At 48.4% G+C, this 69,871-nt stretch overlaps 2 protein-coding genes and 1 long non-coding RNA gene across 5 annotated transcripts; 1 reads left to right on the forward strand and 2 right to left on the reverse strand.

Moving 5' to 3' along the window:
* Positions 1–12,430: 12,430 nt before the first annotated feature.
* On the forward strand, positions 12,431–16,774 carry LOC136303919 (uncharacterized). The gene is made up of 3 exons (XR_010724303.1): positions 12,431–12,496; positions 16,295–16,332; positions 16,759–16,774. It is a non-coding gene; the product is annotated as an uncharacterized lncRNA (long non-coding RNA).
* A 14,913-nt stretch (positions 16,775–31,687) lies between these two features.
* On the reverse strand, positions 31,688–46,429 carry LOC136303916 (inhibitor of nuclear factor kappa-B kinase subunit beta-like). 3 transcript variants are annotated; one of them, XM_066207616.1, is made up of 8 exons: positions 46,286–46,429; positions 46,111–46,172; positions 45,585–45,694; positions 45,279–45,328; positions 44,670–44,860; positions 44,336–44,483; positions 44,005–44,132; positions 31,688–31,745 (listed from the first exon to the last, which is right to left on the reverse strand). In XM_066207616.1, exons 1-5 carry the CDS (start codon positions 46,398–46,400, stop codon positions 44,847–44,849), a joined length of 351 nt encoding a protein of 116 aa, XP_066063713.1. In that variant the 5' UTR covers positions 46,401–46,429; the 3' UTR covers positions 31,688–31,745; positions 44,005–44,132; positions 44,336–44,483; positions 44,670–44,846. The 3 variants fall into 3 exon arrangements, with proteins under 3 accessions (XP_066063713.1, XP_066063712.1, XP_066063714.1); XM_066207615.1 differs by lacking the exon at positions 31,688–31,745 and adding an exon at positions 43,247–43,287 and having other exon boundaries at positions 44,670–44,764; XM_066207617.1 differs by lacking the exons at positions 31,688–31,745; positions 44,670–44,860 and adding an exon at positions 43,247–43,287.
* Positions 46,430–48,698: 2,269 nt separating this feature from the next.
* LOC136303915 (inhibitor of nuclear factor kappa-B kinase subunit beta-like) lies at positions 48,699–62,466 on the reverse strand. Its single transcript, XM_066207614.1, has 8 exons — positions 62,354–62,466; positions 55,850–56,184; positions 52,831–52,991; positions 51,107–51,271; positions 50,613–50,682; positions 50,107–50,195; positions 49,552–49,641; positions 48,699–49,165 (listed from the first exon to the last, which is right to left on the reverse strand). The coding sequence occupies exons 4-8, from the start codon at positions 51,122–51,124 to the stop codon at positions 49,034–49,036; spliced, it is 399 nt and encodes a 132-aa protein (XP_066063711.1). The 5' UTR covers positions 51,125–51,271; positions 52,831–52,991; positions 55,850–56,184; positions 62,354–62,466; the 3' UTR covers positions 48,699–49,033.
* Positions 62,467–69,871: the final 7,405 nt, after the last annotated feature.

The following is a 69,871-nucleotide window of genomic DNA, read 5'->3' on the forward strand; positions in this document are numbered from 1 at the left end:
CAGACTGCATTAGAATGTGTTGGGGGTCAATATCATTTGGCCATTGCTGATATCAGTCTACAAACAGGATCATGAAACAGGTCAAAACTGTTCTCTCTGCCTTGTTTTCTATACATTATATTCACTTTGAATACACTTCTGAAATCTCTATAATTGACCACAGAAGAATTGAAAGCTTAAAATATTTCCAGGGGCTTTTCTTGTTTGAGCATTTTGAACAAATATTGATGAGCCTTTCTCACTGAATTCCTGAAGTGAAGAGCTCAAGAAAGAAGAGGCCCCTGCAGTAGTAAAATTCATCATCAACCTGCAAGAGGCTGAAGATCCATCCTCATCAGAGCAGGAATGAACAGAAATGGGCACAGCTTTCTGGCTGCTCCAGCTTGGGGATGGGCCCTGGGCCTGGAGCAGGAGCAGCTCTGCAGGGCCCCAAGGCTGGCGCTGTTGTGCTGGCCTGGGCAGATGGGATGGCAGCAGGGGCTGCAGAGCTCTCAGGACCTCAGGGACAGGGGAGCAGGGCACACAGGAAGCCTCTTCTGCCTTGGCCCAGCACCTTCCCCATGGCTGGGGCTGAGTCCTCTCTGAGCTGCAGCTGCTGCTGTGCCCTTGCGAGGGGCTGAGGCCGTGGGGCCCCTGCCCAGAGCCGCCTGCCCTGAGCAGAGCTGTGGGGCCAGAGGTGGCTGGGCTGTGCTGGGGAGAGACCCCTGGTGCTGCAGAGAGCTCAGGGCAGCTGGCAGAGCTTGCAGGGAGCTGGGCTGGGCTGGGAGAGCCTGACCCAGAAACCATCAGTGTCCATCTCAGCCTGTGTGAGCGTGCAGGGGCAGGACTCAGGCCAGCCCTTGTGGGGCAGGGCCAGCGCCTGTGGAAGGCATTGGAAACAGGCAAGTGCCCCACAGAGGAGGCTGCTCTGTGCCCTTGGTGGCATGGACAGAGCAGGGAGGGGGCCAGGACATTTGTCACCAATGCCAGCCTCTGTCCCCAGGCATTGCCAGCCCCGGCTGCTCAGCCCAGGTTTGCGGGGCAGTTTGGCTCTGGCCCAGCTCCATCCTCCCGTGGGGCTCCGGGCCTGTTCCTGGCCACGGCCAGCCCTGCCCGGCCTCTCTGCTGGCCCAGAGCCCGGCAGAGCCTGGGGCAGGGCTGTCTGTGCGGGCCCACAGGGGCCACGGGCTGTGCAGGAGCTGGCAGAGGCTGCCCAGCAGGGAGGCCATGGGGCACAGAGCCCCAAGGCTGCTGTGGGCACCACGGCACAGGGGCCGTTCCCCCCCGCAGTGCTCCTGTCCCGCGCGGGGGCTGTGGCACCGTGGCTGGCCCAGGGCGGCACAAAGGGGCCACGCGGCCGCTGCCGGGGCTGACAGCAAGGCCAGGCACACGCGAGGAATTGCTGGGCATCGCCTGCGCTGGGCAGGGCTGACTGTGCCAAAGGCACAGCTCAGCTGCCCTTGGTGGCTGCAGGAAAAGTCCAGAGCCCAAAGAGCCTCCATGGCTGTGCTGGAGACCAGGGCTTGGGGAGGGAAAGGCAGGGCTGCGGCGGGATGGGCAGGGGATTGAATTCCAGCACTCATCCTGTTCTCTGATGATCCTGGCACCATGCTGGTCCCTGTTGCAGCCTGGAGCAGAGCAGATGTTTATGGGACAGGAGCCCTCTGGGGCTCTCCGGGACATGCACCTTGCAAGGTGCGCTGCTCCCCCTACAGCTGTTCTCTGAGAGATGCCAATCCCAGCTCGGCACCTCAGGGCACAAGTGGCACCGCCTGTTCATGCACACACAGCTGATGTCTGCCTGGAAAGGGGCACAGGTTTTTGTACTTGTGCATTTCATAATATACAAGCATATTTTTATTATCTGGGTCGTTTGAGTAGTTGAGGAAATGGCAAAGTTTTCCCACCAGAAATTTCCTGGATCTACTATATTCTTCTACTGGTGGCATAACAAGAAATACTGCTCTTCTCTAGTGGTGTCAAAAAGATTCCGTTTATTATTTTCTTCACCTATTCCTTCTGGTGTTTCTAGCTGTCCTGTTTCAATTGCCATGACTAAGGACATTTCTTTACTAGACCAGCTGGATCTATGTCCTTCCCGAGTCTCCCTGATTTCCTCCTCCAGACACTCTCTGGTCATTCAAGTGCCTCTCAACTGACTGGTTTCATGCTTTGATCTTCAGGGAGTTGCCCAATCTCTCTGAAGTTCACAGAAGTATCGTATCAGTCAACATCTTAAGTGTGTTTGTATCTATCACAGAATTTCCTTTTCGTATGTCTTTGTCGAAAACTCTTCCTGCATGGAAAGCCCTTGGGGATGGTGGACATGTCAGATGCTGCTGGGACATCACAGAGAGCTGAGGGAAGAGCTGGGATGCTTATTAAACTGTATGGTGTTCAACTTCTGTTTGTTGGCAAGAAACCTTTCTGTGCCTCTGAGTCTCACCAGTCCCGGAGCCCCAAAGGACACAAACCTGGTGAGTTGTGGTTCCCACTCCGGTGGCACTTGCACCTTGGCTCTGCACAGGAGAGCTCTTCATCCACTTGTTCTCCTTTCCTTCCTCTAGGCATGGAGGGAGCTCCTGTCTTCAGCGTGTGCAAAAAACAAATCTGGCCAGAATCGGGGCAGGGAGGCTTTGGGGAGACCTTGGGATCTGTGCTGGGCACAGGAGGTCTTTTCCATTGGTCTGAGAGTGTCTGCTGTGGAAAGTGGACGTTAATACCCAGCAGAGAAATGACTTTTGCATTTTACGCAGCTGTGCCTTCCCCTGGGTTTGTGTGCTGACAAGAAATGAACATCCCTCTGTGTCTCAGGCAGCTCCTCCAAGGAAAGCAGGTGGGAATTGGAGCCAAGGAGCTGAAAGCTGCAGGTGCAGCCTGGGGTGGAAGGAGCTCAGATTTGCACAAGGCTGCTCTGAGTCCCAGGGCTTGGATGGGGGAAATGGTGGGGTGGGGGTAGGGACAGAGTCTGATTGATTGTCAGTCAGGAAGGGCCTTGATTTTCATAGCTATTCAAAGTGAATTAGAAGGTACTTGTGATTTATTAAAAAAATATGAATATCGAGCTAATACTGATATCCAACTGAGGGGGACAAAAACTTTCTAACAGTTTAAATTTAGAAAGTGTATGTCTGTTGCAGCACCGGGCGGCATGCGGGGTGGCTCCCAAATACACACCGCAATTTACAGACAATCACAGAGTCCTTTTATTTACAAAGATGTTGAATACCCAAAACACAAATGCGTATTCAGAGCCCCCCCCCCCATCCCATTCTCCGCTTAGTATGGTAACTAGCCAAAAAACAATTAAGCATGCTAGTTTGGCCTTTGAAATGGGTCGGTGCTCCTTTTCAAGGGGAGGGGGGCTTACAATAAGAAAGTAAGATGAGTCGTCCTTGCTCTGAACTTTCTACCTTTTCAATGCAAATGTGACAAATGAGCTCTGGTAGGACTCCCATTTCTCCAGGTGCATGACTTTCAATGGGTTTCTGAATAGGGAGTTTCTGTAATCGTCTTGTGCTCCTAAATCTATTTATCAGGTTCTCTGTTCTTCATTACAAACCCAGCTAAGCAAAACATAAAGTTGACAAGCAATCAGTTATTGAGGCCTGGGAAAGTTAATTCAAATCTGGTTTCCCTTAACTAACCACAAACTTTTAATTTTTAGCAAACTTTAATTAATTCCTACAAAGCTTATCTCTAACGAAAATCTTAACCTCTCTAAAATCCTTAATTCTTTAAAGTCTATGTCTCACTTGGATTCAATGCCAATTGGAGATTGCACATATCAGTGTATTAATAGGGAATAAAACCTCTAAACAGGACCATAAAAATCTTTTCTCAGTGTCCTTTAAAATATTATACATTCACTTGGAGGACAGTTCTAAAATCTGTCCAATTAACCAGAAAAATTTGAAAACTTAAATCAAATTATTCCCAGAGGCTTGGCCTGTTAACGTGTTCTGAATGTTGATGGAGCCCTGGGCCACTGAATTCCTGAACTGAAGAGCTGAAGGCTGAACAAGCCTCTGGAGAAGTCCAACCCAGCAGCAGCCTCCAAGTGTCTGAGGGAGGGTGTCACAGCTCCCACTGAGGCCACCCCTGCCCAGAGACCGTGGGGGAATGGGCAGACAAGGAGAGCGTCCCTGGGGCTGGGCAAGCAGAACTCAGAGGCACCAGCGGGTCCAGGTGGGAAACGGAGTGTGGGATGTGGCTGTGAAAGCCCTGCCTGGGCTGTGCCAAGCAGGACAGAGAAGCCCTGAGCCCCAACCCCCAAACAACTCTCTCCGTGAGACATTGCAAAGGAATTACAATTGTTTGTGTACTCTGAGTTGGAAACAATGGAGAAGTACCAACAAGAGATTCTCAGAAGCTTAAAACAACAAAACAGCCTTTACTGGCAACTTTAGAAAATCAGAGAAACTTGAGCAAAAGCTTTACTATGACATTCAGTCAACAAAAAAACACTGCTCAAAGCGTTAACTTGGCCCATTCAACTTCACAAACTGGAAGCCTGCTCAATTTTAAGTTAAGCAAAATTTGCAAGAAGAGGGAATTAGAAGAGGAAGACACAGAAAGAGAGAAAGACAAATAAAATAGAGAGAGAGAGAGAGAGAGAGAGAGAGAAGAACACACACTGCTACCAGCTCCTGGATTCCAGCAGTGTTCAGACAGAAATTCCAAGAGGAGCCAGGGTCAACGTGTGTGCTTGCCTTGTGGTCAGCCTAAAATACCCCTTGGTCTTCCTGGGCCCCTCCCCCAGATGGGACTTTGGGTCATCTGGTCACTCAGGAGCTGGGCTGGGGGCTGCAGAGGTGGGTGTGGAGCATTGCCTTTGGTGTGCCAGGGATTGGCAGACACTGCTGGGCTGGGATAGAGGCTCGGGGGGATTTGGGTTACAGGGTCAAGTCAATGCTTTGAGAAGTGCTGGGGTTCAGGGCAGGGTAAGGCTGCCTCTGCCCCTTCCTCCCCCTCACACGAAATGTTTCCAGCCAACAATCTCCTCCAGTCTCTCACAAGAGGCAATGTTGGAGGTGGAATCCCAATTCTGGCCATGGGCACCTGGACAAGAAGGACAGTTCTTTTCCGTAGGAAGGAAAGTACAGAGCCCCAGGGTTTGGAAGGCAGGTGAGAGACTCACTAGGCCAAGGTCACCCAGACTTGTCATTAATGGCAGATTTTGTCTGGGAGCAGGCTTTGGATAGAGGGAAGTTTTGGAGGTGGAATCCCAATCTCAGCCATGGGCACCTGGAGAAGCAGGACAGGGGTTTTTTTTCCCATTGGAAGGAAAGCACAAAGCCTTCCCTAGAGTTTTGGGGACAGATGGGAAGTGACCCTTGTGAAACCACTGCCAGCCAGACTTGTCCTGACAATATTCCCATGGGAACTATCCCTGGATATAAGGAAGTTTAGCAGTGAAATCTGAATTCTGGCCGTGGCTGGTGCATTTGCCAGCATTGCCATGGGTTAGCACAGGAGGGGGAGACTTCCCCTTCGAGAGAAGCTCGTATTTCAGTTTTTGCATTCAGGCAGCTCCAGATCCCTCAGCTTTGGTTGCACGGCAGCTGGAAATGCAAGCGCAGGAGCTCTCTTTGGGCCCAGCCACAGCAGGTGACAGCAAGGACAGGGCCCTGGCAGTGTGACATGTGCAGAGAGCGCCTTCAGCAAACGCTGGGGGCTGGAACTCTGTGCAGAAAAGGCCCCGGGGGCTCTCTGCACCCAGGCTAAAGGAACAAAGTTCCATTTCTGGCCTGGCTGGGGAGCACCACAATGGTGCCTTTTCAGGGCAAGGTTCCATTGCCGGCTGTTCTCTGAGCCCCAGAGGGGATTCCGGGGGGCCAAGGGACTGAGAGAGGGACTGTGCAGGAGCCAGGAACAGTGAGAGAGCCCAGGCTCTGGATTTGTGTTTATTTTAGAACTTCCCGTGTGTCTAAAACATTCCTTGCATGGTTCTGCCTTGGGAAAGGGGAACTTCCTTGGTGGCACCTTGGGCTTGGCACACACCTGAGGATGTTATATATGATCAGAGCCAATTTTCAAAATCAAAGATTTATTTAACAAATTTGAAAAGCAATTTCGGGAAACGCCACGATAAATCAGGACAACATCGGTCGAATGTTGGGTGGACAACCCGGGAGCAGCAAAGGGTGCTTCTCCGGAGTACTGCCCACAAATTCGGGGTCTCAGGGGAGGTGTTTTATACCATTTTTCTACCCTGAGGCGAAAACAAGACGGTAACAAAGAACCCGAAGAACGTGACATCATGTACATAACATAATCATTGAAATGTCTGGTGTCCGCAAGGGATATCTGAAAGAGTTTCCTGAGAAATTGAGAAGACGTCTGAATGAAAAGTCTCCGAATCTTCTGTCAGAAGGTTTCTGCCCAGATTGGTATCGGATCTCCTGATGAGCTGTGAAGATGTGGTCAGCCCATGCTTAATGGGCCGTTTCCCGGTTACCTCTCTGGCAGATGTCGAGGTAACACCTTTGGACTGTGAAAAGACTGTGGTATGCGAAGAGATGCCCTGGAACTCTTTCCAGGAATTCAGGGGTTTTTTACATTCCACTGCAAAGTTTTAATACACACAATTTTAATCCACGAATTTAATACTATGTATCCATTACAAGGAGATTGTCTGTTTTCCATGGGGAAGCTCAGGGGTTTTAGATTGCTAAAATAAAAGAAAGGAAACCCCTCGTTGCCTGAGTGCACCCAGTTCTCCGAGCAAAGCAGGTCCCACGTGAGCGAGGAGAGGCAGGATGGAGTTGGGGAATGTGGAGCAAGGTTGTCCACTGGGTCAGAGCTCAAGGCACAGCTTCTCTGAGCAGGCCAGACCTGCCTGCTTAGGAGAGTCCCTGGGTCAACATGAGTCACTGAATGCTGCAATCACCTCTGCTCTCAAGAGAAAAATACACCCTTGAAAATAGGAATGTGCGTTTATTAGAAGCCCTTTGAAATATTTCTCCATAACTCTAGGAAAAAAGATCTCCCAATGAATTGCAACAGACCACGGGGAAATCAAGGGAGAGTTGAGAGATGAATTTCAAAGGAGGTAAGGATTTGAGAAAAGTTCATGTTTTAGCTAAAGATAAGCTTTGCCAGAATTAGTTCAAGTAGGTAGATAGATAAGCTGTGCTGGAAAGAATTAGAAGTTAATGGTTAGATGAAAGGATTGCGATCAAGGATAACGATCCTGGATCTAAATAACTAATTGCTTGTCATTTTTGTGTTTGTTTAGCTGTGTTTATAATGAGAAACAGAAGAAACTGATAAATAGATTTAGGAACACAGACAATTGTAAATCCTCGAGCATCCTAAAACCCATTCAACAGTCACGGAGAAAGGAAACAGGAGTTTGACCAGTTATCATTTATCTTGATATCCATTGAAAAGGTTGAAAGTTTCCAATGAGGAAGACTCCACTTACTTCCTTTTTTTACGCCCCCTCCCCATATAAAGGACCACTGACCCAATTGAAAGAACAAACTACACACGCTTAATAGCTTTTTAGCTAATTATAATATGAAGCAGAGAATGGGAGGTTTTAGTGCTATAAATATGTATTAGTATTTTGGATATTCAACACTTTTGAAAAGAAAGAGATTTTGTAACTTGGCAGTGCATTTTAGGGAGTGATCGCACACAACTGCCTGGCGTTGCATTAAACATATACTTTCTAACTCTAAACTGTTAGAGAGTCTTCTGTCTGTCACAGTTGGGTATCGATAGTAGATCAATATCCATATTTTAATAAGTCAGCAGTGGCACAGGAAACTCCCAGCTGATGGGAACAAACTTTCTGGCTGACTTCAGAGGCCACGACAGAACTGAGTGGTTTCCCTCCTGTCCCCCAGCCCTTCCTGGCCCCAGGGGCTGATGGCATTTGTGCTCCTTCAGGTTCATCTCCCCACACCAACACCATGGGGGTGCTCAAGCCTGCTCTGGGCACTGCAAACAGGGGCTCCTGAGCCAGAGCTGCCGTGTCTGTGCCTGCAAGGATGCGGCCCCCGTGTGAGCTGGGAGAGAGGCCAGGGCTGCAGAGGGGGGATGTTGTTGGCAGGTGCATGAGGACGCTCTGGGACGCTGCCCGGGGGTGTCCAGCACAGTGGGGATGGATCAGCCCCTGCTCTGCTGCTCCTTCCCGTCTCCCCCAGGGACCCTGCAGAGCCCCAGCTGGGCTGTTTGCCCCCAGCCTGCCCACGGCCACCCTGGGGCTGCTCACGGGGCTTTTCCGTGCACAGCATTGGGCCTGGGCGTGTTCTGGAGAGAGCCTGGGCAAGGAGCCTGGAGCAGCGAGGCCCTGCCCTGAGGCGTCAGCGCTGCCCCAGCGGAGCCCATGGCCTGTCCCTGCTGCAGCCCCGGCACTGCCAGCCCCAGCCCTGTGCCCGGCGCCGAGAGCACTCCGGCCCTACAGCAACACCAGGGCCAGGAGGGCAGCGGGGCAGGGCCACGGGAGCAGCGCTGCCAACACCAAGGGCTGCTGCTCCTGGGCACAGCTGCTGTGCCAGCACTGATCTGCCCCCAGCTCTCATCCAGAGAAGAGAACCAAAGGGGGATCTCTGCAGAAAACTTGCCTGCCAGATCCTTGGGTTCCTTTAAAGCCACCAGGAGGGCAGCCCCTCATTGACACAGTCTGTGGCCACAGGGAAGGTGGAGAGAAACAAAATGAGAAATGGCACAAACAGTGACACTGCTTTGTGGACAATATTACAAAAGTAAAACAAAGGAAAAGAACCTCCAAAGTAAAGCAACAAGAGGTATCAAAAATGACTTTTATGACAAGTGATTTTGAGAAACTGGCCAGCAGTTTAATGTTTGTGAAACCATCCAGCCATCAGTCTTCCACACTGCAGCCTCGAGCTCCTGCTTCCTCAGGCTGCAGATGAGGGGGTTCACGGCTGGAGGCACCAGCGAGAACAGAACTGACAGGGCCAGATCCGGGGATGGGGAGGAGATGGAGGGGGGCTTCAGGTGAGCAAACATGACAGTGCTGAGGAACAGGGAGACCACGGCCAGGTGATGGCGGCAGGTGGAAAAGGCTTTGTGACATCATCCCTGCTCAGACGGGATCCTCAGCACGGCCCTGAAGATCTGCACAGAGGAGAAAACAATGAAAACAAAAGAACCAAATACCAAAGAGGCACTAACAGCCAAAAGTTCTTTTCTTAGCTGGCGGGTTGGAGGCTGGGGGCTGCTGCTCCCTGGGGAGCTGCTGGAAGCTGCAGGGCTGGATCCTGAGCACCTCCCGGTCGAGCGGGGGCAGCTGCCCCCCGTAGAGCTCCAGGAAGCGGCTGGGGGCCCCCTCCTGTCCGTGCAGCCACAGCCGCTCCCCGTGGAAGCCGAGGAAGTGGCAGGGCGGGATCCGCAGCACCTCCCGCGGGGCGGGCAGTGGCCGCTGCCCATAGAGCTCCTGGAAGCGGCTCGGCCCCTCCCGCCGGGCCGGCCCCGGCCGCTCCCTGTGCAGCAGGTGGAAGCCGCAGGGCGGGCGCCAGGCGAGCGGCGGCCGTTCCCTGGGCGGCTGCTGGAAGCGGCCGGGCCGGGGACAGCGCAGCTCCCGGCCGTCCGGCAGCACCCGCTCCCTGTGCAGCAGAAGGAAGCCGCGGGGCGGGCGCCCGGGCGGCAGCGGCGGCCGCTCCCTGGGCAGCGGCTTGAAGCCGCAGGGCGGGCGCCTGCGCCCCTCCCGCCCCGCCGCCGGCCGCTGCCTGTTGGCCGCGCTCCGGCGCCTGATGCGGAGCAGGAGGTCGGGGCGGGTCGCGGCGAAACCAGGGTTTCCTGTAGTGGAGCCAGGCGCCGGCATCGCCCGGCGCGGCTGCGCCAACCCAGCCCGGCCCCTTGCGGAAGCCGTAGCGGTTCAGCTGGCGCAGGAAGCTGCGAAACTGCGTGGCCCGGAAGGTGTGCGGGGCCGGCCCCTGGGAGCCGCCCGGGCCGAGCAGCTCCCGCTCCAAGAGGGAGCGGTCGATGAGCAGCCCCCGCGCCTGGCTGTCCCAGCGCACGGAGCGGACGCGGGGGCTGTTTGCCAGGCGCCACAGCTTGGCGGGGAAGGTGCCGGCGCTGAGCCCGGCGGGCAGCGGCAGCTCCGGCATGGCGTCCATCGCCGACTGTGGCCACAACGACCGGAGACCAACGGCCGCGGCTCGGCTCGGTTCGGCTCAGCTCGGCTCGGTTCGGTTCGGCTCGGCTCGGCTCGGCTCGGTTCGGCTCGGCTCGGTTCGGCTCGGCTCGGCTCGGCTCGGCTCGGCTCGGCTCGGCTCGGCTCGGTTCGGGTCGGCTCGGCTCGGGTCGGTTCGGCTCGGCTCGGTTCGGCTCGGCTCGCCTCGGTTCGGCTCGGCTCGGTTCGGCTCGGCACGGGAAGCCCCTGGGCAGGGTGGGCTCTGAGAGCTGTGGTGGAGTCTGTCCCCATGCTGCATCCTGTGCCTGGGTCACCGTCGGTGACGGAGGAAAAGGCCATTGCTTTGTCTTGGCTGGGGAAAGGATGAAAAGGGGACATTAGAAAGCATTCTTTTGGCCACCTTTTCAGCACACTAACTGTTTTTTTCTCGCCATCTCTGCCTGTTTTTTGCAGAGTTGGAACATTTCTCATGATTCGCTGTCAGCAACAGCAGCAGGAAGGGGCAGTGATTTTGTCAGCATTGTCATCAAAACGCTAGTGCTGCCCCATGGATGGATGTTGCTTTATGCCAGGGATGAAAGGCCTTCACTTGTAGGGAGCTCACGCCGCTGTCTTCCCAAATGACGTTGCCATTTTCTTTCCTCAGGAATCGCTTCTTCTGTTTTTCCCCCCATCTGGGGAGATTTCCAATGCAAATGCCTCCTGCAGCCAGCTCTTGCCAATGCAGACTGACCAAGGAGATCTTGCAATGGACAGAGACTCCCTAGAGCTGGTGTGGAGAGGTGAGGGGGGAAGGTTTGTCCTTTACTCTTGAAGTCTTGTTGGGGAGCTGATTGTGCTTGGGGGCACTGACAAAAATGATGTGTCCTGAAAAACCACAGAGACTTTGGGGTTGTCATGTTGGGGCAGAAATTTCTGTCTGAGAACTTTTTGAAAAGTTTCAATTAACCTTTTTTTTTTTTTTCTTTTTCCCTGCAGAGATCCTTTTCCATACCTTTTGGGGAACTTCCCTCTGCTGGTCTCCCAGGTCAGGCCATTTCCCAAGGTTCCTTCCCAAAGTGAGGAGTAGCCCATGGCCTCCACTCTCCACTGGAACCAAAGGAAGCACAGAGCTTGCTGTTGTGGGAGAAGAGCTTCTCTTTCCTTTCCCTTTGGGGCAGGTTGGTATGTTCTCATTTGATAAAGGGAGGTTTAAACTCTGGAGGTGTTGCATTTCAAACTGCTCCAGCCTCGAGCTCTGGTGTGGGTATCCTTGGACAAAAGGCCTCCCTGTGTGAGCTCCCAGTGGGCTGGTTCAGTAAGGAAGTTGATATTTCAGGCTTGTGACTGCTGAAAGCAGTTGGTGTCTGGAGGTGTCCGGAGCTGAGAGCGACTACTTTTCTCGCCTGGCTGCAGAAAAGGTAGTTGGAAAGTGGGGATTGCACTTGCAGAGATGGCAATCAGGGGTGTTTTCCAAGAAATGGGCTGGCAGAGAGGCAGGTCTTGTGCTCAACTGGCTGTGTGTTTTTTTTGGTGGTGGGGAGATGTTGTAATGAATCAGCCGAGACTCCATATCCTTCATGCAGATAAAGCCAATTCTTTATTCACATCGCTTCTTTTGTCCAGTTTTCAGGGACCTCATGCACCACACCCGTTGGCGGGTAGTTTCCTTACTGCCTCATTTATTGGTCAGAAGGTCATTTGTGTGTATGTGCTAAGTTTCAGGTTGTTTCCATTTTTCCTTGGTGGGTTCTGATGGAACAGAGCTAATATTTATGCAGATGCACTTGTTTTTCTCCCTAAGAATAGGCTGTTGTGTGAACAAACTTCTCTTTCTCTAAACAGTTTTCAACTGGGAGCTTGCAGGCTATTGCTAGCTGCTTAGCTAAAGTAGCATGGCCTCATCCATATTCCATAAGACCTTTCTTTAATAACATTTTTTACCTGTCTGCAACAGGGAGAGTCACAGACACAGACACAGACACCAGCTGAAGCAACAGTGTCATTTACTATCATGCAGGAGTGCAAAGACAAATCAGAAAAGAAGAAGGTAAGCAATGCACCTTATCACTGGTACAAAAGGTTGCCTCTAGTGGTTAAGAAAGATACATCAGCAGACACCCTTTTTACTTTATCCTTCATCCAGATCCACTCATCAGGTGGGGAAAGCTGTCCCAGCAAAGCTCGGGAAAGTCCCTGCGAGGAACTAGGAAATCCTACACTGCCTCCCCCTTTCTTGGCCACCAGGCTTCTGACTGCACTGTGAGAGTAGCCCAGCTTTGACAGTGCTGAACGAGCAATCTGACAGACCTTCTGGGGCAGGAGATCTGATTTCCTTCTCCTCTTGGTTTTCTCCCTGAGCCTGTCCAGGGCTCAAGGAGGAAGCAAGGCCAGATGTGGCCTTGTCTGGTTTCTTCATGCTGAAAGGTAAAGACGTGTTTCACCAATGAATGAATGCATAGATCCTAATGATAGTAACACTTGGTTAAGGAGCAGATCCATTGAAAGTTTGGTTGGAAGGGTCATCCAGAGGGCAGATTTAGCTCAGGGCCTGTTGTTCAGGCCTTAGTCCTTCAGTATTTTGTGGTGCAAATCAATGCCCTGGAAAGCTGGAAACAAATGAGTCCCTCTTGAGCACTTTTCAGAGCGGGAGCAGGATTAGCCCTGCAAGGCCGGGCTAGGGCCAAGAGCAGAGGGCCAGCAGGCTGCATTTGCCCAGAGGCAGCCGTCCAGACCAAGAAGGCCACTGGTGCCCAGGGCCGGAGGTGCCCGAGGCTGCCTCCCCGCTGTGCAGCTCTGCAGAGCCCGTGGAGCGCAGGATCCCGGGCAGCCAGGGCGGCCTGGCTGCCTTGGAGCACGAGGGGTGTCCCAGAATGCTGTGGCCCTTGGCTTTTTAACTGTTGCTCAGAGTCTTGTCATTAGTCCACACTGTCTGACATGTTTTCCTTTCCTCTGGCATATTGAAGAGAGCTTTTGGAGAAAAGTGGCTGATGTAGCTTCTGCTGGTGCTGGTGCTTTTGTCTGCAGGTCACGGCAGGTGGTTTGAACCAAGGACGGAGTCCACAGTTAACACTGCAGTTTTGCCAAGCCAAGAAAACCATTCACAACTGGGTGACCGATGCTGAGCAGCTTTGCTAGTTTTTGGAAAGTTATCACCTTAAAAAGCCCAACAAATGTTCCTCCATGAGGGTACCAGCAGTGTACCAAAGATCCCAACTTTTTCCACCTCTTTTCTGTGTCTTTGGTGTTTCTAAGTTCCCCATTCCCCAGCAGGAATGAAAGCATGTATGATAATGTGAGTGATTTGAGAGCTCTGTGTTGTGCCCTGCCACATCAGCGTTGATGACAGGCTGGACATGGACAGGTGTGTCGAGTTCAATTCATCCCAGTTCTGTGCCAACAGCAGCCCCAAGATGCCGAGAAGAGCAAGGACGGTGGGTGGGTGTGCACTCACAGCCCTGTGGCCTGACTGCTGTGTGGGCAGAAGGTTCTCAACAGCAGTACATCTTCACTCCCCCAAGTGGGAAGAATATATCAGATCTATATGAAATGAAAATATTTATGAAAATGCACTCAATGGTACATATTTATATGTATCATAGATGCAATTTATCAAATATAATGCTGCATATTCTATATTTTGATATGCCATAATCAATAGAATATATCAAATAAAGAGTTGATCTTTCCCTAAGCTATTGCCTGTGGGTCCTAGAGGCCATCTCCTAGTGTTACTACATTTGTGCCTTCTGGTACTAGTTCTTATAGCAGCAACTCCCCTGGGAGTTCCTCCAGGGAACTTCACAGCAAGGCCTTCCATCACTGTCGTGGCTGTGGGAACTTGTTGCTTGCCATTTCTCCCCCAGAATCCTTGTGGATTCTGGAGCATGTCAGCACAGGTGTCCATGGCCCTTCCTTCATCCCCAGCCTGCAGCACTCACAGCCCTGCAGCCTCCCCCTTGCTGCAGCTCGTTTGCAAAGTGCTGCCAAAGGCAGCGGAGCTGGCTCAGGATCCCTGTTGGCTCCTGGGCTCCAGGATGACCTTCAGAGGGACACTTGGAGCGCTTCCTGAAGAGCTACCCGTGGCATGGCGAGTGGATTTGTCCTCCCTGGGTGCCTCTGGTTGGAGCTGGATGCTCCGTGGAATCCCGGAGTTTTCTCAGCAGCCTTTGCAGCGAGTTCTCAGCCAAGGTGTGGCTCTGCTGCCATCCCAAATCTGCACCTGCCTTGCCCAGCCTGAGTGCAAGTGGGGCATGTGCTGGGCACGGATGGAGATTTCCATGGCCAAAATCCTCCAGTATATAAAACTGCTCATTGCTCTGGACAGCACAAATCACAAAACGCCCATCGCAGTTGACAATTGTAATTTCTTGCAGATTCCTACAGCTGCGCTGCTGATCGACAAATACACCAGAATTGATTTCACATGGAAAATGTCATTTATTACAAATTGCTACACCTGCGCTGACAATACAGAACTATGCTGATGTCAATTTGAGTCTTAAAAAAAAGGAATTTATTAGATTTTTACAATAATGCCATGTAAAAATATAGAAATATCCACTTCAGTTAAGAAAACTTAATTTATTGCCAACATCTACAACAAGTCACTAGACACAGAGATCAATTAGGTGTTTAGCAACTTAATTTATTACATATTACTGCAAGCCTAAAGCCCATCTAGGAATACAAAAATATCAGTATTTCTATCTAAACCGTCGTCTACAAAGATCTCAATCGATACAATGACACAACTATACATCTCCATACATGTTTAAATAGAAAGATACACCCAGATACACCCACCTCAAAATACAGAAGTCAATACACAGATGTAAATAGAAAACTGGATATATTTACTTCTAGGAATACCAATATACCTATTTAAAGAGCCATATAACTCCAACTGCATGAATAGAAATACCTACACAACTCTATTTATAGGGAATAGAATTAAAACACACATAGAACAGCATACTTACATATACATATACTTACATCCATACATACATATGTTATTACAAAGATGTATGCATATATACAGACATATATATGTAGCATACATTTATAAATATACAAAGATACATACAGAAATATTCCTATACAAATAGTAACTTGCATATATAAATATCCATGTAATTATTCCTCTCTATGCTACAGTCCATATATCTTTAAACAGAAATCTAAGCAGAGGGATTCCCGCCACCCCATCTTCAAAGCCTTTCACTCTGTTCTTGCTTCCTCCCCTGCAGAGCAGCACCCCTGGACAAGGACAGCAGATGGCACTGGCTCAGGGGACAGTGCCTGGGGCCACCGGCAGCTCCCAGCGCTCCAGGGACAGCCGGGGCTGGAACTGCTGCTCCGCCCGGCCCGGCCGCCAGCTGGGACCCAGCGCGGCAACAGGGGACACAGGGGGCACAGGGGGAGAAACAAGAGCTGAAACAGGCAGCTGAGCGGGGGAAAAGGTAAAAATGCAGCCTAGACCAACACAAACATCACTCTATCCATCTCTATCAATTCACAGACCGTCACGGGGCTTTGCTTTGTGATGTCAGGGCACGGTTGCCACGTGGTCGTGGTGACATCGCAAGGTTGCCTTGGTGCCCGGAAGGCCTCAGGGGTGTCAGAGCAGCTCTTGGGCTTGCTCGGTGCAGGAACTTGGTCCTGTGCTTGAGGCTTTTGTCAGTGGGCAGCTGCCGACTGACAGGAGACTCCTTTTAGCTAGCGTTAGAGCGCAGTCTGCAAACTTGCACAGCAGTTGCCACAATGATTGGGCAACTCGCCGCTGCAGTTTTCACTGTTTATGGAGTTACTTATTCCTGCTATTTCCTGACTAACCTGGCACGTAAGTAGAGGTTTTCCCTGGGTGTCACCTACCCTGGTTTTTGTGTCTTCCTGCTCTTTCTTAGTGACTGAGTTGATTTGGAAACAGAAAGGCCATTGGGATGCCGCTTGGGTAAAGCTCCTGTCAACATGTTCAGCTCAAAAGGGGGTGTGTGTAGCCACGGCCGTGCGGGCAGCATTTGCAAGGGAGCCTGCAGGAATTGCGTTCCCTCCGTGGGAGAGTCTGTGGCAGCAGAGTTTGCCAATTCCTCCATTGCTGGGTCAAGCAGGACAACTTTGAAAATGTAGACTGGGAGGCCTTCTTGGAAGGTCTTCTAAAAATGCTGCGGTTGTCTCCAGTTTTCTCAAAGCATCTGCTTCATTTTCCCTTGTCCACTGCAGGTCACCTGAGCCAGGTATTCAGAGGTGCTGATCCCGAGGTGAGTAAGGAAAGAACATTTGAAGTTCCTGGTGTTTAAAATTGTGCAGCAAGCTGTGAGCTTGGCCTGTGGCAGTAGAGTGTAGAGGGCCAGCTGAGTAGGCTGCAAGAAAATCCATTTCCATGTCTGCAGCAGCAAGAGCAAAGGCATCACTGCCTATTTCCTAATTTTCCATTTCAGAGCTTTAAAAGAACTAAAAGATCAGTTTTGCAGAGAGAATGTGCTTCCTGATAGTAGTCGGGGGAATATGTAATTTGGAGCCATTTGCAGTGTCCAGTTGAATCAGCTCATTAGAATTTAGTCAGAGTGACTTAGAATCCCCTTGCTCTCAAAGTTGATGATTTGTGCTTAGTAGAGCTGGTTCTAGAGCTGAAGAGAAAGAAGGTTCTAAATGAGCCTGTGTCTCACGCTCCTGTCTGTCCACAGATCCCAGAACCAAGAGCAGACTCTCCTCTGGCTTCCTCTGCTCCTGGACAAGAAGCCAACGCGGAGCCAAATGACCACAAGGCTCCAGCTGTTGTCACACCACAGCCGGAACTTTCCCAGACAGTAAGTGCCACTTCTGGAGGGTGCTGTCTTTAGTGCGAGGCAGAGCTGCAAGTTTCTGAGCAGCCAGCTCTTGCTGTTGGTGGCTGAGGATGCCGAGTGCTGCAGTCCTGCCAGACCTAGCCATTCCCCTCAGCCAGTGACAGCTGGAAAATGGGCTTTGAGCTGCCATGTTTAGGCCCCAGCTTGCTGGGATTCTGATAGGGGCCAGCCTGGAGCAGGAAGGTTCCCTGTGTGCAGAGGAGGGAGCATGTCAAAGGCACTGTGCTCAGCCTTGGTGGATACGTGGGGGACGCTGTGGTCTGGGGACACCTGTCCCTCTCCACAGACGTGCCAAGTACCCACAGGCACCAAAAGTCTTGATCTGAGAACACAAGCTCTTTGGGGTGGTTCGTGCCCATGAGCTTCTTGGCTGTGCTTACCCGGGAGCATTTCAGAGACACACTGGGGATGTGGAGTTGCTGTTTGAAGACAGGGATCTTGGTGCCTTTGTTGCCAGGTTGTTCTTTTGCCTCTTCAGGCGGAGCAGTCAGTAGCAGAGCTGACAGGCACTCGGAGTCCACCTGTCTTTTGGCTTTTAATAAGCTGCTAAGAGATGATGTGTTGTCCGTGAATCTTTGGAGGGCATCTCTTCTCTTGTGTGGCAAAAGACACGTTCCCTGTCAGCTTCCAAAGAGGCTGTTGGAGCTTCAGCCCCAGATGGAGGCTGATTGTACTGCTAGTGTCACAGTGGGACAGAGTGAAGGGCAGGGAGAGGGGAATTCAATGGAGCTCTTGGGACTGAGGAGGCCAGGAGTCCCCCAGGCACTGAAAGCACAGAGCCTTGTCATCTGCAGAGATCAGCACTGGGACAGGAGGGTTACAATGGAAGCAGAGGTGGGCAGGGAAGCAGAAAGAAGTGGCTGAATGAATATGATTTGTACGCTGAAAAAGGAAAAAGCTGAGCCTGATGGCATCTCCCAGTCACTTGCTCTGCATTTGTGTGTACAGAACGTGGAGGCAGAGGCACAAGCAGAACCGCCCAAACCTCCGAGTGACACGATGGCAGCGAGGAGGAAGAGCAGGGAAGACATCAGGAGAACTGAGGATCAATGGAAACTCCATCAGGAGAGGGGCAATCAACAAAACCATGTAAGCGGAGGAGTAGTAGCCACTCCCCTGATGGAAGGTTCTGTCTCCTGTTCTTTACGGAACTTTGGAGACAAGCTGCAGGCAGAGCTGCAGAAAACTCGGGCTAGGATCAAGGCATGGGAGAAGAGGCTGGAGGAAGAAATGGAGATTCAAACAGAATGCCGAGCGAAAATTTGTCTCCTTGAGAAGCGAGAGGCTCTACAGAAACAAGTGAGTGAAAGAGCAATAGCCACTGCAGTCACCAACCTGGTGCTTTCTGCCCTTCTTGCCTTTCCCCTGCAGAGCAGCAGGGGGGTGGGGTGATGCCTCTGAGTGCCGTCCTGCTCCGGTGTGTGTCACAGGCACTCTGAAGGACACTCCCTGCTCTGCTGAATCTCAGCTGCTGCCCTGCACAGTGGCACTAGTGCTTTGGCCTTTTGGCCAGCAGTCATCTGAATGCATTCCTGCTGGCCTCTTCCTGCTCTCCTTGTTTCTTGAGATGTTCTTGCAGGTGAACACGGTGACCCAGATGGATCTGGAAAGAAGCTGTCTGTATCCCTTGTGAATCTGGTCCTCTCCCTTTCCTCACAGTCGATGACTCTTGGCTGACAGGGACAAGCTGGACTCTCTGACTGCTTTGTTCTCTTTGACTTGAGGTGGAAGTGTTGACATCTCGCCTGGCAGCCTGCAAAGATTTCCATCAAGTGACTGGCAGCAAGGAGGCCCAAGATTCCTGTGAGGCACAGAAACTGTCCCAAGCAGCAGCGCTGCCGGTTGGGCACGTTCAGAAGATGCCGGAGGAAAAGAGGACTCCATGGGAGAAGGTAGAACATTTGAACAAAGAGCTGCAAGTGTGTCTGCAGCCCTTGGAGGGGGAAAAGCATCCTTGGGAGAAAGTGGAATGGTCATTTTTGCAGTCACCCTTCAGAAAACCCACGCAAATGCATTTTGGAGAAAATAGACAATGAATCTGGCCTTGCACTCCAGTCAAACCAGCCTTTGGCTTTGAGCCATCCAGTTTGAGGAGTGGACATCAAAACAAACCCATGGCAGAGCCCTGCATGTGGCTGACAGCATCTTGCTAAGGGCTTGCATTTGAAATGGGATCTGGAGCTAATCTCTGCCAGCCACTTTTCTTTCTGACACCAACTCCTTTGTTGTCTCAGATCTCCACAGGCTCTTCTGTTGAACCTGCAGGAGCAGCAGTGTCACCTGAAGGCACTAGTGCTGGCCAAGCTGTGCAGTGGAACCCCGGCAGTTCGTTCATCTCCAGCACTGACACGGCTTCTGCTCAGCAACAGGAGATGGAGCATGATGAGGATGAGTCCCTGGAGCTCCTGAGTATGTCTTGTGTCTTTCTTCTCTGAGGGACAGTGTATGGTGTGCACGTGCCAGCACAGCTGGACCCAATGATCCTCCTCACTTTGGTGTCCCAGGAGCATTTAGGGCTCCCCACAGGAGAGGCTGTGCTCCAAGGCAGCAAGAGAGTGCTCTGGGTGTTCCCGCTGCCTCTGAGGGCAGCTTGGACGTGCCTGGGGTTTGCCTGAGCTTCCCCATCTGCTAAAGGCAGAAGCAGGGGTTATCCTTGCATCAGCAGAAGGCTGTGAGCTAGCAAATGATCTGGGCAAGTCCTGTGTGCTAGTGGCCAAACTGGACAGAATAGTTAGCTTCCTAAATTCTCCTTAGACTCCTGACTTCTCATCCGCCATCCGAGCAAAAAAAACCTTCACGGAAATTGATTGGTTTTGGCATTTTGTCTTCTGGTTGTGGTTTTAGTTTAGGTTTTTTTACGGATTTTTTTTGGGTAGAGGTTTTTTCTCCATCTTGAAGGAGCTCTTCTGCCCCATGTGTCTTAGTGGCATCATTTTGATGACTGTTCTTATTTACCACTACTACATCTGCAGGTTTTTTAATGAGAATATTATATATTTGTCAGTGAGGACTCTTTGGAAAGAACATCAGGTGACAGCAGAAACAGAGAGCAAGAGCTGGTTTTTTTGTGCCCCCAATGAAAAAAGCCAGATCTTTTTATTACAATCAGTATTTAATAACCTAGTTTTGTTCCTAGAAAGATGCATCCAAGAGACATAGGCCTGGGGCATGATCAGATAAAAGTGCGCTGTAGGCATTTCTCAGGAGTGAGCCTCCAGCCCCTCTGCTGTATATTCCTCAGATCCATGACACTTTTTCCTACCTGATTCCCAGTCATTCCCATGACTGTTAGAATGCTACCCACTGGCCCAAGCCCTGCTCAGACCAGTCTCTAGGAAAACACATCAAGCCCTTTGTGATTCTACAGCACAAGTCATTGAAGCTGCTTCTTGCCCAGAGCAGCTGCCGGTCCTGTGCCCTCAGATAAGACCTGGTGGGGCTGAGAAGAGAGCCCAGCTGACTCTCTGTCTCCCGTCACCTGTTGGCACAAAAGGGCACTGATGTGCACCTGGGTGTGTCTGCTCTCCAAGCCAATCCTGCTGTGTCCTCAGTGGGGGCAGCAGCTTGGAAGGGGCTGGGTGTGGCCGTGCCTTCTTGCCATTGCTTGTCAGTGCTGGTGCCTGGGCTTTGGCAGCTTTGTGGCGGTGGCTGCCCTGGCCCTGAGGGCTGGTGTGAGTGCCGAGGCTGGAGCCTTCCTTAGCTGGGAGAGTCCCGCTGCCGGCCGGCCGCTGCAGCGCGGAGCTGCCCCGAGGCAGCAGCCCCTGCTCTGGGCCGGCTCCTGCATGGCCTGGGCTGGGCTCACAGAGGGTCAGCATCTCCTCTGGGCAGCTGTCCGTGTCCCGCCGGCACCTGAGGAGCACTGCTGTCCCTGCTGCCCTTGCCCGCTGCGGGAAGGTGGGCACGTGTGCGGGGCTGAGAGGGCGAGTGCAATGGCAGGGACTGATCCCTGCTGTCAGGGGGAGGAGAAGCAGTGTGGTTCTTCACGTGGGCCACGGGCAAGGGCGTCTTCCAGCTCAGCCTGCTCATCAAGGGTGAGGGTCCTGCTGCTGAAGGCCCCTTGGGATTGGTTAGAGCATGAGCTGCTTGGGTTTACAAAGGGAAAGGCATTCTTTTGGCAAACTGCTGCAAGGTGGGGAAGATGCCCTCCTCTCCTGGGAATGCATCTCCCTGTGCTTTGTTTTCTGCCAAGGCATCTCTTCAAAGGACTGTAGAAAATCATTCTCTGTGCTGGCCTGCTTGTGCTGCAGAGCTGCCTGTCTTGTTGCAATTGTTGTTGTTGTTGTTGTTACCCAGCTGGCCACAAAGGACTCAGAAGGCCAGACTGTACAGCCCCAGCAGGGCTGCCTTTTGTATCTCTTGGATGGTGGGATGTCTGCTTTCAAGTGAGCATCTTGCATTTTGTTTCCCTCAGGGCAAAGGGCGAGCATGGAAAATCCCCGAAGGAAATACATGGAAGAGGAAATTGTTGGCAGAGGGTGAGTCCAACCACAGTTACTTGTACGCAATCATGGGGCAACGATTTGCTGCTGGAATATCTGTCAAGGGTGAAGTCAGGCAAGTTGCAAACATATTCAGACACTGGGGTTAGTCTGCCCCATCTCTCAGTACCAGCCAGAATTTGGAAGTGTGGTCAGAAGGAATTGTCAAAGACACTTGGATTTCATTGCCAGAAACAGCAACCACCCCTTTTTGTAGCAGGGAGATAACTGTTTGAAGGAACATTTCTTCCCAAGAGTTTGCTGAAGGAAATAGTGTGATCAGGATAAAAACTGCCCAGTTTAGAAACTGAAATCCAAGATGAAAGAATCACCTGGCCTTTTGAGCTGAGGCACTAAACCCCAATGCTTCAGAAACAGGCCCAGTGCCCATGCACTGGAGAGGAAAATGCATCATCTGCCTTCTGGCAGAGCCCTCCTGCATGCTGCAGGTTGGAGGCGTTTCCAGCAGACATCTCCTGTCTGGGCTGGCTTTCACTCCAAGGTCTAAATGGCTTCTCCTTTCTTTGCTGCTGTTTTGTTTCTAGGGCTTTTGGAGAGGTTTGCAGAGCCATCGACACTGCCACCGGACGACAGGTAAATGTCAAGAGCCCCCGCAGATTCTGCTGCTCTCCAGGGCTTTCCTCTCTCGTGTCAGCTGTGGCTGCAGCTGTGGCTAGAGCTGTGCTGCAAAGGCACAAGAAGCACAGACTGGTGCCAGCCAGCCAGCTGCATTTGGGACAGTCTTTGTCCTGCTCAGCTGCCAGAAGGAAGGCAAGGAGGGCAGCGGTTCCTTTCAGAGAAGGACGCTCTCCCTGGCTCTCAGTTGCTCCAACAAAGGTGGTGCCTTGGAGCATCTCACTGCTCTCTGGGGCTACGGCTTCAGAGTCCTGAATTCCCATTTCTGGCTGCCAGCAAATACATCTGAATGTTCCTGGCAGTTCCTTAGCCACCTGCAGTGCTGCACTTGGGAACTGCACATAGGGAGAGATCTGCAAGGCATCCCTGAAAGCCCCAAGCCCTGCCTATAGCCCAAGATGTATCCACAGAGTACCAAGGCACGCATTTCTTCCTCTGAAGTACGGACAGAGAAACAGAGAGTGTGCTCAGAGCTTTGGGGATGAGAGTTGACACACCATTGCTAACAAGTGGACAAGGCAAAATGTGGTCAGTGGCCACGTGTCCTGGAACTGGCCCCCAAAAGAGCAGAGAAATGAGCTGTAGGAATGTCAGTTCCTAATTACTCCTTTGTCTAATCGCAAGGCACTTTGGCAGAGCTCACCTGTGTCATTGCAAAATCACTCGCTCCATGTGTGTTGTGGTCTCCTTCCACCAGCTTCTAAAGTTACTGATTTTCTGTGTCATTCTAGGTGGCCATCAAGAAAATCAATCTTCAAGGACTGAATAGGAATCAACAAACGCTAAATGAAATCATGATCATGAAGAAGAATAAGAGTCCCCATATTGTGGATTATTTAGACAGGTGAGTGGTCATGGTCTCTTCCCATGAAGGTTTGTTTACATAGTTAAAGCATGCGAGGTTAAAAACCCACTTTGGACACTGGCAGAAAATAGAGCTGTTAATAATTAGTTAATTATTATTTCTCTACTCATCTCCAGTGAATGGGAAGAGAGTGTATTTTGCCTGCATGTGTCTTCCCTGGCTTTCAAACACTGAGTTGGAACATTGGCCAAAAACCTGAATCAACCCTCCCATACTAAGTAAGCTCACTGCCTCCATGTTGTCTCAGGATTGATTTTTTCAAGTTTCTTCAATGCTGATGAAGCATGCTAGAGAGGATTTCCCTTGGATTGTTGCCCCTCTTTTCCAGGGCTGGCCATGCCAGGAACACTAGGTGCTCCTTTCCAGAAATACCATGCGGGGCAGGTTTTTCATCTTGGCTGATACTAAACTGTACTTTTTGCTTGCTGGCCATCTAAAATATCTCCTTTTTCACAGATGTGCTGTTCTCCTTGAGACTGCACAGACTGCAAACAATGCACAGCCTGGAGGGAATGTCTATTCCTTGAATTCTGTCTATGTCACAAAGGGACCCGGAAACAAGAATCAAGCAAAGAAACCAATGTATGCATGTTCATCTGCATGGCCTTGTTCCCTTCTTTCAGCTACCTTGTGCTCAACGAACTCTGGCTGGTGATGGAGTACATGGATGGAGGCACTCTGAAGGATGTCATCGCTGAGGTTCGCATATGTGAACACCACATTGCAACCATCAGTCGAGAGGTGAGGGATCCCATCTGTGCGTCCCAGGGCGTGGGCAGTATTGTCTGGGAAAGGGGCTCAGGACAGGAGTGATTCCATGAGCCAGGCTTTGTTTCTGTGTGGCTGATATGCTCTGGGCAAGCAAGAGCCTCTCAAGCGAAGTGCCTGCCAGTGCCCCTGCACTCACTGGACTCTGTTCTTGTCCTCTTCTCTCCTGCTGTTGCATTCTCACTCTGGCTCTTGTATTTGCTCTTCTCCATCTTGCCTCTCTAAACTTTGGCCTGTCTGCACTGCATTCCTTGCCTGTAAAAGCAAAGGTGGGGGTGGCACTGTTTGAAAGCAGCAGCAAAGAAGAAAGACTCATTTCTCTGAGTCCTCAGCTGGAAAGGTTATCAGTGCAGCCAGAATGCTCTGTACTTCTGAGCACATGCACTGCAGCAGCAATCGTCCTGGCTGGTTTGCAGGGCAGAGTCTACACCAGCAGTTGCTGTTGCTCTTTGACAAGCTGACATGCCTTTCTTTAGAAAGGTGCTGCTCTGCCTGTGTTGGAGCAGCGAGCTCTTGCCCTCAATGGCACTGTCTTCTGCCATTACTCCTCATTCCCCTGGAGAGGGAATCTTGGAGAGCTCTTTCCTTTCTTGTGTGATGAAATCACATCACTGATTTTTGCCCTCCTGTTTCTGGTTTCTCTCTCAGTGCCTGCAAGGACTGCATTTTCTCCATTCCAACCACGTGATACACCGAGATGTGAAGAGCCTCAACATTCTCCTCAAAACGGATGGCTCTGTCAAGCTGGGTCAGTATATTCTTGGGCAGGTGCAGCGTTCCAGGGATATGTGGGCTGTGGGGCTGCTTTTGAGTGAGTGCCAGCCCCCCCAAAATGGTGCTGGTGGCAGTGCAGGGAGCCTGTTGTGAGCTGACCACGCGGTGGCAACGTGCACAGACCAATGGCAAGGATCGAGCAGTGCACAGTGGCATTGCTCTGTGTGTGTCCCTTCCAGAGGGAGGGGGCTACAGGTCTAAAGCTTCAGGGGAACAAAAGACACTGCTGGAGGCCGTGTAAAAAATGTGGGGATTTTTGAAGCAGCCAGCACCATATTTCCTTGGCTAAAGTCCTGAGGAAACAGAGCAGGGACAGTTGTCCAGGAGATTCAGCAGCACATTCTCCAACTTCAACTGGGCAATTCTTTTCCTTGCTTTCCTAATTGCACAGGATTCAAATAAAAACCTTCTTTTGCTTTCTCCCCAGCTGATTTTGGCCTCTCTGCTCAACTCACCCCTGAGCAGAGTAGACGGAGATCGGTGACCGGGACTGATTGGTGGATGGCGCCTGAAATTGCAAAAGCTGAGTCCTATGGCCCCAAAGCAGACATCTGGTCTTTTGGAATTGTGGGCATTGAAATGGTGGAAGGAAAACCTCCTTACTGGAATAAAGGTCCTCTCGTGGTAAGGTGTAAATACTCTCTGATCCTGCTGTCTTTCTCCCCCATCCCACGTTCTGTGTGCCATTGGACAAAATCCCATTGCCATCTGCTGGAACTACTTCCACCACGGTCCCTTTCTGAAAATGTCCCTGCAGCACATCAGCATCTGCTGGGGTTTTGGTTGCATCCGTGGGGGAACTCAAGCCTTAGCCCAGGTAAACCATCTCCCTTCTCAGGCAATATTGGGCTTTGGCTTAGAAGTCCTTCCAGCTCTTTTGGCTTTGTAGATGGCCCTAATAGCAGCAAACAAGCATCTTAGAGCTGCTGTTATCTTTCCTGAAATGAAGGAAAGAAACCTAAACCCAACAAAGTTTCTAAAACAGTGGTTTGGAGAGAAGTGTACCCCCATTCTTCTCACAGGGAAACTTGCCTTAACTGAGGGATTTCCTTTCTTTACTTTTAATTACCATTGTTTTCAAGAACCAAGGAAAAAGCTTGATGACTTTTATAGCAGCTGTGCTTAAGGGACCAACAAGTGCTGCAGAGATGCTTTTCATGTCATACTCCTTGGTAATACTAGAGTGAGTTAGTAGAGCAAAGTCCCTCTTCCAACTAGCCTGTCAAGCTGGTCAGGTGAATCCTCGGAGAAGCAAAGGTGCTTTTGCTGATGTAGTTTCCACTAAGGAGGTCAGTCAATGAAATCAGCTGCCAGGGCAAGATCTGCTGGATGCTGGAAAAGCTGTGACTGCATCAGGCTTTGGGTTTTTTGTTGGTCCAGGAAAGTCATCTCTTCCTCTGTGCCACGGCAGAAACAGCCACTGCAGAGTGCAGCTGAAACAATGGGATCTGGGAGAGCAGTTCCAGATGTGAAAGAAGCATCTGAGAGACTCGTCTTTCCTTTTTCTCCAGGCTCGATTCCTGATAGCCATCAAAGGGATCCCAGAGCTGCGGCAGCCCAAGCTCCTCTCCCCTTTGCTGCGTGACTTCCTGAGCTGCTGCCTGCAGAGAGACGAGGAGCGGCGCTGGTCTGCCAAGGAGCTGCTGCAGGTAAAATGCCAAGGGGCTGCAGGGGAAACAGTGTCCCAGGGACGGGCTCCTCCTGCACTGAAGTGCCAGGCATCAGATGAGCCTCGTCCTCCTCGCCTCCACTCTTGGTGCTGTTCAAATGAGAACAGCCAGGAATCCTAGACTGGGCTGGGCTGGCAGGGGCCTGTAAGGGTCATCTGGTCCAAGTGCCCTGCAATGAGCAGGGGCGTCTTTAAAGAGATCAGGATGCTCAGACCTGAAATATTTCCAGGCCTGGGGCACTTAGCAGCTCTTGCAGTAAGCTGTGCCACTGTTGTCCCACTGTTGCTCCTTAGACCTACTCTGACTCAATCCCCTTTTCATTGAAAAAAAGATTACCCTGCCTTTGGGGCTCTTAGCTTGAAAAGTAATGGTTCATTCTTGTTTTTTTTTTTTCTTTGTGCAGCATCCATTTGTAACATCGGCCAAGCCTACATCCAGCCTGGTGCCACTCATCCTTACATTTAAGAAGTGGAAGGAGTTGACAGGAATGGACCAGTCACTTAAAAATTTTTTCTTCCATCACCAGCATTGTTGAGGATTGTAGAGTAGGATTGTAGCTAGGACTGTAGAGTAGGATTTTAGCCTAGGATTGTAGGGTAATATTTTGGCTTAGGATTGTAAATAAAGTTTCTGAAACCTCAAGTCATTTTGAAGATTGTCCTCCTTCTGAGCCTGTGAGAATGCTCAACATTTCCTTCTGAACTGTCCATTTTTGCTTAGAGGTGGAAAGTGACATTGATGCCTTCTTTGGTACGGTTTGAAGGGGGAGTAGGCTCTTCTTTCGTCATGCTCTCCGGACCGCAGTGCCTTTGGAATATGGCCCAGGGGCTGGGTTTTACCCAGCTGTGGCACTTGTGTTTGAGGCAGAAAGGGCAGTGGCATTTGCAGGCAGAACCAAAGGACGAGTGGGGCAGCCCAAATACCCTGTGCAGATGCAGGCCTTGAGCTCTGACTCGAGAGCATTTGGGTTCCTGCCACTTGCATTTGTATCCCTAAGTGCAATCTCTTTGTCTGGGGGAGAGTTTTGCCCAAGTGAGACAGCAGAAAGATCAGGGAGGCTGCTGGGAAAGGCGCAGAGCTGGTGCAGAGCTGTCAGCGGCTGCAGGGTGAGCCCAGGCCCCGCCTTGCCCAGGCTGGAGCCCCAGCAGAGCCCTGGCAGAGCCCGGAGCAGCCTGAGCCGGGGCAGAGGCAGCTGCAAGGAGGCCCTTGGAGCTGCAAGAGGCAGCAGCCCGGCCCTGGGTGCCTCTTGGGGGCCCCGGGCGAATCCTGCGCTCTCAGAGCCCAGCTGGCAGCCGGCTGCTCCCGAGGGGAAGCGTGGCCGTGCTGGGCACAGCACAGACCGGTGGCATCGGCCGTCCGGAGCGTGCACAGGAGCAGAGAAAGGCAAACCACAGCCGAGGGCTGCAGGCCTGGCTGAGGATTGCCACCCTTGTGCCGGCTGCCCTCTAACTCCTGGCCAAGGCGAGCAGTGTGTGCAGCGCTCTGGGCACAGGGGAGGGAGCCGGGCTGCTCCGCAGGCTCCGGCACAGGGCAGCCTCCTTCAGGCACGGCGCTTCTGCCGGGGGAAGCGAGGCCAGCGGCAGGCAGGGACAGCTTGTCAGGTCACATCTGCAGGAGCCGGGGCCTCACACGGCTCTGGGAGGAAGCGCCTGCAGTGCTGGAGTTGTGCACTGAGCCAGAGCAAAGGGGTGAAATGCAGAGTGTTCTGCAGAAATATTCCGGGGCACCAGGCCAGCCTGCTTTGAGCTCTCTGGCACACAGCAAGCACTGTGCAATGCAGCCCTGAGCTGTTGGGAGAGGGGTGTTAGAAAGGAGCCAACTCTTAGATGAAATTAAATGGGGAGACAAAGTCATCAAAGCCAAAGAGAACTGTTTCTTAGGAAGGATTCACCTGAGCTGGGTGTGTATCTCCCTCTCCCAAGAGCCAAACACACACACAACACACACACAGAAAATGCTGCTTTTTATTGCCTTTCCCAGCCCAGGACGAACCATGTCCCCTTTCCCTTTGGCTGGGTAAAAGGAAACTTGTATTCTGTCCCCACCGCCTCCTTTTCTGTCCCCTCCCCTCTTCTCCTACTTCCCTTTTGGTTTGGTCTTCACGCTGGCCTTTCTCCCAGCTCACAGCAACACCCAACAAATCAACTGGAACCAATCCAAACTCTAAATAACAACCCCAAGAACCAACAGCTTTCGTTCTTTCTTCTAATAACTCTGCAGCTGCAGCAAAATATTACCTCCTATCTCACTGAGGGAATCGGGCATGAGCCTGTGGCTCGTGCTTGAGCAGTGAACTGATTTGGAAGGGAGCAGAAGGGTTTCAGTAGGCAGTTTGTGTTTTTCTTCTGAATTGCTGAAGGAAAGACACAATGTGGCTTCAGTCAGCAAAAACATTTTCAAGGTGCATTGAGGAAATGCTTGTGAGCAATTCCCAGAGAAGGCAGGTTTTGAGAAAATGTTGAACTGTAACAAATTGTGAATTCCCTTTGCATTAACAGAGTGTTGAGCCCTCTATTCCTCCGGAGCAGTGATTGATGTGTGCAAGTGGCTACCTTAGCCTTGAGAATAGAATAGTCCTCCTAAGAATGTAGCTGGAATGCATTCAAGGGGAAAAGAGTGGTTGTAGGAGGCTCTTGGGCATCAGAGGAGAATTGCAGGAATGGGATGTTCCCCAAATGACCACCAGAGACTCTCAAGAGAGCCCTACTCTCCTGTCAGTAACTTCTGAGAAGTGGTTTAAATATGTCAACTAATTTGAGGGAATGTTTAACCTGTGAGTTTCAGCAAAGTAATGAGTAGGTCTTATTTCCATGGTTACAAATGAGTAGGTGGGATTTCTGGCTGAGCACGTGTTAGGAAAGTGATTCCCCACGCACCCAGCACTGAAATAAAGTCATGCCTCCTTTCTCACACCGAGCTGGCACCAGGGATCGGAGCCCTTCTTGGTAACTTTGATTTTAGTCGCTTCTATTGACAGGTGAAAATGAAACCGTTTCCAGCTGTTCCCCTCGGGTTTACATTTCTGGGGGCCAAAGCTCTGTGCTGCAGGTGGCCCGGGTGTGTGCAGAGCAATGCAGCCTCCACAAAGCCCTTGGTTTCCCCACAAGTCATCATGATTTGTTGCCAGGTGTGCCCAGCTGTGGCAGGAGAAAGAGCCCGCAGTGCAGTGGGCGCCGTGCCCTGCCCAGCCAGGGCTCTCTGGCACAGAGGAGCAGCAGCAGCACCTTTCAACCCACTCCTGCCCTGGCCTCACCTGGGACACAGAAGCCTCTGGAAATCAGCACCACCTGGCCCCTTCCCAGCCTGGAGCAGCTCCTGCTGGTGGGCACATCCTGCACTTCTACTGCTTCCAAACAGGAATCAAGGCACAGGGGGAGACGGACATACAGAGAAGCCCTGGGCTAGTGCAATAAATGGGCAAATGCATGGGGGAATGTGTTAGGAATCATTTCAGCTGTCATGCCAATCCTGCCTTCTCTCCTTTTCTCCCTTCACGTTTCCTGTTCTTTTCCCTCTCACATTTCCACCCCTTCCCCCTCTCGAGTCTCACAGTTTTCCTGTCATGTTTGCCTCCCAAGTTTTACTTCTTTTCCCCACCCTTTTCAGCTCCCTTTCCTCACACTTTGCCTCTCACATTTCCCCAACTTCCCGCTTTTTCCTGCTTTTTTGTTCTCTCATGATTCTCACAATTTTCCCCTCACTTACCCTGCCCTTTTCTCCCCTCATGCTTTTCTCCTTTCCTCAGTCATTTTTCTCCAAGTTGTCTCCTCATGTTTCTCACTTTTGCCCTCATGTTTCCCAGGCTTTCCCTCTTACATTTCTCCCACTTTTCCCCTCACGTTCATCATTCTTTCCCCCTCATGTTGCTTATACTTTTCCTCTAGCATTTTGTGCCCTTTTTTCACTCCTGTTTTCTGCCACTTTTCCCATCCAACTTCCCACCCTTTTTTCCCCCCTAATGTTTTCTGCCTTTTTCTGCCCTCTGGTTTCTCCCTCTTTTCCCCTCAGGATTCTCACAATGTTCCCCTCACATTTGCTGCCTGTTTCTCTCTCTCTGCCAGTAATTTTCTCACTCTCTTCCCCTCACATTTCCCTCCATTTTTTCCTCTATGTTTTTCAGCCTTCCCTGATTATGTTTCTTAGAATTTTCCCGTCATATGTCCTGCCTTTTCCTCCTCTCACCTTCCTCTCCTATTTTCACTCACGTCTTCACCATTTTCCCCTCAGTTTTCTCAGCCTTTCCCACTCAGGTTTCCTTCCCTTTTCCTCCCTCACGCTTCCCTCCTTTTTCCACTCCCATTTCTCACACTTGTCACCTCATGTTTTCTGCCTTTTTTCCCCTCACATTTCTTAACCCACTGCTTCCTGTCAGTGACTCTTCCTCTTCAGTAGTTGATGAGCTTCTTTTCTTCTTTCCTGCAATCCCCTCCTCCAAAGAATGGGTGCCAGAGCGGCGCTCCAAGAAGCTCCTGCCCGTGTGTCTGCTGAACAGAATGGCTGTGCTCAACTTGAACAATCTCGTGAAGAACAACCTAAACTGCAGTGGACTTTCAATTCCCTCTATTCTTCATAGTGTTCTAAAGAAATGGGTACCCTGAGGGATACACGTCGCAGGTGCGCAGCCGCTGCACTATCCGCCTCAAGCAGATCCCATCTCTGTTTTCATCACCTCACACTCACTGTGACTCCTGCCTGGATGAAACCACTTGTGATGCTGCTTGATGCTAATTGGAGTCCATGTGCACAAGAAGTGCTTTTAGCCCTCTTTCAAAAAAAAAAAAAAAAAGTTTTTATTTTAAAACGTTCAGTGCCTGGAGTTTCATTCTATTTTCCCCTATTTGAATTGCCTTGACATCAAAGTACTGCCAGTTGGCGTTCCAAACTGGCTGGTCTGTGTTTGTGTGCACAGAGCAAAGGTGCCAGACCGTGTCCTTTTCCCGGGTGTCCGTTAATGTCCATTCCAACAGACACTTCAGGGGGGCTCAGCCTGCCCCACACAGGATGGCAGCCAGAGGGCTGAGGCTGCGCCTCCTAGTGAGATCAGCCGCCCTGGCAGCCCGGCCCCAGCCGCCATCTTGTGTGTGGTTCTCCAGCCCTGGCCGCCATCTTGTGTGTGGCTCCCTCAGCCCTGGCCGCCATCTTTTGCACCGACCTAGTCCAGCTCTTAAGCGAATGTGTTGCTGTTGTGTCGGCAGTCAGGGTCCGCCCCAAAGACACCAACACCAGCAGGACAGGCTACAGGGAATGGCACGGGTTTGGCTCAAAGCAGCCAGTCCTGACTTGTCACTGTCCTTTATCCATGAACATGTCCCCATATGCAGCCACAGCAAATGTCCAACAGAAGCTCCATCAGCCACTTCCTCCCGCTGGCGTTGGCAGACACGCGGCAGCTGCAGCTCCTGCACTTCTGCCTCTTCCTGGGCATCTCCCTGGCTGCCCTCCTGGGCCACGGCCTGGTCACCAGCGCCGTAGCCTGCGGCCACCACCTGCACAGCCCCATGTTCTTCTTCCTGCTCAACCTGGCCCTCAGCGACCTGGGCTCCATCTGCACCACTGTCCGCAAAGCCATGCACAATTCCCTCTGGGACACCAGGACCGTCTCCTACGCAGGATGTGCTGCACTGCGGAGGATTTCTGCGAGGGAAGAATGCAATCAATCAATATGATTGGTAAAGCATTGTTCAACTTTATTGCTCATAACATCCGTTCTTATACTTTTGCCCGAAGCGTTCAGCATACTTGTCAAATTATAATTGGTTAGCATACACTACTCATCTATACTTGATTGGCTATATCAAGCGTGAGAATGTTCCTCCTCTTGGCATGCTGAAAACTTTGTATACGTGCTTACTGCTACGCTCTATTAACCACAAGTTCTTTTATCTTTGGCCTGTGTCCGTGCTTACTGCTGTCCCAAGGACGGCTTGTCTCAGCAGCGCGTAGGCTGCTAGCACTTGGTATCGGGCCATGAGGCCTCTAATGATCCGTGGCCTTGCTCTGCTAACCATTCTTCAACAATTCCCTCTTTTTTATTTTGTGCAACAAACCCAGCATGTCGAGTAGTTACTGTTTCTGCTACACGATACATCATCTGTTGCAAGCAGCAAAAAAAGCAAGGTACAAAAAGGACAAGCAGTAAAATAACAATCACAATATTGATTACATGTTGCAGTAGGGAGGTTATCCAAGGCCCTAGCCCAAAAGATCGTAGCCAATCTGTTAAACCCAAGCCTGTGTCTTGCTGCAAATGACTAGTGAGTTCTTGCAACTTAGCTATTTGGGTATGAATTGACATGGAGTGATCAGAAAGTTCATACAACACATTTTTGTTTTTGTTTTAGTTTTTTGGGGGCTTTGGGGTTTTTTTTTGCTTGGTTAGTTTCTGAGGTTTTTTGTTTGGTTTGGTTTTGGTTTGGTTGGTTTTTGTTTTGATTATGTTGGTTTTATAAGAAAGAAAAAGCATGCTGTGATAAGACTGTGAGATTTTTTTTTTCCTGGGTTCATTTCTTGCTTTGGGAAGCACTGCCTTTTTAACAATATTTGCAAAAGAGGTTCAGGGATACACTGAAACACACTCTAAAATACTACAGAGATAAGCAGGGATCCACCATCCCTGTGTCCTGGATTCCTATCCCTCATTCCCACTCCTGGAAATGCTTTTGGTAACAATAAAACATGTTGAACTCTTTTTTGTACTTGCTGACACCACTGCTAAATCCCAATAAGAAATAAAAGATTTGCAGCTTGCTTGGATTTACATCCAAAAGAAACAAAAGGCACAAGACTGGGAAAGGGTGAAAAGTCCTCCACAAAAGCAGTCATGCTTTGCAATGTCCAAATGAAGGAAGACACACAGATATTTTCAGGAAGACCAAATGTAGAATGGAAACACTTGGAGATGGGCAAAAATAACAGAAAAGTGAGCAACCTGAAACTCCTGGCATGCCCAGAGACCTCCTGACACCACGCCAGCCTTAAAACAGAGCTACTGCTGCTCACAGAATAACCATTCGAGGGAGGCTATTTTGAATTATTTCACATAATTTCAGTTCCCAAAGGGGCTATAAAGCACTATTGGTAGTCATCTGTACTACAGTCATTGATCTTAACTTTAATTATTATTAATGCAAAAATATTTATGAACCAAAGCTATTCCCTTCCATTTCTCTGTCCCTTTCAAACTGCTAAGAGCTGGATAACTAAGCGAAGGAGTGCCCTCTGGGAAGTCAGCGGTGATTGCCTCATCCCCAAATGGGAAATTGGAAATTCAGAGTAGGGCAAGAAGTTTAACTCCAGCTATTGAACAGCTGCCATAAAAGAAAGAGTTAAGTAGACAAGGGCACTTCTGTGGAGAAGAGGCAGCTGAAGAAAAGGTAAAAACCAGACAGCTGTGAATGCAGGCACTGGACAGAAAGCAATGATTCTTTTTTAGAAGAATATGGAAACATCAAACTAAACCAGCAGAATGAAGACCAGGATTCCTCGCAATGTGCAATGGGGACACTTTTGGACAATCCTATGTCCCAGGTGCACAGTTAGGGACTCTTCCAGAGCCAAAAGACTAGACTGGAAATCTCCTTAACTGGATTTAGCACACGCTTGCAGCTTCATTGTGTTCAGAGGAACACTCACCGTAAAGGTAAAATCCCCAGGAAGCCACACACAGCACACTGTGAACAAGCAATTTCCTCTTAACCCATTTTAGTTCCTTCACCAAGACCCAAAACCAGAAGAATGCCAGCAAAGTGGATTTTTCCCCTGATATACCTAATCTTTCTATCAATTAAATGTATTCCCAAATCTTTTCATGGATGGGTTTTAATTATTACTTCTACCACTTAAAAAAATAGTCTCAATAATTTCCTTAAAAATCGCTGAAGCAAGGCACCGTTCAAATGAAGGATACAATTAAATGGGGCTATTGATAAAAATTTTCTCCATATTCAGAATTTTCTCTGTGATTTACATGCATTAGCAAAAGCAGTATCAACTCTTCCCTGCCAGAGTAGTTGAGCATCTTCCTGCTACTAATTCAGCACACTTATTTCAGCCATTACCCAGGGAATGCAGTGATTAGGCAGCTTTCCAGTAAACAGTCCTTAAAATAGTTCATAAAAATTCCATTTAGAAAAAGGTTGGTTTCCTGCTCGAGAATTTGATAAGATGTTGCAATTACTGCTTAGGGATATATTTCAAGTCCGCCAAGTGAGTTAAATTCCATTTCCACACACACTATCATAGTGTTTGCAGGTTAAAATGCCATAAAGTAGTTCTTACGTACTGATAAGATGCAATTAATTTGGGTGCTGCTTTTTTAGAAACACACGCTTAGAAAATCCTAAAAACTTGCAATGAAAAAAGTGAAAATACCCATAAAACAGGCCACAAAAGGCAGATTCTCAGGTAGAAATCTAGTGGCATTGTCTGAATCACAACTTGCCCAGATAAAAAACTGTTCCTAGTAATGGAGAGAAAACAGCATCACAATCTATATATTCTTTTGACATCCCACCTGAGGTAAGACCCCTAGTTCAAAGGTCCCAGAATAACCAGAAACAGTCAGTTTTACGGGTTACAAGGAAATGAAAGAAATACTCAAATTTTGGCACAGTAATTCCTAAACTTAGAGCATCAGTTTGTTATCCATAAATGGAAAACATTTAGCTTGTTTTAACAACTTCCTAAAACAACCAAGATTCAATTGCAACATTTATTATCTAAAAGTGTTCTGGTCAAAATAAAAATGAAACTCAAAATTATGAACCCTTTTGATGATAATAGCTGATACTTATTAAGCAATTAACTCTTGCTCTCTCCTGTTTTTATTTCCTCAAGAAAGCAACATAAACTAAAACAATGTAATCTCATGTGTTCAGGCTCCATATTTGTTGTTTTGAGAAAAGGCTTTATAACAGCTTCATTGAAGGCTCTTTAAGAAACTAAATCTTTCTGGTTTAATAGAGTGACAAGGTGTATATGAGGGCATCAAATGAAAAGGGAAATGAGCTGTCACAATAAAGTACTACTGAAAGCCTTAGCACAAACTGCATGACAAGCTAAAAGAAAAAGAATTATTTTGTTCCTTTTGCTTTAACCAAAGTCCCAACACTTAGGACCTGCAAACCACTGCCATTTTAGAGTCAATCTGTATTTTAAGTGGATGTAACTAGCCCTAGCAAACGTAGCAAAACTTGAAATGTTCTCAAATTGGTCTTAGCATGTGCACTAATCCATCCACACCACATCAGATGTATCTTGTAGTTGATAATATTTTACATGCTTACAATAATTACTGTAATTCAGAACCTTGACACCCATTTTCCTAAGATAAATCAACGTAACAAAATTTATTCAACCTCCCTTTTCTTCTAAGGGTAAATGCAAAGCAGTTTGAAGCTCACTGTAGGTTGAAATTTTAATCCAAGGGCTGATGGTCTGCAACATGATTACAGTCTTTCCAATGTCAAAAGCTAACAGAGAAGTGGAGTCTATTTCAAATGACTGGCTCTAAACATCTCATAATTACATTAGATAAATTACACTTCACACATAATTACAACAAGTTTTTGCATCATTAGGCACCGGTCTGAAATACTTGGCAGTTTCACAGTGAAACACTATTCCTGTTGATGCATTTGGATGAGGTCCTTACCCTTCTACCATCACAGTCAGGGATCTGCCACTGGCATAAAATTCCAGATGGAAAATGCCAGCAATCCTAACTACTTCACAAAACAACAGGTAAGGAGGCAAATTGATTAATATGCTGTTCTTATCCCCTTTCAACTGACAGAAGTTTTGCATGCTTAAAAAAAACAAACCGGTTTTTCCATGACATCATTTGGCTTGAATACTAATGCTTTTCCTTAATGCAGCTACATGCACATGGATGTACAACTTCTCTTCACACAGAAGCAACGCCCAACTTTACATGTTTTTCTTTACTCTGTTTCCCCTGATTATAATCCTAAGATCCTTTCTGATTTTTATGCCATTTCCCTGTCTTAATTCTTCAGTGTTGTTAAATGAAGTGCCCCTCTCCATTCTGTGAAGATAGAGTGATTTACAGCAGCTGAAAATCAGGGGATTGTCCAGTAATTGCAGCTTTTTTCAGTAAAGTAGTAGTACTGGATTCATTAACAGTGTTTGGATTCATTAACAATTAAAGTTAATTTCACTGAACAACAAGTACAAAGCTGGGTCAAGCTCCCTTGTTAGGCTTTGACACTTCCTTCAGGAAGACTACAATTCAACCCAGGGTTTCATTTTCTGATTGGCTGCTTGTAAAATAGAAGGCATCTTGGAAATGATACTTCTATTTAGGGCTCTTACTATGGACCTTACAGGCACTGTAAATGTGGAGTGGCTTTGTCTTAAACAGCCTAATCCTGCCCATTCCACAGAACAGACATTTGGAGTACAGCGACGATGGGAGCATGAAAACGCAGCATTAACAACTTCTTCATTGCAAAGAGTAAGCACAATCCAAGTCTGGCTATTTCCTTGGTAAGACCATAAGAAATGAGGCAGGGAAAGTGAATGTTTTGGGCTTGCAACCCATTTTCCTTGAGCTGGGACATCTGCTGATTGCAAGGGGTTTCAGTTTGGAACTGAAGGCATGCTATTTACACCGCTGCCATTAGACAGATTCTATCTGACACCCTACTTCAAAATTAAAACAGCAGGCAAGTGGGTAAATAGGAGCAAAAATTGAAATTTTCAGTACTTGCTCACACCTTATTTTCAGATATTTTCCAAAATAGGGAGCAGCACCAGTGAAAAGCACGTTTGCATCAACAGGGCCTGGATGGACTATCCCAGGTGATACAACCACTAACCCACAGATGACGTGAGAGGTTTCACAGCACAGTGTTTAAAATTCAAGCAGCAGAAGCCCTTCCACCAGAATTTCACCCTGCTTTGGGAACAGATCTTCTGTCTGTATCATTAATTTCTTTGTTTTCCAATTGAGTTGCCGTGCAGCAAGTATTGCAGCATCACTAAAGAAACAGAGCTGGAGCACAAAGCAGCTCAGCTGAGTGAACTTGCAGCTCAAACCATCAGAAACACCAAGAACAAAAAAGGCTGGGCCAGCTTTCTCAGCAGCCTGCTTGTGGCACTCAGACCTGAAATTACTCACTGCAAGTGTTCTCTCTAGGGTCTGACAGGACTGACATATATTGGAATATATATAACAAAATGATGGGGCAGCTTCAAAGAGTGACTCACAGAAAACCGGTGCTGGAGCACTCAGAATTCATAAGGGACTTTAACCACAGTCACAACCCTCAGTTGTTTGGTTTGCCTCCTTTATTCCTTTACTCTTGGGCTTTTCTTCCAGCTTTCTATCAACTGTGATATAAAACCATACTAATTAATCCAAATAAGCACATGTGCTATGTATTTCTTTCAAGATGGGATAACTACATACTCATCATTCCTGAAAACAAGCCCACAGTAACCAAAACCGGTCAAAGCAACACTGTTATAAATTATAGCCCACAGCCATGGGTGTTCCTTGATGGAAGAAGAAGAAATATCAACCCAACCTCCTGGTCTGCTATGAGAACACTTGTTATAAATCATGTTTTTCCAGTGTTCTATTTCAACTGCATAGATCAGTATCCAATAGAGAGCTCCTTAAGTCACAGACAAACCCACAAAAACTGCTTAAGACCAACATTCCACAAAAACATGACAAAAAAATTCAAAGCAACCTTAGAGTAGAGAAAATGCGGATTTAATAGGAGCTTAACATTAAGAATCCCATCCTCAAAATAATGCAAATTGATTTTAAAGTGGATTTAGGTTTTTAAATATTAAGAGCATAAAATTGAAGAATTAATTGAATTTACTGTCGGTTCAACATTGCTAATGTAAATGATAGATAACTGTATCGGGTCATTCTTGACTAAATGAAGCACTATCTACCAATATTACATGACTAAAGGCTTTAAAAAACTATGTGCATTCAGTCAGTGTCTTAAGCAATGATGAGGCAGAGATACCTTAAGGTGGTAGTAGGGATTTAGACCTCCACAACTTCTGATGTAAAATTTAAATAAGTTAGAATTTGAAAAAGCAAATTAACCTGTACTGCATTTTGCCCACAAAGCTCTTCCTTCCATTTTGATTTACCACTGGTCTCCACTCATTAGATCAAAGCTCACAAAGTATTTTTGAGACCAACCAGCACTTCCAGCCCAATTTAAAAGTCACTGAAGGCAATGAAAATTACTTCTGTCAGCTTCAGTAAGGCCTTCCACAATCTCAGTACTCAGAAGCTACAAGGAGTAGGACTGAGAGGGTCTGACCAACTTTGCTGAGGATATCACTTGGCAATCAAACATCATTGGAAAAAATCAGAGATTATTATTTATATTGCTTCAGCACAGCCACTGCTGTTCTGAGATTACCTGCAGCACAATGGAAAAAGCAAAAAAAAGGATGTGAAAATACATATACCGACACCTGACTTATACACATCAGTATTCACAAATTAAAAGAGCCTGTGATGACTTCTCCAAACTGTCACTGGGGAATGACAAGCAACAGTCATTTCAGCCAAACTGGTACTCACATATCCTCTTGGCTGTGGGAACTCTGGGTCACACCCATTTCTTTTACCATTTTTTCCTGCAATGTAACTGAAAGTGACATTGACATTTGTGCCTTGGAAAAGTTACTGTTATCCTCCTTGTTGACAGGATTATTCTACTGCCTGATGTTTTGTTTATTTTCTAAGCAATTGCCAAGAATACTGTCTGTGCCTGTCATCAGTCTACATGTTGACTGGTATCTACGCATCACACTGGAAGATCAGAATCCTTAAAAGACACTTTCCTTCTCAACTCTTGAAAAGACATTCACAACACCTCCAGTAGAATCTGAAGATGCCAGCTATTAGGAGACAGAATTGACCACAATTTAGTCAAAGTGCACCATCACACCTCCTACTAAGAAGATTTTAAGAACTGGAAGGTCTGTTCTTGTGGGAAATCCGTGGCGGGAGAAATGTGGCACTCAATATGAGTGATCGGCAAATCTCGTTTATTGATAATTCATACAATGCTTTTATAATAACACTAATAAGCTCATGCATATTTCAAAAGTTAAGCTCAGGATTGGTGCTCAGACTAAAAGTCAGCTACGCCTCTTTCTACATTTCTTTGTGGTTACATAGTTTGAGTAAGTTTTTGTTTTACCGTGCTTCTCCCTCATATCTTTCAGCTACAAGGTCTTGTTATCGTATCCCAGCTGTGCTCAAGGACATGCGAAGCTTGCTGCCTTGCTGGTTCTCATGAGAGTGCCTGTGTGCTCAGCAAAGCTCCCTCATGTCTACGTGACCTTTTGCAGCTAGCCAGTTATCAATCACACTCTCCAGACAGAAACTTTCTCCCTCAGAAATGCCCACGATGAAGGAGAAAGGCATGCATGGCATTGTGTTTGTTTCCAGCTGTCATCACTGCATAGCCCTAATCTTGGCATTCAGGTGGCCTGAGACGCTCTGAAGATGGTGTATTTAAACAATTATAATGCAACAGCATTGTTTTCAGTCTTATTCTCATAACTGAAGTCTCCTTTATGTGTTACTGCACACTGGCTTATTTGAGACAAGCAACCAGGTTATCTGGGTGGGTTGGTTTTGTTTTTGGCTTGTTTGGTTTGGTTTTTTTTGTCAGAACCTTAAACTGTAGGTCTCTGGCAAGTCTTGTTCCGTTCTGCAAGCAAAACATGCTTTGTGCAAAAAAAAATAGGAGCAGGAGTCTGCCAGCTCCAGCTAGGAAGTAGTGAGCCTGGGTTCAGGGAAGTATTGGATCTCTTGGTTCATTTTAGGAGATAATGTCAAATCATTGTGGGGAAGGGTTAATCTAAAGAGTTACTAAACAAAGCAAGGCCTGACACACTTGCATCTATTACAAACAGGAATGACAGCACTGAGTTTGGTGGGTCTGTTTATCAGAAGGTTACTAATAAGGTTGAGACATCAGTCAATCTTGCATGGACTGCTGGCAGTAACAACACACGTTTTGGTATTGCTGGAAAGTACCAAATGGATGAGAAGACTTTCGTTGTGGTAAGAATTTTGTTACAGAAATGAGTATTTCAAGCTCCCCTAAATACTGAAAATTTGTAATGAAGCAGTTGCTTGAACTAGTTACTGAGGAAGTATGGTAGATTGCGAACTGTGGCTTCTGTTGTGGTACAAATTTAAACTGGGACCTCACACATCGTACTTGTGAACTTATGGAGGAAAAGAAATCTTAAATATAATTTTGTCCATAGTGAAATAGTCTGACTAGTGTGCTTGGAATAGCATGCTACTGTGCTGAAAAATGTCTTTTAAAAGACAATGAAAGTGTCCTTTTAATTCTTAAATCCATAATGTAAAACCATATTATAATTACAATGGTGGAAGTTTACCTGAGCTTACAGCCTTCTCCTAACAGTAAGTTAACCATTGAAAGTTAGCTGACGTGTGTGTTTTAAGACCAAGAACTGAAGTAGCAAGCATTTATGTTTCAAAACAACAATTAGTTCCAGGACCACTGAACCAAAATTGAAAATGAGAAATACTGTTGTTAAGAGCTCAAAACTTAGTAATGCAAAAAGGGGATTGCATATTCATGTATTTCTTGCTCATTAGAAGAAAAAAGAAAATCACTCCTGAGTGATGTGAACAAGACAGGCTCTGAGGGACTGCAGTAAGTAGCTCTTTAAAAGATATAAAGACATAATAGACGAGGCAGTGAAAAACAGCATGGCATTCTCTGAAGGCAGAATTCGCACCATTTGCTTAAGCTGAAAACTCCTGAGAAAAGGAAAAGATTGGAACATGCTTCTAAGAGAGGTTGGTCTCCAAGTAGCTCAAGAGTGTTAATGCATAGGCCACCTTCTCAGGGGACTGAGATTCTTCTGTATGAATACTTACACAGTTTATAAATACTGTGATTTTTTTTTTATAGGCTAAAGTGAACAATGCCAGCCTCATTGGAATTGGTTACACTCATGCCCTTCGACCTGGTACGCAGTTCTCACTGGTAGCAGCAAATGGTGTTAAGTACTACACTATGGTTTAATTCACTGTCATCTTAAGAACAGACTAGATGAACAAAGGAGCTAGAAGTCTACGCAGACTCAGAGAACTAAAGGATGTCTATGTATGCAAGTTCCTGTGGCAACTAAGCCACATTAGTGAGGTCAAGGACCTGAGGAAGAGCACTGTACTGGGATGTCAGTGCATGATGGTTCTCGTGACTTGCTTTTGTAGGTGTAAAGCTGACCCTCTCAGGCTTGATTGATGGCAAGAATTTCAGTGCTGGAGGTCACAAAATTGGGCTGGGATTTGAGCTGGAAGCCTAACACAGCTTTAAGTAAAACAACTGGTGGTGCTCTGGAAGATGAAGGAAAAGTGTACCCGGTGCATTTCAGCCTTAATATTACTCGGAAATTTGAAGAAGTGTGAACTTTCTACTCTGCCCAAGAATGACTTTAACCCACTGCTGAAGTCCAGAGTGTGCCAGCACAACAAAGGAAGACACTTGAAGGCATGCATGGAAGTTGTGATGTTTGTGCCACATTTCAGTTTCCTGTATTTTAAATCTGTTCCAAAAAAACCAAAAGAAAATCCAACCTCTCCCTATTATTGTATTGCATTTTGCATGTCCTATACTTCACAGCCTTTTATAAAAGGAGGTCTCTGTGTTGTAGTGGAAATTTGGGGTTAGAACAGAATGAAATAAATTGGTCACAGTCAGAACACAAGGTTGGTGTGTGTTGACTCTCACCAAGGTTCCATCCAGCTGGGTTTTTTGGTCTTTTTTTCATCTTTTCATGCAACTTTAAGCATGGTTAATAGATAATCTGCAAATGCTTTGTTACACGATACCTGTACACTGAAGATTTCCTTCTTTGGTTTCCAGGCTAACATTCTTACACCTCTCACGTTTTAGAGACCTGCACAGTGAAAGCAGTTTTTTCCATTATAGTGTTATTGAGCGCATCAAAAAGAGCAAACCAAAAGTTTACATGTTTTAGATAATTTCGTTCCCATACAGGAAACAAGTATTAGGTAAGTACAACCATTACACTTAAAGAAAAAAAGTGCAAATCAGCAAAGTTAAGCAATTAAGTTCACAGTTCATTAGGAAGGTGACATCTACCAGTGACTGGGTATACTTTGTCCATTGTTCATTAGAAAGCCTAAAATGCAGCAAAACAGCCACAGGCGATGCCCAAGGGAAGACGTATCAGGACAGAGATCTGCTGTCTTAAGGCACAATTAAGAACATTCTCCAAGCAGTTAGAACAGGCATTCCCTAATGTATCTTTGTGAAAGTGTCTGAGAAGTGGATACTAAAAGCTAAGCCATATGTATCACATAAGCAGTTGGTGACAGTAGAAGGCAGCTGATATTCCCTTCTCAGAGGCAGCAGCTTTTCACAGTTGGCTTCCCAAAGCAGCATGGCTTCAGAGGCAACCAGAGTGATTCTACATCTGGGTTTGTTCTGGATTGTTTGTTTCTTCTACCTGAAGCTGCAGCCAGCTCCAGTCTAGAGGCAAAAGAATAAATGAAATTCAACACCAGGCTACAGTTGAGCTTTTTCTAAAATAAAGGTAAAGTGTGTTAAGAGGTATAAAAAATTTACTGGGAACAAGTTGGTCAATTTCATGATGAGCCACGTGACTGCTGTCAAGGAAACAACCTACTTGCACTCTCCAGTATTTTACTCTCTCTTCAATATTCTGCATTGTTAAATTAAGGATCCCTGACACCCGCTCATCCCAAATTTGTGTGCAGTTTTGCAGTAGTTTTGTACAACAGCCAAGTGCTTTGCCCCATCCTTTACTGTTTAGCGCAGCAAGTTCCCAGCATGTGGCTCCCAGTTTTGGCAAGCAGAATATGTCAGGCGCAGATTATGAGGGAACCGGTGCTTCCTATCTCTGTGCATCTCCTACTCTCCCCCCTGGCCATGAGTAAAATGTAGATTTCATTTAGCTGTGTTAGTGGTGGCAAAGTTGCACATTCAGAACTTCGAAGCCAGGCACTTCCTTAGTCCATTTACAGAAGAGTGAATACATTACCAAGAAACTCTGCTCTTGATCCTTCATTGTGTTATGCATCACATTTTCTAGTTGGCTACAAAGTTCCCGAGATTCCAGCAGCAGCTCCTCACTGAAAGGGGCAATTATTACACTATTAATTTCTGTGGCAGTTTAAAGAGATGCTGCCTCTATCATTAAGAAATACTTCTGGCAGATACGCTGCAGAACACTGAAGTTAGTCAGGACATAGGCTTGTAATTCATACTGCAACTTGAAAAGTTGGTGGCAGCCCCTGATTTACCAAATGGGGGAAAGGAAATGTATTCCAAGATGGAATTGGGTTCTTATTAGGTGGAAACACTGCTGCTAGAGGAAAAGCTGAGAAGCCTATAAACTTAAGGATGGGGCAACAGGCAAAAAAACAAACCAAGGTCTTTCATTCCAAGTGGTAACCCAGTTCAATTAAGCAAGCCGGAACTACGCATGCAGCAGTCTCAATGACACAGCTCAGCTACTGTGACCTTACATGACAATACTTCATCAGTTCTTGCTGGCAGTGTACTTCCAAGTGAGCCCAACCATCTCAGATTAAAGGAAGAAAACCAAAAAACCACTTTTGTTACTGAGGCTGGGGGAAGTGAAGCCATGCATGATACCCAGTTTTCATACGGAAGATCTGAAAGCCCCAGCAAGTCTTAACTACCAAGTAAACTAAGGCTGCTGACAATGCAAGCTGAACACAAAGCGTAAAATATGAGAAACCCTGTGTGCCATTATTTCACAAAGCAGGAAGCCTAGCTTTGTAGTGGTGGCATTAGCAGCCGAAGAACTCCAGACTTTGCCTCACCTTTTTCTTACAGATTCTGATAAATTGAATGTTCCAGAAGGGACTTGCAGCAGCAGTTGACCTGAGCTACCAAGACGGGATGTGTTCACGCTCTCTGGACTGCCAGTAACAGGACCACGCACTTTACTCTGAAGAAAACACAGAATATTCAGAGTGTAATTGTTCCCACTAGTTTTCAGCAGCCGGGAATATGAGACAACCTGGAACTTGGCTTTCATACTGATTCAAAAGAAAGAAAAGAACCATAGGATACACTCAATTTACTATTGTTTCAGTAGCCTGTGCTACAAACCATATTCTCAGGTTAAAGGGGAGTTCTTATTTTACTTACACAAGCAATTTTCAGCAAGTTCCACAGTTCCTTCTGTCATTTCTCCTGAAGCCTAACAACTGTTTCCTCATCTTCACTCATCAGATTCATCACTTTCTCCACTCTGGGGAACAATTCCAATGCCTTCTGTTTTCAAACTACAGTTTTACTATTAAAAAAATAAAAACTAATCAGATCACACATGGGCCACTGCAGTAGGAGAACAGTTCTGAAGTTAATTATTTTCTGTTAACACTGCAAGATCTCAAGAGTCATATGCAATGAGTTTTAAACCTTCTCTTGCTGGAAGAGAAAATACCTTCTCTCAACTCTGAATAAAATGTACAAAGCTCACCTGAGCTGAGCATAAATGACTCAAACTTTTTTTTCAGAGGTCTGGATTGCCTGTAGAAGCAGTCGTACTATTTCCTGGCTGTCACCGCCTGTCCTCTGATCCGGAATGAGAGCCAATATTACACAGAAAGGTCGGTTTATAGGACAGAGTGAGAAGATTCTTAGCGGCTCATTTCCACTACTGCTTTAATCCTGAAACAGCCAAAGTTCAGGATATGCGAGTTTGAGTGGGATGAATTACACTGAATTTTAGCCACCTTCTTCAAAATTTAAAGAACTTGAAAAGGAGAGTTGGGACTGTATCAAAGGAACAGTTGTGTCTTTCATCCTTTCTACCCAGAAAGGTTGTTTGTTGCTTATGGCAACAGCCTGCTCTGAGAAGAGCTCCAGAGGAGTTTCGAGAACAGCTCACAAAGCACCAAGAAAGGAAGGCTGGCCTAGTGTGAAACTGACTCCCTGACTTCCCTCTCGAGAAAAGGCAATCCAGGAGAGCCCATGTGCTGCTAGTGTCTGGGCAGGCCTAGAAGTCAGATAGTTTTCTCAATGATCGTTACTACATCTCCAAAGTTACACACAAAGCAAGCTGACCTTGAGCTAAAGCGTCTTTTACCTCTTGGCTTCTCTCTGAGTCTTCGGTACAGCTCTCTGGCTTGTTCTTCTCTAGAAGAAAAAAGCAGGAAAGAAAAGGATTTCCAAAGAACCAAAACATGGAACAAATAGTTTGAGAACTCAAATCTTTTCTATACCTGTCTGCCATTTCAGAACAATGACAGATGAGTCAAAAAACATCTTTAGTGTTAAAGTGCTCCCAGTCCCCCACAATTTGGGTGGAAGAAACAGCCCTTTCACTGTCCTCTAGTGAGTAAGCTTAGCCAGAAACACTCCTGCATCTGAAGCTCAAGGTAGTTCAACTCACAAATCCTCCAGTGTTCCTCCTTGTTTACGACCTAGCGGGCTTCTCTGCAGGTCCACGATGTCTGTCTGCAGGGCCATCATCCTCTTCACTACCTGCTCCACATCATCTTCCTGAAAGCAGGGTAGAACATAAGCAACACAACAGTCTCATACCTAGAGACACTACCACTCACACTCACATTGGTTCTTCCTTTCTCATTCTTATTTCTAAACAAACCAACAAGATGCAAACAGCAGCCTTGGCCAAAGACAAACGAGTCGTTTCAATTCAAGGAAATTCCAAGACGTTTCTGGGGCTTCGCCAAGATCTCCCATTTCCCCCTAAGCCTTACAACAGAATGAGCTTCATGTAGTACTAATAATGGACAAAAATTGTGCCACACAAACCAAGGCAATGTGAAATCTGACATCAGGGCAGATACAAGGGGCTTCTATTTAAGGCAGGGACAATGAAGCTAAAGGGGGAGGAGGGGAGAGATAACAAAAACAAACCTCTTTATGACTAGCAGTTAGATTTAGAAACATACCCACCCACAAAGTTCCACAGCTTGCTCCATCTCTTTCCAGGCAAACAGCAGCTTCTCAGAAGCTACAGGAATCAAAGAAGGGTGACTGGCTTTCTCAGGTTCACAGAGAAGGAGGCAGGTGTTTTTGTGAGGAGAAGAGTCATGAAAAGACCCGTTTGCCAGATGCTATACTCACTAACTCCAAACTCAATCTGCTCTTTATACTTTTCCAGGTCAATTTGGATGCTTGTTTTAAAGAAGTCCAGCTTTGCTTCCAGCTGCTGAGAAAGGGAGGCCATAGAATTCTTCATCTTCCAGAGGGCACTATTGTAACGCAACAGATTCATCCTGCAAGGACAAGAAGGTCCTATTAGCCTCTGAAAGTAGAAATCCACCAGGCTTTCATTTACATCCAAAACAGATACTTGAGATAGCGCTGAGGACAAATGCAGTTGTGCCAAAGGGCTAACTCTCCACTTTTCATGAATTGCATACAGCTCCAATCACAGGCTTCCCCATTCCAACAGGGTCCCATTTCTGTCTTCCCTTCCACCAGCGCACAAAGACAGAGATAAGTACTGTGGAGAAACGGCCACCGTACATGGCTGCTCGCTGCCCCTGCTGAAGCCGATTACAGTCCTCTTTCAGCATCCGCATCGTCTGCCAGATCTGACCCCACACTTCCCGCAACTGGAAAAAGTGGAGATTCTTCTTTGGATCCTGAACTGAAAACAGAGGAGGTGGGAGAAAGGGAAATGTACATATCAGCGTGAAGCAGGAATACTGTGTTATCACAAACCAGACCAAAACATTGCTCCTTTGAGGGGCATGTTACTGCCTGCAAAGCCTAGAGCTGGATAACCCCTGTGCAGCTCCCCTAGCATGTCAAAATCAAACACCTCCCTTTTTTAGTTATTCTGATAAACTGAATGAATGACAGTCCATTTTACTGCTTCTTCAGTCCCAATACGCAAAAGCTCCCTCTACTCTTTGTGCATGATACAGACCACAAAACACAGACGCCCCTCTCAACACTGACCCCGGCCCGCCCTTCATATTCATGCCAGAGGAGTCCTTACGGATGCAGCCAACACTTTCTGGATGAGGACGCAAGGCCACCTGAGCCTCAGGAAACTTTCTTGTTATCAAAGAGGAAGAGAAGGTCTGTGTCTGCTGCTGCAGTATCATTCCCCTGCACAAGACAAAAGACCCAACCAGGTTTTCTTGGGAAGAGCAAGCCTTGGCAACACCACAAACAGAAGAGTCCTCCTCAAACAAACACAGAGCACCAAAGGCAACAGGCTGCCTACGCTACAGTGGCTGTTAGGTCTGTGAGGTTACCATGACAAAAGCATGCCACAACAGCAGGGAGTGCTGTGATCCCAAAGCGAGTGCAGTGACTTCTGATTCACTCAAACTTAAGAAAGGGAATACCGAGACTCACCTTGCCATCAGCTGTATGTTTAGTGACCAACTTCTGAGAAAACAATTCAAGTCCTGCTTCCTGCACTAGTTCCTGGTCCTGTTCTGGAATTCCTGTATCTGACTGAATCCTGGCCTTCACACTCTGCAGAGTCTCTTCCTCTGTCACAGGGTAGGTGTGCACAGTTCCCGTAACCATGTTCAAAGCGTGAAGCACCTACCAGAAGAGTAGCATGGCATGAGAAAGGCTGAAGATACATTGGTCATCTTAGAGCAGAGATTGAGGGACCGAAAAAATGACCACCAAGAAACTCTTCAAAGCACTTGGCAGAATCAAGAAGTCACTTTACAGCTACTTCCTAACATTATGGCAAAGTTCTTGTCCTCCATCAAGTGGAAGAGAGGCCACATGGCAGTTAAATACCTGTAGAATCCTCTATCAGAATATGGAACCAAGCATGCACAGAAGCTATTCGCTACTCCCAACAAGCTCAGGGAGTATTTGTCCTCAAAGAAGCAAGAGGAAAGCACCTGTCACTAACGATCAGGAGACAGTTCTATGAGTTTCTGCCTCACTCTTCCTCCTAAGTCCAGGATTCAGAGGCTCAGGAAACTGCTCTCTGGAAAACTTTTTAGGCTAATACAGACATATTGCTTACCTTCAAGTTCAAAATGTCATCCAATGCTTTGAAACACCCATTGGGTCCATAGGTAGGATCTGTACCTCTCTGACGTGGGTGCCACATTAACATGAGTTGCGGCCATTTCTCCAGCCTCCCAGACAAAACACTGAGCAACAAAAACCAGATCAGAAAAGGTAAAAGTTCATTGGCAGTAACGATACGGCCTGTTCTGTGTGGGAGGATTGACAAAACTGCCCCCCTCCTTCTCCCTCCAGCACTCCACCTCTCCCCATCACAAACGCAGTGTTTAGAAGGCAGAAACCAAGACTACACAAGTCTGACAAGTGACAGTAGTACTGCCTGTGTCACGCACTCAGTGTATTCACAGATTAACACAGTAAGGCATACAACACAAACTTGGTCCTTTTGCAGAAGAATCAGTTTATCTCAGCACAGCAATTTTTAGTACTCACCTGTTTAGATTGTTGGGGCAGGGCAAACTGCTAGAAAACTTGACTTCTCCGGATAAGTCTTCTGAAACAATATCCAGCTCACTCTTCTGATGCACTTTTGTATGCCTAATGTAAGCGAGTACAATGGTGAAAAAATTGCCCGCCTTTCCCAGCCTGCATGCTAGTAGGCTCTTGAAAGCTACTCTTGACATATAATACAGATGCCACTTTGGTTTCTGTTACCTGCCCTGCGGGAGTCAGCCCTTATCCCATAGAGCAAGGATCAGGAATGCTGAACTTGCTCAGGTGAGTCAAGCCCCCGTGAAAGGGGTCACTTTCCAAAAGGGCAAGAAACATGGGGATATTATCCTCAGAATCAAGGGACCACACTTCTGCTTCCTGTAAACAGGAAAGTCACATCATGCCCACTTACCACCCAGCCACGGTTCACTCACCATTGCACTGGCTGCCAGTTGGGTAGGAATGGTCGGAAGCCTGTAATGCACTCAAAGGAAGCATGCCAAAGCTCCAGGAATCCACTGTCACCCTATACTTCTGCTGTTCCAGCAGCTCTGGGGCCTGATACAGTTTACACGCATGAGACAAAGCCAGATGGCTTTGGCCAGAAAGCTCTCAGCTTTCTCTGTCCCTTAACATCTCATTAACATTTGTACAAATAATTAAAGACATTACTGAACGCTGCCTCTCAAGTGCTTTAAGACCCTCCTGGAGTGAGTAGCATAGGTTACTGGCACTCCTGCTTATTTATAACAGATGCAGGTAGCACAAAACCCAGTCTCAGCAAAACCCAGCGTCAGCAAAAAAGCAGTCACCTTTGCTAGCTTCAGCACCACAAACGCACCCCATACCGTGCAAGTACCTAATCCCAGCCCAAAGCTTGGTAACAGTTAATTCTATCCCACTAGAAAGCAGTAGCTGCTCTTCTAGCTGAATTCCTTTCTTACCAAGTACTGCAGAGTCCCAACAAAGGATGTGCACAGGCTCCCCTGATCCAACTCCTTAGCATAACCAAGGTCAATGATTTTGTGTATTAACTGAAACACACAACAGAGAATAAGAATGCCAGACTGAAGTCCTGTTAAAAGCACATCATACAGCAGAAAGAAAAGGTCTGGCTCTTCAAAGCTATGCAGGAAAGGTGCCAGTGAAGAGATAGAAGCAGAAATGGGAGGCTACTGTAGATTTCTAAAACCACAATGAATTTGAAGGTGTTGTAGCACACTTAGCAGTTACGCCTCTAGCTCCTTCCGATCTTTGGTCAATCAGTACAGTCTGCTTCTTTCCTTAATAGTTGAAAGTCAAAATGTCAGGTGTTAACAGACGTCTAATACAACGTCTCACCTCAGCTGCACACAGAATACTATGTGACAGTGACCTGAGACAGGTGTTATCCTGGGCTGAGTGCTCTTGCAGAGGGACCATGTAACTGCATGAAGCACATGCAGGTTCCTTGTAAGTTTACTTGTCTGTGCAGGTAGAGACGACTGCTTCCTGCTTACCCTTTGCTCTCCTTGCTGCAGCACAATGTTCTCTGGCTTCAGGTCTCTATGGATGATCCTGTTCTCATGAAGGTATCTGAGAGCAGAAGCTGAGACAGAAAAAGCCAGTTGTTAGAGCTAAGTAACAGTACCTAGCATGAGCTCAGTAAGGATTCATCTATTCTATCTAGTAATAAGCATGGCTTTCACATCAGACCTTGTACAATCAAACATACAATGAAACACTGAGTGTCAGGGGTAAAGTCAGCACCATAGAACTCTGGACACAAATTGAGTTCTCTCTCCGGATGTTCCCTCACATCCTTCCTGTAAACTGTAGTAATGCTGGCTAGCTTCCAGTAGGCAAGAACCTCCCCAGACTCCCAACACTTTTGGGAAATGATCAAGATCATAAAAGGTCAGTCTGAAATGGAGTCACTAAGGTCACTACTGTATATCTGGAGAGTGGACTCAGGACTAAAAGGGTTTCCATAGTTCAGACAACTGAAGGTACTGCCACCACTTACCAATGTCAGATAACAAGATAAGAATAGCTTCTTCCCGCAAGCCACAGCAATTCTCCAGCTGGTCCAGGTACTGCAAGTAAGGAACACAGAATGTAGTCTTTCCCTTCTCTATCCCGAGGGAACTCCAGAGTTCCACAAATTCTCAGGGATGCAAGAAGTTTCAGCAACAGCAATTAAATTCTCCAGAAGCACAAAACTCTATGGACTGTGACTTGCGGTAGCAGCAATTACAGCTTTGTGCCTTGGTTTAATTGCATGGGAAAGAAGATGAAAGAAGTCACTGTCATCCCGTTTTCATCCTTCTATTTGTTCCATCCCTCTTTGCCTGACAGTATCAACTCCCATCTGAGGCCTAAGGTCTGTGTTTTAGCTATGGGCAGATTATAGCAAAGGTCAGAAAAGCCTTAGGATTAGAACTACCATGTGTTATCTCTTCCTATGACAGACAAGAGTTCATCACTTTCAGGAAGGGTACAGCCTACAGATGCACCTACCCCACAATGGTACCACATCTACATGACACCTTACAATCTTCCACTAGGGATCAATGAAGGTTCTCTCCCAAGAGTACTGATAGACGAGTCAGACTATGTAAATCGATTTGGAGAAAGCAGAAACTCTTCTTGGTGGATTGAAGAGGGCTTTGAAGTGTAAAGCTGCTGAAGAGATTAGAGGGAATAATGTATAGTTGTGACTGCATAGAAGGGACATACAGAAAGATGCTGCAACAAATAAATGAGACTATCAGAAAAAAAGCTAGCCTGCCAGACCATTGCCATAACTCTGCCTTTTTAGCAAAAGCGTATGATACTAGTAAAAACTAAAGGCTTAGTTGGGAAGAATCGGTAGAAATATTGAAAATAAGTCCTCACCTATCATCAAGCAAAGTCATTTTGCCTACACATTCTCTACACAAGAGAGAATCTTCACTCTCACCCAAAGTAGCAGTCTACAAGAAATGCAGATCCTCTTAAACCACAGTTAACACAAACTGACCCTTCAGCAGACCCTCTGCAAGAGATCTCTTAAGTAGGTGTCAGTAATCAGAATCTCAATTAACGCATTTAAATCACCATTACACTGCATCATCAGATAAGCCCATCTCTCTAATAGTGCACATGGTACTACTGTTGGCATCCTACAATTTAGGGAAAAAGTACTTGGAATTTACTTCTGTATTATTCCCCAGGAAGCACTCTCTCAGTTTCCTCCAGATGTAAATGAGTGTGCTTTAGCTTATCGAGTTTCTAAGTTTATCAAGTAAAAGCACATCTGGATCCAGCCTGGCAGTTTCCCTAGGAAGACCAGGACAGTTAGACCAGACAGCTGAGAAGTGATGGGTTGAAAAAATGTATAAAAAGAATTCTCATCATTTAAAACTTTCATTTAAAGTTACACCTTGAACTCCATTCACACTGTAAACTTCCTTTGTTCAACATCCTATCTTTTGTCTCTACAGATAATTTGATCTTTAGAGCTGATGTGAAAAACACTCCGAATGGAAGGCAAGCTCCCATGTCTCCTTGTGCTGGTAGGAGCAATCATGACTGTCCAGTGCCAGGTAAGAGGCTAAGGCATCAAATAATTCTCTTGCCATCTTCCTGTATTTTCAGCAGCATTTCTTTGCCATTGGCTGCAGCTGTCTGCATCAGACAGAATGAGAATCTGCTTAGCTCACTACAAACCAGAGGAAGAAAAATGTTACAAAGTGGTCTATCATTGTGGATGTGTTATGTGTTATCCTGGCTCGTTTTCATTTCAAGACTTGCAAGTAAACAAGTCTTCTCCGGGTATTCTTGGTGTATCTGTTCACTGTCACCTTTCACTGTTAATAAGAACTCCATTGTAACCAGCCTTCCGTCTTCTATGGTCATCATCTTCATCACTATTCTCACTTAAAACTGCACGTCAGTGGTTCCCTTGTCCCCTCACTTTAAGCCTCACACCACACACAGCTTGAGTAAATGCTACACAATTCCAGAACGTTTACTCCCTTTCTCAAAAAATTGCTATCCCACCTTTCCTCCTTCTTATCTTCTTTCTCTTGTGGCCTAATCAAAGAAGCTTTCTAAATTGGTTTCCTCCATTAAACTTTATCCAAAATATTTCATTTAACTGGCTGCAAGAGACATGTCTCTTAAAGATAATCAAGCTACAAAGTCTCACGGGGAAACTGCATGTCAGTGAGCAAAAGTAACTGCTTGTTGACTGTACCTACCTTGGAAATTATTTGCTTGAACCTCCTTCAAATAGCAGAAAGCTGGCAAGCTTTAGTTAGCATTTGCAACGCCCCAAGAACACATAATGACTTCACACACAATGTGAGTACGGCATATCCCAAATTCACCTCACTCAGATGACAAGCAATCACCTGGTAATCTGTGGAACAAAATGATTTACAATTCTTAGGAACCCATACTGAGGTACTAGAGGCACTTTTCACTGTACTGTCTGACAAGAGGGCAGACAATTCCTCAGAGCTTCCTGATTTACATGCCCTTAAGAAAAGGACTGACTCTTTGAAGGTACTTGTTCTCTCATCTTTTTTAAGAGAGCAGTTACTCACAGAATTAACCTTCTTTGCTTGCAGGGCTTACACATGCGTTTCAAACGAGGAGCCAGATCTAGAGGTAAGCCAGGCTAACTAAAACCATGTTAGCTGGAGCATTATGAACATGGGAGGGGAATGCAAATCATGCTGAGGAAACAGAGCCTGAGAGCTTTTTGTCATGGTTATGTGGATAAGAGATTCAGAAGGCAAAATACCAGAGCGTTAATACCATCCACAACAAAGTTTTCCCCTCCCTCTGCTCTTCTTGAAAGAAAGAGAGACGAGTCAATAGTGGAACAGTACATTTGGCAGCACAGCAGCAAGAGAGATGGGACAATTGTGGTCGGAGAAGGAAAAAGGGCAACCCATTAGACAGATGCTCCCATCACAGATGCTTTTCTCCTGGAAATAGAAGGGAGTCCTTTTGCTCAGCCAGGTCTTTTCCCTGAACTAAAAGAGGATTTCCTTTCTCTGATTACAGCCATTTGCACAGATAATTCATCTGCAGAAATTTACCAATACAGGGGGACCTGGCTGAGGCTTTCAGGGAGCAGAATCGAATACTGTAGGTGTGGCAGTGGTTGGAGTCACTGCCACACTGTGCCTGTCAGAGGTAACTATGACAAAGAAAAAGGAAATGGTGAGAGCTTGTCCATCTAATCATCCACTGTCAGGGCCAGAGTTACTGCACAGAAAATTTGTCTGGGAATAGAAGAGGATAGAAAAGAAAATACCAGTATACACTGTCATGGGCGGGACTAAGTGGGAGTGGGCATGGAGCTGAGAAAGTCTGATAGAATATGTGGAGAGAATGAAACAGAGAAAAAATTGAAGCGCTACACAAAAAGGCTGTAAGCACATGGCAATAACAGGTGGGTAGGGAAAAACAGAACAGGCTAAAAGAGACTGACAGGAAAATGAAAGGTGTGTCTACATTTCCAGCTTCTTGCTTCTGTGAAATCTAACAGTATTTCCTGGCTTTTGCTTATTCCACAGCCTGCACCAGAAATAAAGGCTACAATGGTGGCCAGTGTTCACAGGCATATTATTCCCCACAGCTCTTCATCTGCCAGTGCCACCAAGGTTTCTCAGGGAAGCGGTGTGAAATAGGTGAGTATACCGCAGCAACTGCTGTGAACAATGCTATTGGGGTTAGCTGTGCAGTACACAAGGATGAGATACTCAGAAGCTCCTGCTGTAGGCTAGGCTCTCTAGTAAGTTGTCTTTTTTTATTCTAAAGCTAATACTACAAAGAACTTTTAAGCACATCTTGGTTGTTCTAGGTGTCTCTTAATAAAACTCTAAATTTTGTAACTGAAGACCTTCATACACACTTACAGACTGCCTGACAGGGCATTTTCACTGACTTACTAGACAAGACATTTGAGAGCCAAGTTTAAACAGAACAGAGACTGGGGAAACTGTCAGGGAAAAGAATTGGTATGCTGTCCTTTGATTTTCAGATCTTACCTTGTTTTCAGATACTGAAGTTAAATGCTACAAAGACACTGGAGTAACATATAGGGGTATCTGGAGCACGGCAGAGAGTGGAACTGAATGTTTAAATTGGAATAGCAATGGCCTGGTGGACTGGTTCTCTCCACAAGCAGAGAAGCTTCTGCGGCACGGAAAGTGCGTCTCCTAGCCTGGGAAGCGAGAAAGCGCCTGTTCGCCGCGACTAGTAACTAATAACTAGGACTGGTTCCATTGACGCATGCCACACGAGTTTCTTCACCTTACATAGCTTTCATTTCTACTTATGAATGCAATTGACTTTCCCTGCTGTTACTAGTTTTCCTCAGATTTTTAGTCCAGAGGGACTTTTATCCAAAAGGTCCAGGGACAAATAAGCACCAGAGTTTAACTTAACTGTGTTTTCATTCATTTCCACTGTGCTTAAAATTCAAGACTTAAATAAAACTGAAAACACTCCTTCTGCAGTATCCTATACGCAGAATTTGAAAGTTTAAGTAAACTTTAGCATTCCAAGTAACAAGAATTTCCTGTGATCCCCATTTTAATGATGGAGAAGTGGAGCCTCCTCACAATTTCACAGGAGAGCTGGCAAAACCAGGAATGGGTGTCATAATTTCGATCTTTAACCACAGGCATATATTATTTGCTAGATAATATTTTTGTTACGTTGTCTCTGAATTCTGCACATTGTACTGCTCAATGCTGTTCTGATTAGTAAGACGAGCTGCTTTTCAACCTACTTTGTAACTGTATTTGCCTGAGCTCCCTCCTCTTACTGCATTCTTATGGTGCAAATGGTGTAAGTCGTTAACTTTCTATTACTGTATTCTGTCTCAGCTGTGCTTTTGATGATTACTTGCATCGTGCACTGGGAACGTGTGGGCACGAGGAACTGTGTGGTCTCCGTACTATGGCTGCCTCTTCTTACTGACATCTCTTGACAGGCAGTTTTTCTGGCTGGAAGCTTTGATTCTCAAATAATATGCTAATAGTTAATTATGCTGTCTTCTGATTGTGATGGAACGTGAACAACTGTATTAATAACTAAAATGGGCTTTTTCTTTTCCATGTGTAGTGGTTTGGAAGCAAAACAAATGAGAGGCTCCAAGTCAGAGATACAATTTAATAGGAAAAAAAAAAAAAAAGGAAAGAAAGTAAACTAAAATAGATGCAATAATACAAAAGACCACTGACAGAGTCAGAATACAACCTGAGCGCAGTGATGGAAGCAGTCCAGATGAGGTGGTCTTCCTGAAGCAGTGATCCTGTAGAAAGGTCTGGTAGCTCGGGTCCTCTGGGAATCCAGAGGGTAAGCGCCCCTCTGGTGTTCAGAGTCTCAGCTTATATCCAGGCTGGAATGCTTGGTTCCTCCCTCTGGGCGGAGCATCTCACAATGGGATGGTGAGTCATGTGATAAGGCCTGATGGGCCCATTAACAGGAGGTAGTCCAGGAGGGGGTTATCTGTGAGCTGTGCAGCAAAGGTGCTGATGGGCCCATTAACAGAAGATAAGCCAGAGTGGAGGAGGCAGGGAGCACTGCCTCACCTGGTTTCAGCAGTTCATGAAGATGGTGATAGAATATACTTCAACCCAGGACAAATTTTTAAAGCCCCAAAATCCCCTAAATTCACCCCAAAATTTCCACCCAAAATCCCAAAAATTCACCCCAAAATTCCCACTAAAAATTGGGATTTTTAGAGCCCCAAAATCCCTAAAAATTCACCCCAAAATTTCCCCCCAAAATGCCAAAAATCACCCCAAAATTCCCACTAAAAATTGGAACTTTTAGAGCCCCAAAATCCCCCAAAATTCACCCAAAATGCCCCAAAAATGACCCCAAAGATTCCCACTAAAAATCGGGATTTCAGAGCCCCAAAATCCCAGAACATGACCCCAAAATCCCGACTGAAAACTGAGATTTTTTTAAGCCCCAAAAGCTCCCAAATTCACCCCAAACTTCCCACCCAAAATTCCCCCAAAATTCCCATTAAAATTGAAATTTTTAGAGCCCAAAGATCCCCAGAATTCACTCCAAAATTTCCTGCTTAAAGTGGGAATTTTTAGAGCCCCCAAATCCCAAAAATTCCCCCCAAAAATTGAGATTTTTAAAGCCCCAAAATCCCCCAAATTCACCCCAAAATTCCCACCTAAAATCCCTCAAAAAACCGCAAAATTCCCACTAAAAATTGGAATTTTTAAAGCCCCAAAATCCCCTAAATTCACCCCAAAATTTCCACCCCAAATCCCAAAAATTTACTCCAAAATTCCCCCCCAAAATTGAGATTTTTAAAGCCCAAAAATCCCCTAAATTCACCCCAAAATTTCCACCCAAAATCCCTAAAAATGACCCTAAAATTTCCACTGAAAACTGAAATTTTTTAAGCCTCAAAATCCCTCAAATTTACCCCAAAATTCCCCCCAAAAATTGGGATTTTTAGAGCCCCAAGAATCCCAAAAATTCACCCAAAACCTCGAATTTTTGAAGCCCTAAAATCCCCAAAATTTCCACCCAAAATCCCAAAAATTTACTCCAAAAATTCCCACTGAAAATTGGGATTTTTAAAGCACCCAAATCCCCAAAATTCACCCCAAAATTCCAACTAAAAATTGGGATTTTCAGAGCCCCAAAATCCCCCCAAAAAACCCCAAAATCCCCACTAAAAATTGGAACTTTTAGAGCCCCAAAATCCCCCAAAATTCACCCAAAATGCCCCCAAAATGACCCCAAAAATTCCCATTAAAAATCAGGATTTCAGAGCCCCCAAATCCCAGAAAATGACCCCAAAATTCCGACTGAAAAATGGGATTTTTAGAAGCCCCAAAATCCCCCAAGTTCACCCCAAAATTCCCACTAAAAATCCCCCCATTAAAACCCAAAATTCCCACTAAAAATTGGGATTTTCAGAGCCCCAAAATCCCCAAAAATTCACCCAAAATGCCCCAAAAATGACCCCAAAAATTCCCACTAAAAATCGAGATTTCAGAGCCCCAAAATCCGAAAAAATGTCCCCAAAATCCCGACTGAAAACTGAGATTTTTTTAAGCCCCAAAATCCCTCAAATTCACCCCAAAATTCCCACCCAAAATTCCCACTAAAATTGAGATTTTTTAGAGCCCAAAAATCCCCAAAATTCACCCCAAAATTTCCTGCTGAAAGTGGGAATTTTTAAAGCCCCAAAATTCCCCCCAAAATTCCCACCTAAAATCCCTCAAAAACCCCCAAAATTCTCACTAAAAATTGGGATTTTTAGAGCCCCAAAAATCCCAAAAATTCACCCAAAAATTGGAATTTTTAAAGCCCCAAAATCCCCTAAATTCACCCCAAAATTTCCACCCAAAATCCCCTAAATTCACCCCAAAATTCCCACTAAAAATTGGAACTTTTAGAGCCCCAAAATCCCCCAAAATTCACCCAAAATGCCCCAAAAATGACCCCAAAAATTCCCATTAAAAATCGGGATTTCAGAGCTCCAAAATCTCAAAAAATGACCCCAAAATTCTGACTGAAAAATGGGATTTTTGAAGCCCCAAAATTACCCAAATTCACCCCAAAATTCCCAGCAAAAATCCCCCAAAATTCTCACTAAAATTGAGATTTTTGGAGGCCCCAAATCCCCAAAAATGACCCCAAAATTCCCACTAAAAATTAAAATTTTTAGGAGCCCCAAAATCCCCAAAATTCACCCAAAAATTGGAATTTTTGAAGTCCCAAAACCCCCAAAATTCACCCCAAAATTCCCACTAAAAATTTGGATTTTTAAAGCCCCCAAATCCCCCAAATTCACCCAAAATTCCCACTGAAAATTGGGATTTTTGATGCCCCAAAATCCCCAAAATTCTCCCCAAAAATCCCAAAAAACCCCCAAACCCCCTCCCAGTACAAACCTGTACAAACCAGTAAAGAAAAACCCCAAACCAGTATAAACCAGTACAAACCAGTCACCCCAAATCCCTTCCCAGTTCATCCCAGTTCATCCCAGTGACCCCTAAACCCCCTCCCAGTACAAACCAGTAAGGAAAACCCCCAAACCAGTACAAACCAGTATAAACCAGTAACTCCCAGTATCCCCCAGCGCCGGGCCCTGGCCCTGAGCCGCTCCCTGGAGGCTGCTAAGCGTCGAGAGATCCCAGTTCAAACCAGTATGGACAGGTGAGGGCACTGGGATGGGGACTGGGAGGCACTGGTTTATACTGGGATGAACTGGGAGTGGGTTTGGGGGTCACTGGTTTATACTGGGATGAACTGGGAGTGGGTTTGGGGTCACTGGTTTGTACTGGGATGGACTGGGAGAGGGTTTGGGAGTCACTAGTTTATACTGGGATGGACTGGGAGTGGGTTTGGGGGTTACTGGTTTATACTGGTTTAAACTGGTTTCGGGGTTTCTGGGCGTGGTGTAACCTTTGCCCCTCCCCCCACAGGTGAACCGACCACGCCCCTCGTCAGGCCACGCCCTCTTCCCTTATATAGATCGACAACAAGGGCGGGACAAGCTGGGCGGGGCCTGGGGGTTAATGGGTTCTACTGGGAGGGAGTGCGAGGGGCCAACGCAGCTCTGACCCCGCCCACCGCGCCGATATGCAAATTTATGTAAATGAGAGCACCAATAAACGCGAATGACGTCACTGACCACGGGGACTGGGAGTTACTGGTTTGTACTGGGAGGGGCCTGGGCGTGGCTCTGACCCCTCCCCCCTCACTGATGCACCAGCCTTATGTAAATTTATGCAAATGAGAGGCAAAATAAACGCGGGTGACGTCATTTGTACGCCGAGGAGCAAAGCGGCGCCGGGGGAATGATGGGATAAACTGAGGCACAGAGCGCCGCAGGGCATGACGGGATACACCGAGGCGCAAAGCAGCGCGGGGCATGACGGGATACACCGAGGCGCAAAGCGGCGCGGGGCATGACGGGATACACCGAGGCGCAAAGCAGCGCGGGGCACGATGGGATACACCGAGGCGCAGATCGGCGCCGCGGGGCCCGACGGGATACACCGAGGCCCCAAATGACCCCAAAATTGTCCCGAATTTCCCCCCCCAAAAATCCGCCCCAAATTTCCCCAAAAATTCCCCTCAAACTTCCCCAAAATCTAAAAAAATTCCCAAAATTTCCTCAAAAGTCGCAAAAAATCCCCAAATTTTACCAAAATCCCCCCCAAAATTCCCAAAATGTCTTCAAAAATCCCCAATATTCTTCAAAATTCCCCAAATATCTCCTGCAAAATTGTCCCCAAATCCGCCCAAAATCGACCAAAATTCTCCCGAATTTCCCCCCATAAACAGCCCACAAAAATTCCCAAAATTTCCTCAAAAATTCCCCAAATTTTACCAAAATTCCCCCAAATAACCCCCAAATTTCCGGAAAAAAACCCCCAAATTTCCCCCCAAAAGACCAAATTTTTTTCCCAAATTCCTCCCAAAATCCCCCAAAATTTCCCCCCAAATCCCCTGAATTTTCCCAAAATCCCCAAAATTCCCCCAATTTTTTCCAAATTACCCGAAATTTCCCCCAAATTCTCTCAAATTTCCCAAAAAATCCCCCCAAATTTGCCCCAAAATGACCCCAAATCCTCAAAATTCTCCCAAAATTCCTTCAAAACTCCCCAAAATTCCCCCAAATTTTCCCAAAATCCGCCAAATTCTCTCCCCGCAGAGCGCCCACTGGTGGCCCTCAAGGTCGGAAAGTTTTGGGGGAAAAACCCCCAAATTTGGGGAAATTTGGGGTAAAAATTTGAGAATTTGGGGGAAATTTGGGATTTTTGGAGTCATTTTTAGGGGAATTTTGGGGGGAAAATGGAGGATTTGGGAAATCTGGGAGAATTTTGGGGAAATTTTGGGAGATTTGTGTGAAAATTGGGAATTTGGGGATTTTGGGGGGAATTTTTAGGGGATTTTGGGGGAAAATCGGGAAAATTTTGGGTTTTTTGATGGTTTGGGGTCGTTTTTAGGGGGATTTTTGGGGAAAATTTGGGGGGAAAACCCCAAAATTTGGGAAAATTGGGAAAAAAATTGGGAACATTTGGGGGGATTTGAAAAATTTGGGAATTTTTGTGGAAAATTTTGGGGAAAATTTTGGGGGAATTTTTTGAGGATTCTGTGGGAAACTTTTGGAATATTAAAAAAATTGGGAAAAATTGGGAAAAAAATTGGGAAAAATGGGGAAAAATTGGGAAAAAATTGGGAAAAATGGGGGGAAAAATTTTGGGAATTTTTTCGGGGAAAAAAATTGGAATTTTGGGGGGGGGAAATTTGGAGTTTTTGGGAAGTTTGGGGATTTTTGTGGGAATTTTGAGGGATCCCCCCTCTGCCCCATAGATCCCGAATCCCAAACCCCGCCCCACAGATCCCATCCCCGCCCCTCAGATGACTCCTGCCCCACAGATTGTCCCGCCCCCGTCTCTGCCCCACAGGAGCCGCTGGAGCCGCCCCATAGGATCCGGCGCCCCCCGAGTGACCTCCTGAGCAACCCCTGCCACGGTGAGCCCCACGGCTGAGCCCTGACCCACGGATCTGTGACCCACGGCTGAGCCCTGCCCCACAGAGCCCTGACCCACGGATCTGTGACCCACGGCTGAGCCCTGCCCCACAGAGCCCTGACCCACGGATCTGTGACCCACGGCTGAGCCCTGACCCACAGAGCCCTGACCCACAGAGCCCTGACCCACGGATCTGCGACCCACGGCTGAGCCCTGACCCACAGAGCCCTGACCCACAGAGCCCTGACCCACGGATCTGCGACCCACGGCTGAGCCCTGACCCACAGAGCCCTGACCCACGGATCTGCGACCCACGGCTGAGCCCTGACCCACAGAGCCCTGACCCATAGATCTGTGACCCACGGCTGAGCCCTGACCCACAGAGCCCTGACCCACAGAGCCCTGACCCACGGATCTGTGACCCACGGCTGAGCCCTGACCCACAGACCCACAGAGCCCGGACCCACAGAGCCCTGACCCATAGTACTGTGACCCACGGCTGAGCCCTGACCCACAGAGCCCTGACCCATAGTACTGTGACCACAGAGCCCTGACCCACAGAGCCCTGACCCACAGAGCCCTGACCCATAGTACTGTGACCCACAGAGCCCTGCCCCACAGAGCCCTGACCCATAGTACTGTGACCACAGAGCCCTGCCCCACAGAGCCCTGCCCCACAGAGCCCTGACCCATAGTACTGTGACCACAGAGCCCTGCCCCACAGAGCCCTGCCCCACAGAGCCCTGACCCACAGAGCCCTGACCCACAGAGCCCTGCCCCACAGAGCCCTGACCCATAGATCTGTGACCCACAGAGCCCTGCCCCACAGAGCCCTGCCCCACAGAGCCCTGACCCACAGAGCCCTGACCCATAGTACTGTGACCCATGGCTGAGCCCTGACCCACAGAGCCCTGATCCACAGATCCCGGACCCACAGAGCCCTGACCCAGAGAGCCCTGACCCATAGATCTGTGACCCACAGATCCCTGCCCCACAGATCCCTACCCCACAGATCCCTGCCCCACAGATCCCTGCCTTGCCAGGGGCCGGGGCTCAGGCCTTGGCCTTTTGGATTCATGGAACACATCCAGGTTTGCTCAGCACCAGAGACACCTTTGCCTTGTCTGTCCCCACCTGTCACCAGTGCCTGCAGTGATGGAACCTGGGGACACTTTCTCCATTGGGTCTCTCTGTGTTTCTCATTAAAACTGCAAAAAACTTCAGTGTTTTAATTTACCTTTGAGTTCTTGAGAAGTTTTTGGAACACTCTTTCAGGGACAGAGTTGAATGGAAACACCAAATCCACGGGAGGGTCGTTCAAGTCCTTGTGCTATTTCTGTGCTGCTGAGCTGGGTCGGGCTCCTGGCACAGAGGCAGCTCCTTGCAACAAAGGAAACTTTTAGAAAGACATTTCTCCTGAGGAGAAATCCTCCTTCAGATGGGTCACCTGTATTATTTGAAATGTAGACTCAGAGTGAAAGTTTACAGTGGCATAACAACCTTTTCTGTTCCTTTCTCATTAATTGTTAACCCTCTCCTTTTTGTTTGTTATGGTTAATTTTGCTTTTAACAGTAGAGAACATCATTCTTACATGAAATATTAGGTTTTGCACTTAGGCTAACTGATATCTACGCCTGTAGAACCCATACCTATGGAATATTAAGTTTTAAATACAATACGTACGTTTCATGAGCAGAAAACCACGTTGAACTAAACAAGTGTCCCCCAGCCCCTCCAGGATCCCTAACTGTTCCCTCAGCGCCCATTCGCCCGCCCCCAAAGCGTCCCCGGATCCCTTGAACGCTCCGACCCCACAGATTCCCCTTAGAGCGACTTCAGGGATTCATCTCCAATCATTCCCCCTGGCCTCGGAGCCCCTCGGAACACGGTTCTGCGCCTAAAAACTCCTGCCCCGCCCGGGGCCCTAGAGAGCTCGGTTACAGCTCCCCAAGCTCCCCGCAAGTGCTCCCGAGCCGCACACGTTCCCCCCGAGGACCTCAAATCGCGGCTCGGACACAAAAGTGCCCCCAAAGCGCCTTCCCGGAGCCCCAGACGCCCCGTTCGAGCCACTTCCGGGACTACAGCTCCCAGCATGCTCCGCGGCGCACTCGGAGCGCTACTCCAGCCGTGACTCCATCTCCCATCATGCCCCGCGCCCCGCCGACAGCCATTGGAGCTGCGCCTCGACCTCCCGTGATGCTCCGCGGCGCCGTTCAACCCTGTTCTACCCGCGCCTACAACTCCCATCATCCCCCGCGCCCCAGAGAGTCCCCTCAGAGCCCCCCAGGTGCCCGCCCGGACCCCGAAGGGCCCCGGATTCCCCTCCCTGACCTCCAAGTGCCCCCCTGGACCTTGAATTGTCCGACAGAATCCCTAAGTGCCCCTCCAAGTGTCCGCCCGCTTCCCAAATGTGTCCTCCAGACCCTCAAGTTCTCTCCAAATTCCCTGCCCCAAATGTGCCCCAGAAATGTCTCCATGAACCCCAAAGTTGCCCCTTTTACCCTGTCTGAGAAAATGCTAAAGAAGATGACAAAAGGACTAAAAATAGAGCAAATCAGCATGAAGAAGAAGAAATCAATAGCCAGTAGTGGTCAATCAATTCATGAAGGGAAGTGTGTTACTTAGAACCAATGACCAATAACTTTCTTCGTTGCTAAAAATATATTGATTTTTTAATGTCAATATAAAAATTAGCTAATAAAATATAGAAAAATGTTATTATAAAAAAATTAAATTTCTAATTTTATTATTTACATAAGTTTGTTTTTATAAAAAAATGCTGAATTTTCTTTTATGTTTTGGGAGCGCAGTCCAAGGTGGGTGATGTCACACGTGGTGAGGCTGGGTGAGAAGCAGGTTGTCCAAACAGGGTCAGCCTGCAAGGGGCTCATTCTTCGCTGTGCTCAGAACTCCTAAGGAGACATTCAGCACCAAGATCACCTAAAGAACTCTTCAGTCAACTCTTCAATGAAATGAAAAATAAAAAAAATACTCCTGCAATTAAAAAACCAAAAATCACGAGGTGCGCTTTGATATCTTCCTCCTTAAGAGAATTCCGAACTGATTCCAAGCAGCTGCACAAGCCGTGGAGACTTGAAGACAACTGAAGGAAGACCAAGAGCTCCGCAGGGATTTCGGTGGTTTTTTATCAGGTGGATTTGGGGCTGAGTCCAGGAGCCCCGAGGAACAGACCCCTGAGGAACACCACTGGTGACCGGCTGCCAGCTGGATGCGGCGCCATTCCCCACCACCCTCTGCCTTTGCCTCCCCAGCAAAGAGTGCTCCTGTCCAAGCCGTGGGCCGCCGGCTTTTCCAGGAGTGTGCTGTGGGAGACAGTGTCAAAGGCCTTGCTGAAGTCCAAACAGACAACATCCAAAGCCTCTCCCACATCCACCACGCAGGTCACCTGTTCATAGAAGAGGCAGGTTGGTCAAACAACACCTGCCCCTCCTAAACCCGTGCTGGCTGGCTCTGATCCCCGGGCCGTCCTGTAGGTGCTGCATGATGACACTCAATATAAACTGCTCCGTGACCTTACCGGGTACTGAGGTCAGGCTAACTGGCCTCTAATTACCAGTTCCTCCTTCCCACCCTTTGTGTGAATGGCTGTCACATTGGCCAGTTTCCGGTCCTCCGGAACCTCACCAGTGAGCCAGGACTGTTGGTAAATGATGGAGAGCGGCTTCACAAGCTCATCTGCCAGCTCCCTCATCACCCTGTGGTGGATCCCACTTGGGCCCACAGATCTGTGAACATCCATTTGGCTCAGCAGTTCTCTGGCTGCCTCCTCCTGGATAACAGGGGCACCATTCTATTCCCTGACACCATCTACCAGCCCAGGAGGGCAGCTGTCCTGAGGACAAGCCATATTCCCACTAAAGACTGAGGCAAAGAAGGCATTAAGCACTTCTGCCATCTCCTCATCTGCAGTTCCTAAGTTCCCTCCCACATCCAGCAGAGAACAAAGGTCGGTTTTTAGCCTTCCTTTTGCCGTAATATATTTGTAAAACCATTTTTTATTTTCCTTCACAAACTTGCTGCTGTTGGTAGGACATTTAGTGACAGAAGCTGCAGCTCGTTCTCCAGGAAGGGTTCTTGGAAAGAGCAGACAGGACTGTGGAGAAGATTCTGGGAAAGCTGAAACAGCTTTTAAAAAATGAAACAAAAATGGAAAGAACCAATCCAAGATGGTTTTCTCTATTTATTTCTATGCTCCCCTTTTCCATTTTGCACTACTTCTCCATCTCATTAACTACAAATGGATCTCACCTCTAAGATCCATGACTTGGCAAGTTTTGGACGCTGTAAAATACCATGAGCTACACACAATTTGCCTACCCCCGTTTTTCTTGGAAAGCAATGCTGGAGACGCAAGTGCAGTGCTTGGGCCAGGTACGAATTCTGCATTCAAGGAATGTTCTCTGACAGTGTGTGACCCTCAACAGGGACAATGCACAGCAGCGGCCAAGGGGATTGCTCTGCCACAGTGCAGGAGTCAAGGCTCTGGGTCTTGGCTCAACGGGGCAAAGTTCCCGTGTTTGGAAGGCTCAGGGGCTGCCCCCGGGGCGCGCGGGGCTCGGCGTGGGGCTGAGCGGGCAACGGACAAACGGCCCCGGGGAAAAACGGCCCCGGGGCTTCAGTTGCAGCGGCAGCAGCGGCAGCAGCGGCAGCAGCGGCAGCAGTGGCAGCAGCAGCAGCAGCAGCAGCAAAAAAAAGCTACTCTTGTGACTCCCTCCTGCTTCTCCTCTCCCTCTCCTGCAGTCCCACACCCGCTCCCAGTCTCCCTGTCCCCGTGTCCCCCTCCTCTCCCAGTGTCCCTCTCCCCTGCAGGGCCGGGCCATGCCCCCGGCCCGCCCCCGGCCCCGGGCGGGGCTGCCCCGTCCCCGCCCCCGGGCCTCCCACCGCCCTCTCGCCTCCGCCCGCCTCTGGCTGTCCTGGCGATGGCGGTGCTGGGCGGGGATCGGTGCCTGGGCCAGGGACAGTATCGCCGCGCTTTGCCTCCGCCTGTTCCGAGCCCGGCCCCGGCCCCTCCCGGGCCCCGCGGACACACGCGGCGCGGCCGCTCCCGCCGCCTGCGCTGCGCCTTCCCCGGCCCGAGCTCCGCCGCTGGCCAGCGCGGCCGCCGGCCCCGAGCCGCCAGTGTCGCCTTCCCAGGAGCGAACGCCTGGGGATGCCCGGCCTGGGGTGGTTGAGGGGCGCTCAGGGGCCGTTCCTGGCCCCAGGCCGAGCGCTGACAGCCGCGTCTCTCCGGCAGGGAAGGCGCAGCAGGGCCTCCAGGAGCAGTACCGGCTGGGTTCGCTGCTGGGGCGCGGCGACTTCGGAACTGTCTTCGCGGCGACGCGGCTTTCGGATGGCGCCCCGGTGAGCGGCGGGCGCAGGAGGAGGGGGTGCAGGAGGAGGAGGAGAAGGGCGGAGGAGGAGGAAGAGGATGGGGCTGGGCAGGGCGGGCGGTGAGCTCAGCCCGCTGCTCCCCTTGCCTTGCAGGTGGCCATCAAAAGGGTGCCACGGAACCGCGTCCGGCACTGGGGAGAGCTGGTGAGTGAGCGGGGGCCAGCGGGAGAAGCCGGGGCGTGCCGGGCGGGGACGAGCCGAGGCCCGGCAGGGTGGAATCCGCCAGGACGCCTCAAGGGAGAGCGGGCGTGCGGCCACTGGAGGGTGCAGAACATCCCGGGCAGGGTGAGCGCTTCCCCACCCCTGGCACGGCCTCAGCCCCACTGACGGCATCGTGGTCCTCCCACAGCCCAACGGCACCAGCGCACCGCTGGAGATCGTGCTGCTGGACAGGGTCTCCACTGGCTTCCCTGGTGTGGTCCAGCTGCTGGAGTGGGTGGAGCTCTCCAACGACATCGTGATGGTGCTGGAGCGCCCGGAGCGGTGTCAGGACCTCCAGCATTTCATTCGGGCACGGAGGTTCCTGTCCGAGGAGGTGGCGCGGGAGCTGTTCCGCCAGGTCCTGGAAGCCGTGCGGCACTGCACCAGCTGCGGGGTCCTGCACAGGGACATCAAACCCCAGAACATCTTGGTTGACCTGGCTACCGGGCAGGCCAAATTGATTGACTTTGGCTGTGGCACCTACCTGCAAAAGACAGCATACACTCAGTTTGCAGGTGAGCCCACGCAGGGGTGTGCTCCCGGTCCCAGCATCTCATGGCCCAGCCTGGGTGTGGCAGCAGGGACTCTCCCTTTTGCTGCCAGACACGGCACTGAGTCTTCAGCCAAGTGGCTTTTGAGCAGGGGTGTGTGAGGGGCCAGCTTCCAGCCCTGCTGGCAGCCTTTGCCAGCCACTCTGCCCAGGACTGGCGCTGGGGCTGGGGCAGACAGCTCGACAAAAACACCTGTGGGTGAGAGTAGCAGAGAAGCGGGGGCTAGAAGCAGTGCAGCAGCCAGTTTGGTGTGCAGGCAAGAATGGGCTTGGGCTGCTCTGCCTGCCTTATTTGCCCTGGCTTCATAATGTTTTTTGGGGCAATGCAGGCAGGGAGGATGAGGGCATGGTTTTTCCCCGGCGCCAAGTGGGTTTTTCCTTTGGATGTCATGGCCAGGCCTTGCCACGGCTTCCGCTGCCCCCTTCCGACACTAGTAGCTTTTTTTCCAACCCTGAGTTTGTAAACAAGTCGCTGGTGCTGGTGAGACAGCAGCAGGTCACCCCACGTGCCACTGGTGCAGCCCCCGCATGCCCAGGGATGCTGGGGCCAGGCTCTGGGAGCAGCAGCATCCCCCTGATGAACTCCATCTGTATTCCATAGGAACACCATCCTACAGCCCCCCGGAATGGAGCCACTGTGGCTGGTACTATGGCAAGCCAGCTACCATCTGGTCCCTGGGCATCCTGCTGCACCAGATGGTCTGTGGAAGACACCCTTTCAGGAGGGGTCAGAAGATCAGCTGGGACCATCAGCTCTCCCTGCCACAACGGCTCTCTCAAGGTGGATGCTCATCTCTGGGCACGGGGGGAATACCAGTGCTGGGAAACAGCAGTTGGCTTGTGAGCATCCTGCTTTGGCAGCTGCTGAGGAGGTGGCACATGTCCTGCTCTCCTGATCTCCTCCAAAACAGGGAATTGGTGGGAAAGTTTAGGCCCAGCTCTGAGCACATGCAGCATGGCCTGGGCATGGGAATAGTGGGACAGGAGCTTTCTCCAACTGACTGGCGGCTTCTGGTTTCTCTCCCCAGATTGCCAAGATCTGATCAGGTGGTGTTTATCAGTGCACTCCTTGGACAGGCCCTCATTAGAAGACCTGGTCTGTGATCCTTGGATGCAGGATACTCACCTGCCATAGAAGAAGGGAGCGAGCCACAGGCACACTTTGATGCAGGGCCCTGGTAAGTTCCAGCTGCACACATGCCTCGGCGATCAGAAGCAGAGCAACCCAGACTTTTTGTCCTGCCTGTGTCACTGCGCAGGGCTCATGGGATGGGCACAGGCAGCCCTCGTGCTGGAGCCGAGCTGCTCTGCCCAGCACTGGTGGCTGCCATCCAGGCTGGTTTTGCTTGTCCTGGTTCACTGACAGCTGGGGCCCTGGGCAGAGCCCTGAGAGCCTGGTCTCACCCCCAGGGAACGAGAAGGAGCCCCTGGAGAAGCTGGACAAGGTGGGGCTGCTGCTGCTGGAGACAGCGAGGACAACATCAAGGATGAAAACCTCTTCTGGGACCTGGCCACCACAAAGGTGAAGATGATTGACTTCGATTCTGGCACCTTCTTCAAAGCCAGGCTCCACAGCCAATTTGCAGATGAGTCCACGCACAGGGGGATGCTCCCAGATTTGGGCATTGCACGGCCTGTCCAGGAACCACAGGTTCCTCTCTTTGCTGGGGCAGGTCCAACTGATTGTTCAGTGGGCTGCCAAGCTGCTTTTTGGCAGGGCTGGGGGCACAGGCTGGGGTGGTTACGAAATGGGAGTTGGCTCCTGGCCCTGCCAACAGCCCCCACCACCCACCGTGCCCTGGGCTGGGGCTGGGGCAGCCAGCCCGACACAAACAAACCCCCCAGGTGGGAGCAGAGGTGGGACTCCAGAGCCTGTCCATGGGCTGCTTTGCTTTGCAGGCAAGGAAGGGCTTGGGCTGCTCCACTGCCCTTGTTTGCTTTGGGATCACCATTATTTTGGGGGGCAGTGCAGGGGGGAAGAGTGAAAGCATGGGCTTCCCTCACTGGTGGGTGGGTTTTTCCCAAGCATGTCGGAATTGGCCCTTCCTCAAGCCCCTGACAGAGATCACATCTTTTACCTTTTCCCTTGTTTCCCCTTTTTGTCTGTTAATTTGTTGTTTGTTTTTCTAAAGGAAGTGTTCTAGGTGGTGTCCAGTTTGGATTGGGAAGTGCTTGGGACCAGCTGTGGCGTGGATGGGCCGCGCCCTTGGAGAAGGCTGAGGACGTGGTTTGGGAGCAGCTTTTCTTCCAGCGGCGGATGGCGTGAGGTGGGTCCCCGTCTTCTTGGCACAGGTGGGGTAAGCGCTTTTGGGAGATGGCAGCCAGCACAGGAGCATCTTGCTCTGGGCAGCTGCTGAGGGCTGGATGCGCCGTGGCTGGCTGCAGGCTGGGCACACGTCCTGCCAGCAATGATGGGCAGCTTTGGGCCCAGCCCTGAGCACGGCCAGCGTGGCCTGGGCACCGCGGGCGGCTGGGACAAGGGCACAGGAGCCTTCAGCTGACGGGCGGTTTCTGGTTTCTGTCCTTGCAGCCGGGCTCTGCGGGTGCTGAGGCTGCTCTGGGCTCTGCCAGGGCTCTGCTGGGCTCAGCACCGGGCCGGAATCAGCCAAAGA

This window comes from Chamaea fasciata, unplaced genomic scaffold, assembly GCF_029207755.1.
Source record: "Chamaea fasciata isolate MVZ Bird 193981 ecotype frontalis unplaced genomic scaffold, bChaFas1.0.hap1 SCAF_43, whole genome shotgun sequence".
In the NCBI taxonomy this organism is placed as follows: Eukaryota; Metazoa; Chordata; class Aves; order Passeriformes; family Sylviidae; genus Chamaea; species Chamaea fasciata.

Bases quoted from the DNA above. Each gene is read 5' to 3' on its own strand.
- LOC136303915 (XM_066207614.1), bottom strand. The intron at 50,196-50,612 runs GTAAGTGGTGGC...TTTCTGTCTCAG, and splicing joins TATCTTGTTATCTGACATTG to CTTCTGCTCTCAGATACCTT. The intron at 49,166-49,551 runs GTAAGAAAGGAA...AAACTGTATCAG, and splicing joins TTGGGACTCTGCAGTACTTG to GCCCCAGAGCTGCTGGAACA.
- LOC136303916 (XM_066207616.1), bottom strand. From the start codon at position 46,400: ATGAAGAATTCTATGGCCTCCCTTTCTCAGCAGCTGGAAGCAAAGCTG. The intron at 46,173-46,285 runs GTGAGTATAGCA...TGATTCCTGTAG, and splicing joins GCAGATTGAGTTTGGAGTTA to CTTCTGAGAAGCTGCTGTTT. The intron at 45,329-45,584 runs GTGAGTTGAACT...TTTTTCTTCTAG, and splicing joins GGAGGAACACTGGAGGATTT to AGAAGAACAAGCCAGAGAGC.